Consider the following 55,377-nt stretch of genomic DNA (forward strand, 5'->3'; position numbering starts at 1 on the left):
TAATATGATCTTTCCGTCAACGCTAAGGAGTAGAGACTTGGTCGTAAAATTAAGTTTTTTTTTAATTGGAATTTCTGAGTTCAAATATTCTGAATAAGATTTAGTAGAATTTATTCATTAAATACACCATATAGGAAAAACGCAAACTTAAAATCATTAAAAAAAATAACAGTCTCGATAAATGCACAAATTAATTCGAAAACATTAATTATTTTTTAATTAAAAATGATATTCTTAACCAAATGTTATTAAAGATCGTTGTGATGGTCTTTGACCATATTTGTTTTTACTTCAATATATATATAAAAAACAAAATATTTTATCTTAAATATCATTTATTTTTCATACTAAATTTATATATATATTTTTTAAAAAAGTCATGATTAAAAAAAATATCATCTTAATATTGTCGATTCAGTATATTATCGTCTTAATGATTAAAAAAATATTATTTTGAAATTTTTTTTAAAAATCAAACCATATTTTTATTGGTCGATCAGGTTTTTTTGGAACCGCGTGCTTAGTCTCTCTCTCTTGATTTTTTAATTTTTCTCACATCAAAAAGATTCTCACACGATTCAAATTTGACTCGCTAAACCAAGTTTAATTTCAATGCCAGTGACTTGAATATTTTTTTTTTCTTCTTATGTTCAAAACAATTTTGGCGGGGTAAGCAACCTAGTTAGTATCTGTTGTAGATAAAGGATCAAGTGATAACAAAATAATTAAGAAGTTGCAAGATGAGAAATGAAAATAGTAGGACCAAACTAAGATAAAATTAATATTAGGGGGACCAACAAAATATACCATTAAAGCCCCTCACCAGATATATAAATACATACATAACCGAAGCACTACATATCCACTTACACACACCATCTCCTTCCCCATTTCATCGAAAGACTCAAAGGCCATCTATCCCTTTCATTTTATATCAACATGGACTTCTCTTCTTCAAAGAAAACCATGAGAATTTCATTAGCAGTAGCTGATGCAGCATCATGTTACTGTGCTATGGTCCTATTAGGCCTAATATTATTGGGGTCTATTAGGGAGAGTTCTATGACAGAGGAGCCTGTCAAGGGGAGCCACTTTTTTGACAGACCCTGTGATGAAATATATGTTGTCGGAGAAGGAGAGACCCTCAACACCATCAGTGAAAAGTGCGACGACCCGTTTATAGTGGAGCAGAACCCGCATATCCATGACCCAGATGATGTTTATCCTGGACTTGTTATCAAGATCACCAGTTCAAAGTCAAGGAAGATGATGAAGAGGTAGTTCTTGGAGATGAGATACGGCTTCTTGATAGGAATACAGATACCAAATTAATTAGCATGCTTGTTTTTTTAAAAAACTTCTTACACACATGCTTTAATTTCTATTTAATTTTATTTACTTTGTAATAGGAAAAGAATTATATATATATATATATATATATACCATAGAGTTTTCAACAAGTTCAAAGCTTCAATTGGGTCCTTGATGTCCTTTTGAGATTAGAGAAAGGTCTTTTTGTAGTTCCATTTCATTTTATTATATGTGAGAGATATACATCTGCTACTCATGCATCCTCTACACTCTCTGTATAAAATGATTCACAGCTATAGCAAATTTATTTGGGATTGTCCTAATCTATTCATTGTCTGTGTGCGCTATCAAATTCTATAGCTTCTTGCGTTTTTTAAACATTTTTTTTTAATTTGTGCAAATAATGGGATATTTTTAAAAGTTGGAATTGGCTTACCAGATCACATCGATATACTTAAACCGATGAAGGAACATTTTGTTTTCTCGTTTTTTAAAAGAATATATATATATATATATATATATATATATAGCAATATCCAATAATTAATGTAAGAATAATAAACTTTTTCTAAATATATATACAAGCCTTTAATAATATACATTTTTATTTATATATATAGAAAAATATACAATAATTAATATAAAGATTACAACATAAAAATATTGTACATTATCCTTTATATATAAATAAAAAAAATTGGTTAACTAATATGTTAAGTATTTTATTATTCTCAACTTCATATTAGAGTCATTACTCTGAAACTTGCACAGATCCACATTACCTTGTGCTTAATTTTTTATCAAATAAATAGGGGATGATGAGATTCGAACTCGTGACTGCTTGGTTATTAAAGCTCTGATACCATGTCAAAGAACCATCTTAACTCAATAACTTAAGTTGTTAGATGAGGTTTCAGGATATAATTTATATTATTCTCTAATAATTACACTTTAAAAATCTATTTCCTTCTCTCCAATGGAGTCTTAGCCTAATGTGCAAACTTCTCCTTCTTCCTTTGTTTTGGAAGCTTTTCATACTATTATCGTGAATCCTCACTCTTTTTCTTCTCCCTCTACTTTGGACTCTTCTCCTGCTATTGTTGTGCAACCTTCCCCTACTACTGCTTCCGTGACTCTTGCCACTATGAAAGCTTTAATTGCAAACATTATTTTCCTCTTCAATACTCATCAAATTATTGCTTTGAAGCTTGTAAACATAAATTATTTTTAAATTTTAATAGGATTCCTTAATTTAGTAGGTTAATTAATAATTATAAAAAATAAGAATAAAATAAAATCTGTTTTTTTAATAATGAAAAATTTTGGAAAAATATTTCTCATAGAGAAATTATGAATGAAAAAGATTAGTTGTAGTTAATTTAAAATTCAATGAAGTTCTTTAATAAGTTTCGTTAAAGTCAATTTAAATTTCAATAATATTTCTTAACTTAGTAGGTTAATTCTTAACTATAAATAATAAGAATAAAATGATGTTAGTTGTTTTTATAACTAGAAATTTTGGAAGAAAAAAAAATTCTAACAGAGAACTAGTTAAAAAAAAAATCTTATTACAATATTTTCCAACCCATCATAATATTGTCTGAATTTAGATTCAGTATTTTTTTTTTCTCATTGAAATTAGCAAGGTTTAAAGTTATAAACCAAAAACAAAAAATTATAAAAAGAGCATGAAAAACAAATCCCATACATATTTTTTGAAATAAAATAAATCAACATGAAGGACACAAATAATAATACCCTACTACACTAAAAAAAACTTGAAAAAGTTAATAGTGGTTCACTGAATTTCTTTATTATTATCATTATTATTTTCAATTCAGCCCCTTCTTCCTTTTTTTTCTTTTAATTGATTTAATTTGTTTTTAGCATGCAGAAAATGAAAAAAGAAGAGTGTATCTATTTATTTTCTTAAAATAAATTAATTACTTCTCAATCAGTATAAAATTTCTTGTCAAAATGATACGAAAATATATGCTAGTACTTGACTATAAATAAATAAATAAATAAATAAAAATGCTGATTAATCCTATGCCACAAAATGTGATGATGCGTCATTGTTGATCCAGTAAATCTTCATCTCACAAATTAAAATGAAAAAACTATGAATCACATTTTAATGGTGGGGGTGGCATATATATCTCATATCTCTTATCCAATTAGGGTTAGTATCACAATACGTGGTGGCATCGAACAACAATATTATAAAAGGAGCAAAAGATGCTGCTGCTGATCGATTAGGGCTCAAGTTGATTATGACCTCTTTGAATCTCACAGCACACCCCACCAATCACAGGGATCATCATGATGCATTCCATGCCATTATTATTGTGCATGCCCTTTGTAATCTATGCCGCCAAAAAACAAATCTTGCCATAATAATTAGCCATTGGTGTTGTAGATATACTTCCATAAACGTTTATTGAATGTTTGTTTCTATGTTTTAAAAGATTTTTTTTTAAAAAATTATTATTTTTGCTTTAAATTAATATTTTTTTATGTTTTCAGATCGTTTTGATGTACTGATATTAAAAATAATTTTTTAAAAATAAAAAATTATTATTTTGATGTATTTTCAAGTAAAAAATACTTTAAAAAACAACTACTACTATACTTCTAAACACCCCCTTAGTCTAGACTAGATGGTAAGTAAATATAACCTTTCTATACATTATCTAAATTGAATCCAAATATTTTGGGAGAATGTTTTTTATAATTATATCTTTTTAAGATTTTAAGTGTGAATATTAGTTTATTGTTCGAGTAATAAAGACTCAGTCTTAATTTATGCTATCAATCATGAAATATAATGATCACAAATTTCTAATATTTAATTTAATTTATAAATTTATTAAACTCAACTTAAAACCTGGGTTATAGGTTCTACGATCGAGTTGACCTAGATAAATCAAAACAATGTTGTTTAACTTTTTTTTAAAAAAAGTTAAATCAATATTTAATCGGGTTGATTGGGTTGCTCAAGTTTGATTGAGTTAATTTAAACCTATATCAAGTGGGATCTAATAACAATAATCAAATATAAGTTGATAATTTCTCAATCCTATTACTTGTGGAGACGTGAAACCAAAATGCAATACAAATATTCTATGTAATGAAAGAGAATTATACCTAACATTAGGATTTAGGATTGAGTGCTAATGGGAAACTAATTGAGAGTTTCCCTCAATCCAATCTTTTATTTGATAGGTAAGTGTTATAGTTATTGATCCATCAAATAATTATCTTATCAAAGATTAGCATGTCATTAATTATTGTTGAATATTGAACTGTCTATTTTGATCAATAATTCAGTATCATAGGATGAGGATGATTTGGTAAGATGTTATATCAAATATCCAAATGATATATTAAGATAGATTGTTGCTAGAAGTAGGTGAAAAACCTCAAAATCTGATTAAACCGAGAAAACTAGAAAAAAAATAATTGAAAAACCAAACTATAAAAAAAACTAAAAAAACTAATTAGAAAAAAAAATCCAATTCAATTTGGTATCAAATGAATGAAACCAATTGAACCAATTTGAACCGAACTGATTCAAACCATACTAAACCGAGTTAAAAAAGCTAGGGATATAAATATGAAAGTTTTCTTTCTTCTCACCCTAATCAAACCCAGCCGCCCCCAAGCTCTCTTCATTTTTCTCATTCTCTAAATCTCTCTTTATCTCAATCCCTCTCAATCAATTATCTTACTTCTGCATCATTTTAAACAATTGTTTCTTAGCTCTTGCCTGATTATTAGCTAGCGTTTTGTTATTGTCGTGAAACAAAAAAGTTAAGAATAATAAAAATAAAAACTTATTTAATTGAAGAGATAAAAAAATAAAATAAATCTAATAAAATAAATATATTTTCACACAATTTTAAAATGAATTTTTATACTTAAAATAAAATAAAATAAAATAAATAGAAAGACATGTCTCATATATTACTCTTGTCTCCATCTCTTCTATTATAAGACCATATAAACTATATTCTTAAGAGCTTAGGAATAAGAAAGAAAATTAAGAAGCATTTTTTTAAAATAATAATAATAATAATAATAATAATAAACACAACTTAAACTAAATCAACTTGGGCCTAAGCTTGGACAAGGTTCGTAGCCAAACAATGGGCTTAGCTGTCAGCTAGATATGTGTCTCTTACTTCTTAAGCAGAGTCCGCCATCAAGGCTTGAGCCTGTGACCCTAGCCGCTAGAGAAACACGTAACCAAGTTGCGGGCGGGGCGGGTTGCACAGAGATCCACCAAGGGGGCTTGGCTAGTCCATCTATCCAAAGCTGGTTAAAAAATAAATAAAAGAACCAAGAAATGTTTTTTTATAAGAAAAGGCAGGCATGAACAGACAAAAAAAAAACATAGTTATTAATATACAGTTAACTAGGAGCATAGTTTAAGATTTCAAATCCAAATATTTTGTGAAAACATTTCTTTTAAACATAAAAGTTTAAGTAATAAGTATATATGGATATTTATTTATTGCCCGAGCAAAAAAGATTTATTTTTAATGTATAAAAAATATCTGAGAAAGTATTAATTGTAAATACCAAATATTAATTTGAAGTAATTGATGGTCACAAAATAATCCTTATCCATGATTATAAAATTTTTTAGTTGAGTTGAAATCTAAAACTTAAATGAAACACAAATTTACATCGTAATTAATGAAAGAGAATAATCTTACTAAACATAGGATTTAGGATTGAGTACTATTCCAAAATTAATCGAATCTTTCCCTCAATATAATCTTTTATTTGATAGGTAATTGTTTTGGTCAATTATTCATGAAAGAATACTATCAGTAATTATTGTTGATTATTTAAATATCTAATTAATTAATAATCCAAGCAGATGTTATATCTGTATCATTAATTGTTATAAAACTCAGTTTCAATCTAATAAGTCAACTTTATAACTTGCTAATTTAAGTCGAGTTTCATGTTAAATTTGTTGGAAGTTAACCTGATGAACTTATTACCTGATTAAAATCTGAGTAAAATTAAATTCCATCTTGGTTTTTTAATTTTTTTAGCTTTCTATATTTTTGACAAAATTCCTATGACATTTGAATGAATTAGACTCTAAGATCCTAAGAAAATATCTCCATTATTCCAAAATTTTATTTGCATCTTGGATTCAGATTCAGCATTTGTTATTCTCACCAAAATGGTGAAGGAATAAATTTTTATTCTCACCATCACATGAATTCAATAGATCGATCAAGGTATAGCAAGTAGCATGTGGTAGGCAGATGAAGTTATTGCTCACATGAATTTGAGTCAATAGAGATACCAAATTGCCACCAAACCATACTATATTAATCCAGTGATTTGTAGATTTTTAATGCCTTCATTGTTTTTACTTCAAAAATGTGCTCTTCAAGGTTCTTAGCATTGATAATGTCCAACTTTTAAAGCTTTTTTCTCTTCTGTGATTGCCTCAAGGAGAAGGACTAGAAGCTAGCTGCCTTAATTTTTCACACGTCAAGCATTGCAACGAACAAGGACACTCATTCTTTAGATGAATAAGTGAGATCAAATTTATGTTGTTGAACTAGAAGTTTATGTCTTTCACACGGCAGAAAGTGGAAATCTTTGCACCAAAAGAATGTTAAGCCACGACATCATACGAGTAAATTCTAAGGTTATTTAAAGGTAGAGTAGGTCTTGCTTTGGTGGTGTAAACTAATAAGATTTCTTATAGCTCACAGCTTTTTAAGGATTTGATACTTAAGAGTTGACAGAATATATATGGATTTGTGGTACTCCTGGGAATTTATTGTGATTGCTCTCGCAGGATTTTCCATGTTTCGCAGCTTCTGTCATTCGGAGAAAGGTATGAAGTTGTCACATTTATATTGCGTTCTAGTTCAATTCTTGATTTCTACATTGCCTTCTAGTCACGTCAAGATGTAATGTGACGAATGTTTTGCAGCCCCATATTACACATTTGTTCATGAAGCAACCTCAGCACCCCATGTTTTATACTACGATTACATAGTCATAGGTGGAGGAACCTCAGGCTGTCCACTAGCTGCAACGCTCTCACAAGGTGCGAGCGTTCTAGTCCTCGAAAGAGGTGGCTCTCCGTATGGAAATCCTAAAATAATGAACATAGCCAACTTTGCAGACTCGCTCTCCGATACCTCTCCAAATTCGGCTTCCCAGCAATTCATCTCCGATGATGGAGTCTATAATGCTCGCGCGCGTGTCTTGGGTGGTGAAAGCGCCTTGAATGCAGGATTTTACACTCACGCGAGTGTTGATTATATGAGGAAAGCTGGTTGGAATCCAGAATTCGTTGATGAGTCTTATGCATGGGTTGAGAACAAGGTAGCCTTCGAGCCACCAATGTTGCAATGGCAATCAGCTGTTAGAGATGGGTTGATAGAAGTTGGAGTGTTGCCTTACAATGGATTTACATATGATCATATTCATGGGACTAAAGTTGGAGGGTCGATTTTTGACAAGTATGGTCATGGACACACTGCTGCTGATTTGTTAGAGTATGCTGAGCCAAGGAATATTTCAGTTTATTTGCATGCTACCGTTCATAAGATCTTATTTACAGAAACAGGTGAAACAAAACCATAAAATTCGTTGGCATGTTACATTGCTAATCTAATTTCATAGTATTAAATTCCATTGTAATGTAATTGAACATTGCTAATACAGGAAAACCATGGCCAAGACCTAGAGCATACGGCGTGGTTTTTGAAGATTCATCAGGCCTCAAGCACTGGGCATACTTGGGGAGGAGCTCCAAGAATGAGATAATCATATCAGCAGGTGCACTAGGAAGTCCCCAACTATTGATGCTAAGTGGTATTGGACCTGCTAACCATCTTCAAGCTCATGGCATCTCAGTAGTGGTGGATCAGCCCATGGTTTGGTCAAGGGATGGCTGATAATCCAATGAATCTTTTGTTCATCCCTTCCCCTCTCCTAGTTGAAGTCTCACTCATCCAAGTTGTGGGTATCACCAAGTTTGACAGCTATATTGAAACAGCTAGTGGTTTGAGCTTTGCTTACTCTTGGGTTCACCAGTTTATTAGGAAATATGAGTTGCATTTAAATGAGGTAATTAACAAAGCTTTGCTTAACAATGCTTCTGTGTTTTTTCTTCTGCTAACAACTTCACTTGGTCCCATGTGCAGACAGGTCAGCCCTCTGCAATGACAGCAGAAGCCATGTATAGAGCTATTGAAACCTTAAATTCCCTTGTGACTGAAACTCTACAGGGTGGAGTAATTCTTGAGAAGATAATCGGTCCAGTCTCCACAGGTGAGCTCAAGCTCAGGACTACAAACCCGCATGATAACCCTTCTGTCAAGTTTAACTACTTCAAAGAACCAGAGGACTTGAACAGGTGCGTTCAAGGCATGAGAACCATTATAGAAGTAGTAAATTCAAGAGCATTTTCAAAATCCGACACAAAGATATGCCGGTGCAAGCTCTCATTGACTTGATGGTGAATTTGCCTGTCAACCTGAGACCAAGACATTTTAGTACAGCAATTTCCTTGGAACAATTTTGCACAGATACTGTCATGACCATATGGCATTACCATGGAGGCTGCCAGGTCCGCAAGGTTGTCGACAATGATTACAAAGTCCTCGGCGTGGATAAACTAAGGGTTATTGATGGTTCCACTTTCATTGATTCACCTGGGACCAATCCTCAAGCTACTGTTATGTTGCTAGGAAGGTAACATACTAACATTCAATTGCAGCAACTTTGTTCTTAATTAGCACTGCCAATGGAGAATGCTATTCACTGTTGTATTTATTTAATTTTGTGATGCAGATATATGGGGAGGAGGATTCTGTATGAGAGACTTATGCAAGGGAGGAAGTAGACAATGAGTTCTTCCTACGCTTTTGAAATTCATCATCAGTCATATGTGTGCTATGCGTTTGGTAATTTTCAGTGTCAATATGTATAGATACTGAAAATACATACGACTGGGCTTTATCACTTGAAATTTTGGGAAAATTAATGTACGATTTCCTTTTAATGTGCAAATTATTTAGACAACTGCTCCTGTACATATGATTTTAAGCAATATAATCAGTCCATCATGTATGTATGATCTTCGCAACAATAGTCGAATAAGATCACCTTGTGGTCTACTATCAGTAGTATCTTTTACACTTTTCTTGAAACATAAAGGCAATAACTGTTTCTTGATCCGACAAGTAAAATGTGGAGAAATTTTCTTGAAACAAAATTACCTTTTCTTCTGGACCAATATCTTGTTGGATACAAGATTGAAAAAAAGTCTGTACAATGATTATAGGTTTATGACTAACCAAGTAACGTAGACAAATTGAATTGTAAGATTGTATACAAAGGTAAAATGCGAAGGAAATCAACCTTGTCTGAAGCTGAATGCCAATTGAAATTCAGAGGGGAATGACTTTGCTTACAAGAGCTAAGAAGGTTAAGCAAACACTAACCTATTTGAACTTCCATACGCCGAAAGGCCAGCACAATAAAGCAAAGGAAAAGAAAGAGAATATTACGGCCTAAGCATAAGGTTCTTATGACTTGTTCATCTTCATAGCATGAAGGAGCACCTCCTGATTCCTCTCAACTGCCCTTCCTTTTTCTTTGCCTTTTCTAGCTTCCAATCAAGGGACAAAAAGAGAAAGAATCTCTCATATTTTCTCACAAATAGCATTTCAAGACACGGATGTGGAGAAAGATGCCTGCCAGATATACCCTCCCTAACCTCTTGAGAAGGATATCCACAGCATTATCCATGGCATATCCCATTACTTCAATGGTTTATGCCAAAGTTAGTGACCCATCAAAGTGTTTATAAAGCTTAGTCGGGGAATCTGCAAAAACCAGAAGCAGCAAGATAGATAGAGGTATCATAATTTGATAAGCAAACCAGTTGTAGGGTACCTCTTACTTGGCAAGCAATGGTGATTGTTGCAAACATTGCAGAATTTGATCTCGGTGGCTTGCCAAAGGAGAGTTGCCCTATGACTGTTTTAGCTTAAACTAACGTACTCAAGAAAATGCCATCGTAGCAGACCATTACTCTGCTGCCTACCTATGCAAAAGGTGATAAATTTCTTCTCCTCGTTTCCTTTCAGTTGGTTTCAAAAGCTTTTTTTGTAACTCCTATAAGCAATGTATCGACGAAAACAGACAAAATCAACTAAGACAGATCCATAGGTTTGAGTTGCTTAGGTTTTGTACGAGTTGGAGTTATAATAGTATAAAATGAAAACTCAGAAGATTAATGTGAAGCATACATTAGGACTTAAAATGGTCTGAAAATACTATTGGTTTGAGCATCCGATCAATGGGTAAAAATCACAGCAAAACACATGTAGAAGGAAATAAATATTTCTAAAAAAATAGATTATGAAAATATTTCGAACTAAAATCGATGCACGTACAAGAAATCACTACTAATTGAAGTTAGCAAAATCAAGCAAAACATCAAAAGATCATTTGAATCGGAACCACATCATTTCCCCTATTCTAACTGTTAAGCTGAGTTTGCCACAGAAAATTTTGATCTTTGCCCTGCTCCAAAATGTGGGTTGATTTCGAGGATGGCTTGCTAATACTGGATGTGTTGTTCTTTCTAAGCTTTCTTACTCGTAATCTTGAAGCTACAGCCTCTCTCTTTTTTATCTTGATGAGGACAGCTTTTCTTTTTCATGGCTTTTAAGTAGTCATCTATCAAATTTCAAGCTGACAAAGCCTCAGTCACGATAGATTAAGCCATTAAAGCAGTCAAGCCAGCTACAAAACGTATTCAGCAAGATGGCCATCTCACAGTCTTTAAACTAATGAGAAACAAATCCACCTCAAATTGATTAAAACCATTCTACATTTCCATCTTACAAGGCACTAAATCTTTGAGCATTCTACTAGGCAAATTAGATTACTGATTTCTTAAAGGACACAAAAAGTAGACTTGCTGAAGGAAATATCTCTGCTCTTCCTGTTGTATACTACTGAGATTTTGACATATCTTCCAATTTATCACCAAGACCTTTTGACTAAAATTCCATAATTTTTTGAAATAATTCATATCAATTGTATAGCTCATAACATGATCCAACAATTTGTAAAATTTCTTGAATTCACAGCATGCATGTTTCTAAAGTTGTCATTAGTTATTTTTCCTTCTTCTGTATCCAGGTTCCATCATCACCATGCAAATCAAAAACAGAGAAAAAGACCATACAAAGTGCACAAGCATGATGTCCAAAATGTCTATTATCAAAAAACAGTTGAGGCGAATTTGTTGCAAATTACATCTTATCAGCTGGGGCACTAGGAAGCCCACTACTGATGCTGAGTGGAAATGGACCTGGCTCTCATCTTCAGGACCATGGCATCCTAGTGGGTAGACCAGCTCATGGTTGGCCGAGGGATGACTGATAATCCAATGAATGTACTATCCATTCCCTCCCCTATCTCAGTTGAGGTCTCACTTTTCATAACCCATTTTTGAGTTATTCTCATATTCATTTTCTTTTTAAAAAACAAAAACTGAAACAGTGCCGTTTTGAACGGCACTGTTCTTCTTTCCCTGCACATGCAGAGGCAAGGGAAGAAGAGATTTGCTCCCCTGTTTTTTTCCCCGCTCCCTCTCTCTCCCACCTGTCTAAGCACTGACAAAACCCAAGCCCGTCACCTGCCACCAGACGAAAAAAACAGAGGGCACAACCCCTGCGGGCAGCTGCCCAGTGGCCGCCCGGCCACTCCCTACCCCTGTGCCATGACTGGACAGGGGTAGTAGACCTCTCTCCCCACTTTTTCCCCATAAAGACCAATAGAAAGAGAGGAACAGGGAGGCTGAGAGAGAAAAAAAGACCAGAAATGGAGAAAATCGGTGAGAGGAAAGAAGAGGAATAGAAACAGAGCAGAAGCAAAGACAAGAAAAAACAGAAAAACAAAGGAACAAGAAGCAGAGGAAGAACGCCCATTACACCGCAGCAGCTGCCACCGTTCCTCGCCGCGAACCACCGTTGTTCTTCCTCTCCACCGCCACCGCCAGAGAACATAAGGAGAAGAACAGACCAAACTAAGGGAAGGGGCTGAGATAGCAGAACAGTGGAGAGATCCTCCACTGTTTACGGGGCCGCGCCGGCTCAACCCAAAATGAGTGGATTGGGTCCGGCTCAATTAAAAAACAATTCAAAAAATATTTTTAAAAAGTTGTGATTTTCTCGTGTATTTTTCTATCCATTTTAATTAATATCAGTTTTTATTTTTATGCCGTAAAGATAGAATTCAGTATTAAAATACCTAATTTTTATCAAAACATTGCAAAAATTATATAATATATAAAAAAAATATTTTTTTCATGTATACGGCTAAGTTTCTCAAAGAAAAAATATCATATTTTCATAAAAAAAAAGAAAAAAAATCAAAAACATGTTTTAGCATGTATTTTGACTTTAATAACCAGTTTATTAAAGTCATGAGAACTTGGCTAATATTTCAAAAATTTTAAAAAATATATTTTATTTTCTTTTAATATTAAGGATTACGAACATACACGTAAAACGTATTCCTGATATTAAAAATATAGTTATTTTATGTATAGATTTTAAAGCGGTTAGGTTTTATTCAGTAAGATAAGAATCTCCTTACCGAGAAGAATTTTTTTTAAACCGTAATGGACTAGCAATTGAAAGTACAAACAAGACCTTAGATTTCTATCATATAATTAAACAATGCAGCTTATTTTAGGTAGGACATATTTAGAGTTCTAATACTTTTTCTTTACGCAACTAGTCTCCGTATCCAATCTCTGAGACCAGTTAGGGTTCCTAGTGACCAAAATATTAGGCGGCGACTTCCATTCTATTTTTCCACTGATAAAATATAAGAATTTCTTATCTTTCTATATTTACCAGATAAATACATTTTATAAAAGTGGATGATTCACCGCAATACCACATACATGCGTCACCACTCATCCAAGTTGTGGACATTGCTAGTTCTGGCAACTAAATTGAACATCCAGTGGTACAAGCTCTATTCCAGTTACGACTCAGAGATCTCTTTAAGACTATGAGTTAACTTACATCACGTTTATAGCTTATAAAGTTTGGCCCATAAGAAAATAAATTTTAAAACTGCTAATAACCTAATCTCTAGTGGAAAGCTAAATTCATCAATGATTTGCAGGTACATACATGGTCAAAGATTGCACGGTGACAGCCAAATCAATTATGCTTTTACGTACACTTTTAGTTCTGCGTACTCTCATCAGGGTTTTGGTCACACAAAACAGGACAGCCCTCTGCAGTGACACCAGAAGCAATGTCTAGAGCTGTTGCTACTTCACTTTCCCTTGCCAATCCATCCAAACAGAGTGGAACTATTCTAGAGAAGGTAATCGGTCCACTCTCAACCGGCGAACTCAAGCTCAGGACCAGGAATCCTAACGACAAACCCTTCTGTCACATTTATCTACTTCAAGGAACCCGAAGGCCTAAAAATGCGTGTTCAAGGCATGATAACAGTCATAAATCTATTTCCAGAGAACTCTTGAAATATGCCAGTGGAAGCTCTCCTTGACTTGACTGCGAGGCTCCCTCTGAACCAGAGACCAAGACATTTTGGTACAACATTTTCCTTGGAACAGACACTGTCATGGCCATACTGTCAAGTTGGGAAGCTTGTTGATCATGATTACAAGGCTCTTGATGTGGATGGCCTTAAGGTTACTGATGGTTCAACATTTATCCACTCGCCATGATGCTTGGAAGGTAAGAACTAATTGTAAATATTCCCCTAATTAGCATTGCTAAAGGAACTTAATTCTACTAATCAATAGGTTTATAAGGTTGTAACCAAGATAAAAGGCACAGAAAATAACAGAATATGTCTTAATACCATGAAGAAGCAGCTCCTTTACTGGGGGGGCGCGGGGGTAGCCTTTTGAAACGGATATCCATAGCGTTATTCATAGCATATGCCAATACTTCAAGAGTTTATTCCATCTTCAGCAACCCATCCGAGTGTTTATGAAGCTTGTTGAGGCAATCAGGAAAACCCTAATATTGTCCTTAAACATCAATTCTCTAGCAAACCAGTTGCAGGGCACCTCTCTTCCTTGGCAGACAGTACTAATGGTGCCTATAGCTTCAAGCTGAGAGGGTATGCGAGAATCTTGATCCCAATATAGGCTTGCCAAAGGAGAGTTTCCCTGTGACCGTTTTTGCTTAATCTATTATATATATATAAAAAAAAAATCTCTTACTGCTTGTTCAAGATACGTAGAAGGAAATAAAAAATTAATTCATACAAGATAGATATTAAAATTTAACAACAGATACTAGATTTGTGAAAATGTAATCCCAAAATTAAATTCTAAGAAAGGTAAAGCAATAAACCAAAAACCTTAAACAGAACTAATGTTCATGCTTTCATAGCTCCTTCCAGGTGCTATACATCATTGCACCTAAAGCCATGAAAACTACCACAGTCACAGCCTCATGCAAGACCAGGAACAAGCCTTTCACTACTCCTGTTGGCCCTTCAACTTCCTCCTTTTCCTTTTTATTGCCCTTCTTGAGCTTCTTCTTGAGCTTCTTCTTCTCGACAGGCCTCTTGTTGCCAGCGTCACTCCTTTTGGTCTCCTCCGAAATCTCAGCCTCTTCTTTTTCTTTCAAATCAAGCTTGTGATTCTTCACTTTCTTCTTGTTGTTGAGGTCTCTCCTTTTGTCCTCTAAGTCCTTCACAAACGCACCATTCTTTTCCTTTTCTTTTCTGGGTTCAGCCTTTTCTTGGGCTACAATCTTCCCATCAATCTCCTTGTTATCATAAAAATAATCCTCCTTCCTTTTCTCCTCTTGTTCATCAGTTTCATGGCTATACACCACCACCAAATTTTTCTTAGTTGCAAGATCACCATCCGAAACTTTACTGTCATTACGAGCAATTAGTTTCTCTAGCCTTTGTTGTTCCTTCTTCTTTTTCTTGGCCAAGGCTTCAGCTTTAGAGACCAATTTTGCCACGTCAATATCGCCTCTTTCATCCCTTAATAGATCAAAAATATTATCATCCGAAAACAAAGAAGACATTTTCTGCAAATTATGATGAACTAGCAGTAATCTTTTTATAAAGCAACTAGCAAGAAAATCTTAAAATCAAAAGATTTAGCTTTCTATGTCGAACAAGATATGCCAACATGTATATATACACACAAAACTTATCCTTAGTGCTAAGGACGTTGGATTTGTGTCAGATTTGGATTTTTTACTTTGATTTGGAGACTAATAAAGTCTTTGTATTTGTTTCGGATTAGGATTTAATTAGGAGAGGTAGAGACTGTTTATGTCCAATGTAATTAATTAGTAATTAGTGAGGGAACACATTATGTAGGAGACATAGATACGCTGACGAGCACTCTTGCACGTATGATTTCAAGACTCTGGATCGAAAAATTTTGGCTAAGCAAAATCATAGAATATATATATTAAGGATAGGGATTCTTTAAGACGGTCTTCTTTGTAAATATATATGCAAAGAGAACCTTTTTTTTTTCTTTTTTGATAAAAAAAATATATAGACTAAATCAATGAAAAGAATCTTAATTATTTAAACAAAAATTATTATGAACTTTTTTTTTTGTTGATAAAATATAGATCTCTAGTGCATTTAATTTTGGCTAAGCATGTAATATAGATCTCTTGTGCATGTAATTGATATAGTATAGATCTCTAGTGCATGTAATTTTATGGGTCTAACTTTTGAGTTCTAACCAATAACCATCACAAGTTTTGAACTCAAGAAAAATTTATTTACTGATTAAGAAATATTTGTTTGATAGTGTGTGCCTAAACGTTATACATATTTCAAGAGTGCAAAGTGAAAAATTCTTCTTTTAAAAAAAAAATCTTATAAATTTCTAAGTTTTTTTTTACATGGCCAAAACATTATTAAACATGAAAAGATTATTGTTTTTTTTTTTTTTTTTGAGGTAGATAAGGAGTTTCCCACAAAGAACTTTATTGAATTAATTCTCAATATTTATGTATCTCTCTGAAATCATTCTACAGTAGATGGAAATATAGCAATTTATTGCATGAAAGATCCTCATTTCCCCCAACAAAATATGTTCTCTTCTGGTCTTCTTTTGAATTGAGGATGAAATAAATGTCTTTGATGTTCCATTTTTCTCTTGTATTGATGCTAATTAATGAGGAAAGCAACTACTACTATGTAGTTCTTTCGAAATTCTTTCATTTGTATGCATTAATGAGCAAAAAAGGAGGGCTGGAGGGCTGTAGAGGTCGAGCACTTCCATCTCAAAATACAAAAAGGGCCTCATATGAAATTAAAGCAACAGCCAGATAAGAGTAGATGATCAAGGCCATAGTCATCAGTTCTCAAGAGTCATGCCAATGTCTAGTCTGGTCACTGGAATGTTACTTATGTTTGTAATGGTTTGCTTGGTGGGTTCGTTGCTACCACTGCTTGGTGTTCTGTGCATGGTTGAACCATGGGCTAGCTAGCTGCTATATAATATGCGGGTTTGTTGCTGCTTTGGTGTTGATTGGCAGCAACAAATTGGCCGAGACTTTCAAGTTTGATGATCCATTAGAGGCTAAGCAATTACATGGTGGATGTGGGACTTGGGGTGTCATTTTCACTACCTTGTTTCCTTCTTTGGTCTCATTTTCGTTGTCCACAAACAAAGTAAAGCAAGCACATTCAACACTTATTCTAGATCGTGCTCATTGTTTTAATTGATATTGGTTTTATTTTTTATTTTTTTAATTATTAAAAGTTTGGCTTAGCTTTATAATTTTTTTGCGTTTGTTTTTTATGAAATAATTCTAATAACATAATCACTCGAGTCATTAATTTTGAAGATTATTCTATTTTGATCAAGTTCAGCTTTATAATTTTTTTCTTTTTTTCCATAGGTTATCTCAAATCAAATAGTAGACTTGGATTTTTTGTTTTTTTTTTTAATTGATTTAACTTCAGTTTTTTGTATTCCGGTATAATATGGCTATAAGAGATATACAGAGCATGAGTTAAGTTAAAGGAATAAATTTACAAGTTCAACTTTTGAATGTGAGAAAGTATTTGAATTAAAATAGAATTCATATTCAAAATGAAAGTAATGTGATATCAAATCCATAAATCAAAAAAAAGAATTCACAAAATCAACCCCCACAAGTTCAAAAGTTACAAAATAAATTGCACAAACTTAAAAACTACTATCTAATTATCGGAAGCGGGGCCTTTTCTGCTGCAGCTCCGAGAATGATAACATTGTCTTCTTATGGGTGTTTTTACAGACGAGCTCTGGAAGAGCTCCAAAGTCTGCAGTATTATACTGATCGGGGAGAGGTGGCTCAGAAGAAGCTGGGGGGCATCACTGACTGTAGGAATGGAATTTTCCTCATTAACGTTCTCAGTGAATTCAGGCTGCTCTTGTTTTTCTCCAAGCTTTGCCAACCTGCTGAGCGATTCCATATTGAATTCGGGAAGCTCCTTGGTCAGAAAATTAAAAGTGACTTGGGATATTTGGATGACCATGGTGACAAGCACGACTTCAACATGTACCTCAGCCCTCCCTCAGAAAACTCAACAAGCTCATTCTGGAATTCCTTCGAGGCTTTGAAACTATTGATGCCTTCCACCCTTCCTTTATCTATAGCATCTTTTAGCCTGTTAGCTCAATTAGCTTTCACATCATTTAGCTCCTTTTCGAGGTCTTCAATCCTGGACAATACTTCAGAGTACCTACTCTTGACGTGCTGATACCCCCTCTGAGTCTTTTCTAATGACTTGCTCAAAGTCTCCTTATCCACCTCAGTGCATGTTGAGAAGTCTTGATCGACTCAAGCTGCTGCAAAAGATCAGCTCGTTAGACCATGATCGCAGCCTCAGTTTCCCTTGATACTTCTGAAGCAGTGTGTTATCAAGAAAGCATGAATATTAATGCATAAGTTGTGAGAATGTGAAACAACAAGTACATAAAAACAGCACTTACCACAGAAGTGTGATTGTATGAAGAATGAGTGTTCACGATGCTCTTCAAGAAAGATTTGATCTGATAGGATTTTTAACAATAAACGAATGCGCTTGTCCTGAGGATGTCTTGTATCTCCAACGATAAACTCATGAGCCTTGCCATCCAACTCTATAACAGTTGACCCTGGGGGTTTTTTAATACCTTTCTCCTTCATCAATCTCCTTATTCTCGTGACATCATCCCATCTTTGATTGATAGCATGTATATTAGAAAGCAGCACATAAACGCCACTATCATGAGAGTCTAACTCTACAAACCGGTCTAATATTTCTTGGGGGAGTTCCGTATTCCCATTTTCCTTGCAAGCACTAAGAAGAGCTCCCATTATCCGAACATCAGGTGACATGGGCATAGCCTTTGTCAATTCCAACGCCTCATCCAAGAGTCTAGCCCTACAAAGTAAGTCCACCATGCATCCATAGTGTTCTAACCTCGGAGGAAGATTATATTGCTGACCTTTCATCCAATTAAAGTACTGACGCCCTTCATTGACCAAGCCACAGTGGCAGCAGGCAGTCAAAATGGCTAGAAATGTCACCTCATTTGGCCTCATGCCTACCCTAACCATTTCTTCGAAAAGTTCAAGTACCTTGTAGGCATGCCCGTGCATAGCCAAGCCATTTAGCAATGCATTCCATGTCAAAACATTCTTATGAGGCATTCCATTAAAGATCTGCATTGACATCTCTATACAGCCACACTTTGCATACATGTCAACCATAGCAGTTCCAATCTGAATATCCCATTTGATTGCCTTGCGGTCGATGTGCTCATGAACCCATCTGCCATAATCAAGAGCTCCAAGCCTGGCACAGGCTGAAAGAACACTGGTAAGTATAATCCCATCAGGCTCAATACCAGAGCTTTGCATATCCTGAAACAACTCCAAAGCCTCCTTGGGACAATTGCATTGCACCAATCCACTTATAATACTGGTCCAAGAAACAATGTCCTTCTCAGCAAGCTCATCAAATACTTGTTTTGCTCCAGGCAAACACCCACACTTCACATACATATCCATGAGAGCATTGCTAACCTCCAAACCTACCCCAAACGCACTCTTGAAACTCAACCCATGAATCCCCTTCCCTACACTCAAATACCCCTTTCTCCCACAAGCAACTAATACACTAACAAAAGTTGCAGCATTAGGCTCAACATCCATCCTCAAAAACAAACCCACAGCCTCATCAAACAAGCCTGCTCTCACATACCCTGATATAACACCAGTCCAAGAAACCACATCTCTCACAAGCATTTCATCAAACACTCTGCTAGCATCACCAAATCTCTTACAAACACTGTAAAAATGAACAAGAGAATTTTCAACATAGATATTACATACAAAACCCATCTTAATAATCACCCCATGAACCTGCCTACCCTCACCAATCCCCACAAACTTAGCACATGATTTCAATACAGCAGGGAAAGTAAACATATCAGGCAAAAACCCATCTTTCACTATCCTTCTATAAACCAAGAATGCAGTCTTGGGCCTATCACCAATAGCGTAACCAGAAACCAAGGCATTAAATGGAAATGAGCTAACTTTCCAATCATATTCACTCAAAAAATCACATGCATAATCAACAAAGTTAGGACCTTTTGCAAAGAACTCGACAACCCTGTTGACAACAAAGTCATTAGAAACAACCCCTGATGTTATCAACTGTGCATGGATTTTCTTGAAAGTTGTCAACTTTTTGCATCTCTGAATGCTGTCTAAAAGAACCCGTTTCAGAGAATGCTTAATCTTGCTCATATTCTTACTTCTTGATAACTAAATTCTCCTATGTGAAGAACAAAGAATGTAAGAAAAAGCCATTGATTTTTGCAAGCCAAAATATTGGAGTGAACATGTACAAAGGACACTGAAACTGGAGTTAACATTCGAAAATCAGTGACTATTGTTTAAGCAGTTGCAATTTTCGATTCAACAAATCAGTGACTATGGTGGTAATATTTGTTTGACAAATCTCAAAATTAGTCCTCCAATTACATGGTAAATTTTAATTTAGTTTCTAGATTATTCTTTTATTAATTAAATCTAAGAAAGTTTATATGTTCTCGATTACATTTTTCCTTCTAAAACCATCAAATATTTTTATTGTGAAATTTCAACCCCTACGTATTATATTTGTTTTGGTGAAATTGTTGAAAGTGTTGAAAATTAAGAAATTCATTTGTTTAATAAAATATTCTTTTGATGAATTTAAGCAAGGTGCTCGAGAATTAAAAAATGTTTTTCATCAAAAATTAAGTTCAGCTCAATGCAGATTATTAATAGAAACCCAATTCGTTAACTAACTAATGTGGTGAATGCTAATTAATTTTATTTGCGAGGTTATTTTAATGGCTGCTAAATTTGATAATCTTTTAATTTATTATTATTATTATTTTGTTAAAAAAAGCTTTTGAGTTCAATTATGTCTTTCTCAAATCCATAAAAAAAAAAAGGAGAAATAAGTCATATCATGATACAACTCGGGTTTTGATTCAATAAAAAACATGATTATTGGATCATCATATAAACTTCTGGATCATAGATTAATTTATTTTTTTTATTTTTATTTTCTAAAATAAGTCATTTTAATTAAAATGAAGCATTTCCAATAAAAAGTGTAAGCTTGGTTTGGTTCTTCGTTTGATTATGATATATTGCCAGAATATTTCTCTATCAAATCTTGATAATTAAAAAGAACTAAAACTATTTTGAAAAGTATTGTAATTTTAGTCTTTTAGATTCATTCTTATTATTCACTAGAATAATATAATGGTTTTTTTGTTTCTACATATAAAAAATAATAATATAGACTTACAAAGGTATTGAAGTTTGTTCATGTAGCTTAATTATCATTACTAAATAGAGCACAAATAAATAATTATTTTTCCATCTTGATTGCACAATGAAAAAACTCTAAATATCCTTGAAAGCAAAAAATAAATAAACTTTATGTCAAGGGGTATTTTATTGTTTTCATAATTGTTTTTTGGTTATTCTAATTAAAGATGAGAAATAATTTGGTATTTAATCAAATATAAAAAATTATAAATAGTTAAAACGCATAATGAAACTACAAAAATATCCTTCAAATAAAAAAAAAATCTAAAGCAAGTGGTATTTTTGTTTTTTCACAATGTTTTTTTTTTAATTTCATCTTTCAACATTATGTTTATTGGATATTACACTTTATAATTTCATCCTTCCTTCATAATTTTTTTTGAAGTTATCTTGGTTATATATATTACCCAAACCATATGTTTAACTAATTAAAAAAATTGACTCGAGTTTTTTTTTCTTTTTCTAATTGATTTTTTTTTTAATTTCATCCTTCAACATTGGGTTGATTGTAAATTAAGCTTTCTGATTATTTTTTTATTTCCTTTCTATGAGGTTATCATTATCTCATGACTCGGGTCACATATTTAACGAGGTAAGATGGGTTGACTAGAGTCATTTTTTAATCGAAATTTTTTTCAAGTTCATCTTTCAACGTTTTGTTGATTGAGAATTGAGTTTCATAATTTGTTTTAATTTTCTCTCTGTTGAGTTATCCCAATTTCATGACTCAGGTCACGAGTTTGCTAGGTTAACTTGGATTGACTCAAGTTTTTTGGTATTTTTTAATTAATTTTTTTCAATTTCATCCTTCAACATTGAGTTTATTAAAAATTTAGTATTATAATTTATTTTGATTTACTTTATATAAAGTTATCAAGATTTCATGATCCAATATGTAAATTGATATATTAACTTGAGTTGACTTGATCAATTAAATAGATTACCATCTCAATATTTATATATAAAAAATATTCATCTTAAATATTTATTTTAATTCAAACTATTTATTTGATCTCTAACATGGGGTACTGATATGTTAGCATATTAAATGTTTTATAAATTCTTCAAAATGGCTTTTACATTTCTTCAAATACCAATTGACTTTGCGGTACAATATAATAAAAACATCATGTTTTATGTTTTTGTTGGTGAAGTGGATGTTTGGAAATATAGTAATGGTTATTTTTTAAAGTATTTTTCGCTTGAAAATGTATTAAAATAATTTTTTTTTATTTTTTAAAAATTATTTTTGACATTAACACATCAAAATGATCTAAAAAACCCAGAAAATATTAATTTGAAGTAAAAAAAATAAAAAAAATTAATTTTTTCAAAAATACTTTTGAAATACAAAAATAAACAGACGGAGTACAATCATATATGTTTGCATTTTTTTTTATAAAAGTTATTAAATTCGCATGACCTAAGACTAAGTTTATCTAGTCTAATTTAAAATGATATTATTTTAAAAAAATAAAATAATATCATTTATAAAAAAATAAAAAGTCAAATTAATTTTAATCAAGATTTTATCCATCAAATTATATCTAATTTGATTTAATTTAAAACTCGAAACTAACTAAATTGCGGATCAGCCCATCACTGCCAAACCAAGTTTACAGTGTTTTAATAGGAACCTACTATTAGTTCTAATCTGTTTTGTTTTCCTCTGTTTTCTTGCAACTTTTTAAAGTTTGCATATAAAGTGTTTTTAAAATTTATCAAAGAAGATAATGTTTACATTGCTTTAGCCCTCGAGTATACAAACAAAGTGGTATTAATTCCTGAGAAGCTTTATGCCACTTCCCTTGCATCTTCACTCTACTTTATTCTTTCAAATGTAGATTTTCCAACGAATTGAACAATCCATTGCTGTGAACGTGAAGAACTGTTTACGAGCAATTTAATATTTTAGTAAAGATATTTTTTAAAATGTTTTTTTCTTATAAATAAATAGAAATAGTATATTTATTATTTTTTAAAATTTATTTTTTATCGTAACATCAAAACAATATGGAAATATTAAAAAATAATAAAAATGTAATACTTAATAAACAATTTTAACAATTTCCCGCAGGTTAGCATGATTTCCGGATCACGTGCAGTATGCTAACCCTCAAAAGTCAAGGTAGTAATGAATATTGAATTTTTTTATTTTATTTTCTTTTATGAAAACTAGTGAACTATATTAAAAGGACTGCTATGCTTTTTGCAACTTGCAAGAAAGCATGGTGCCCACTTGGAGAGAAAGAGCGAAGGTGACATTCATTGTAACTTTACTGAATAACTAAATAGCAGCCATGTTAGTGGTTCCAACATTGTACATACGTTGCTGAATGTTACCTATCTACGGCTGCCATGTTCCCGTTTTTACTTGAGTTCAATTATTCTCCTGCTCCTCCTTCTTCTTTCTCTAGACCTGGATGGGGTTATGATGTGTTTCTAAGTTTTAGAGGTGAAGACACTCGCAAGAATTTTACGGATCATCTTTACACTGCTTTACTCCAAGCAGGAATCCGTACATTTCGAGATGATGACGAACTTCTTAGAGGAGAAAAAATCTCCTCACAACTCCCCAAAGCAATTCAAGAATCCAAGGTTTCTATAGTGGTTTTCTCTAAGGGCTATGCTTCCTCCACTTGGTGTCTTGATGAACTTGAAGAAATTCTTGATTGCAGACATACAACTGGCCAGATTGTTCTACCAGTTTTCTATGATATCGGTCCTTCTGATATTAGAAAACAGACGGGAAGCTTTGCTGAAGCCTTTGATAGACATGAGGAACGTTTTAAGGAAGAAATGGAGAAGGTCCAAAAGTGGAGAAAAGCTCTTGTGGAGGCTGCAAATTTATCTGGGTTGGATCTTCACAGTGTTGCAAATGGGTACTTCTTTCCTTTCCCTATATCGATAGAAAATGCTTATAACTATTACTCTTATTACATTTTGTATTTAAAATTTGCATTAAATTCAAAAGATTATCTTTCATTGATGAATGGTGACTTTCTTTTTCTATGCACAGGCATGAATCAAAATTCGTTCAAAAGATTGTCCAAGAAGTTTCAAGTAAATTGAATCCCAGATACATGAATGTTGCCACATATCCGGTAGGTATTGATTCTCAAGTCAAAGATATCATTGCCATGTTAAGTGTTGGTACAAATGAAGTTCGAACTGTGGGAATCTATGGGATGCCAGGAATAGGCAAGACAGCCATAGCAAAAGCTGTTTTTAACCAGCTTTGTCATAAATTTGAAGGAAGTTGTTTCCTTTTGAATATCAGAAAAAGCTCAGATCAACACAACGGTCTAGTTCAATTACAGGAACAGCTTCTTTTTGATTCTTTAACGGGAAAGATTTGGTTTGCTGATGTTGATGCAGGAATCAATGGCATCAAAAGCCAATTTTGTCGTAAAAGGGTACTTGTTATTCTTGACGACTTTGATCAATCGGAACAAATACATGCGTTGGTAGGAGAGCGAGGCTGGTTTGGTCCTGGAAGTAGAATAGTAATTACAACTAGAGATGAACATTTACTCACACAACTTGAAGTGGTAAAAAAATATCCCGCTAAAGAATTGAACCATGAAGAGTCTCTTCAACTTTTCAGTTGGCATGCCTTTAGGGAGCCCCATCCAGTGACAGAATATGTTGAGCTGTCTAAAGTTTTAGTTGATTATGTTGGTGGAGTTCCATTGGCTCTTGAAGTCGTAGGTTCTTACTTGTTTAGAAGAAGCATCCCTCAGTGGACAAGTGCTATAGAGAAATTGAAAAAAATTCCTCACCACCAGATTCAGAGGCAACTTAAAACAAGTTTTGATGATTTGGATGGTGACAAACTGAAGGATATGTTCCTTGATATTGCGTGTTTCTTCATCGGTATGGATAAAGATTATGTGGGAAAAATACTCGATGGTCGTGGTTTTTATCCAGAAATAGATATTAATATTCTCAGGGAAAGATCCCTTTTAACAGTCAACAGTGAGAATAAGTTACAGATGCATAATCTCTTACGAGACATGGGAAGGGAGATCATTCGTCAAATGGATCCAAATCCTGGAAAGCGTAGCAGACTTTGGCTTCACGAAGATGTAATGGAAGTGCTAGGAAAGTGTTCGGTAAGAACCAACTGTTCTTCATTTAGGCAACAATTGACGAAAAGTTTCCACAGAAGCTTTCCCGTGATCATAAACTATTGTTTCCTGTTTAATTCTTGTTGTTTTTTAGGGAACAGAAGTAGTGGAGGGTATCATGCTAGACGCTCAAGCGTCAAAAGATGCATTTCTAAGCACTACATCATTTGCTCCAACGACATCTCAAGCATCAAAAGATGTAGTTGTAAGCACAACATCATTTGCACGAATGACGTCTTTACAGTTGCTCCAATTCAGTGGAGGACAACTCCGCGGACACTGCGAACATGTTTCCGAGGCATTGATATGGCTTTGCTGGCATAAATGCTCTATGCGAACTTTACCACACAAATTTCAACTTGACAGCCTAGTTGTTCTTGACATGCAGCACAGCGAAATCAGAGAGCTCTGGAAGGAGACCAAGGTATGAAACAGATGATAAGCCCTTTTGTTTCCATAAAATAGTTTGAATTAGTGGAAGTTATGTTTCTATTTCCTTGCTGACTTCGATCTTTTTTCTTCTGGCTTCGACAGTGTCTAAACAATCTGAAAGTCCTCGATCTCAGCCATTCTATGTTCTTCGTTAAAACACCGAACTTCTCTGGACTCCCTAGTTTGGAGACACTAATTCTAGAAAATTGCAAAAGATTAGCTGATATTCACCAATCTATTGGCGAATTGAAAAAACTTGTTTTCTTGAATTTAAAGGGATGTAGCAGCCTAAAGAATCTTCCAGAAAGCTTGCCTTCCACTCTTGAAACTCTGAACACCACGGGCTGCATCAGTCTTGAGAAATTTCCAGAGAACTTAGGTAATATGCAAGGCTTAATTGAAGTTCAAGCAAATGAAACTGAAGTTCATCATCTACCTTCTTCCATTGGAAATTTGAAGAAGCTCAAAAAGTTATTTGTGTGTGGCTCTGGTTATGTTCTTGAGTCAGCCATGAGCTCAGAAAAGATTGTCCTCAAGCAACAACCTTTCCTGCCACTATCCTTCTCTGGTTTAAGCTCTTTGACAACGCTCCATGTTAGTAATCGCCATTTATCTAACAGTAATACTTCCATCAATCTTGGGAGTTTATCGTCTCTTCAGGATCTGAAACTGGCCAGCAACGATTTCTCTGAATTGCCTGCCGGCATTGGCCACCTCCCAAAGCTAGAGAAATTGGACCTGTCAGCCTGTAGAAATCTTCTATTTATCTCAGAGATCCCCTCGAGTTTAAGAACTTTGGTGGCACTTGATTGCATATCACTGGAAAAGGTGTCAATTCAGTCAAAGACAGCGCCGGATCTGTTACTGAGTCGCTGTGGAAAACTAGCTGAGATTCAAGGCTTGGAGAGTGTAGAAAACAAACCAGTCATTCGCATGGAAAACTGTAACAATTTGTCAAACAATTTTAAGGAGATTCTTCTTCAGGTTTTGTCCAAGGGAAAGCTTCCAGACATTGTTCTCCCGGGTAGCGATGTACCGCATTGGTTTATCCAATATCAAAGAGATAGATCTTCCTCAACATTTCGTATACCAGCCATTTCAGTTGGTTTAATTCAAGGACTAATTGTTTGGACTGTCTATGCAGACACTGGTAAAGACAAGTTGTCCAGTTTTTCTTCTCTTTGTTCTGCTTCTATCAGAAAAAAGAACGATAATACTGAATTGTTTTATACACGACCATACTTTGGCATTTCTTCAAAAGATGAAGATCATTCTTGGGTGATCTATATCCCATTTAGCAGGATTCAAGGTACAATTGAAGGTGGAGACGAATTGGAAGTGTCTGTCAAACCTGGCAATGGTACTACTGTAAGGAAGTGTGGCGCGCATCTAATTTTTTGAGTAAGCCAGATGTAATGCATATCTGAGGAACTGTACTGCTCATATGAAGATTTGGATTAAGCTAGAGTTTGAAGATTTGGTTTTGAGTTTTTTTCCTTCTTTTCTTTTCTTAGTTTGATCCTACTCCAAACAAAAGCTAACAAAATATTACGGAACTAAATAAGCCAGATGTAAAGGAACTGTACCCTTCTTTCTATGGAAGTTTAGGATTACTCTAATATTTGAGCTCATACATGGAATGCTGATTCGTGGTGAACACATAATTAATGATGAGGGGCGCGCGCAATACATTGCATGTATGACACAGCATGAACAAGATAAATTAGAATTAAAAAGAAAATCTAGGAAAATAGAAAAATGATAAAGGTTTTGGGAGAACTCTGAATGTTATTGTAAGTCATAAAGATTATGGAAAGCTCTTGCCTCTAGGTGTTCCTCGAAAAACAACAGCGGCATGCCTGCCTAGCTCCAACGACAAAGCCCTTCTATATAGTTCATGCTGTGATTCAGTTGTGTCCTTGCTAACACCACACGGACAATCCCATAATCCTGTATTTTAAAAAGCGCAACTAAGATTAGAAAAGATAGATATAAAAGCACACTGACAGATTCTAACAATCAACCTAGAGAAGAAACCGCGATTTTCTACCACAAAAGCACACCAGAAAGTAGCATAACGCTGATTTAATTCTAATCCATAAATATGTTGTGAAGGGAAGAAAAAGATATCCCATTATGCAGTTTTTTTTTCATTGAGACATTCCATTTTCTTAATAATTTGTTAATCTATCTGTCATTTTGTTTTAGAAAATTAGTATAAGATAAGCAGAAAAAACAAACTCTAGTCTTGTTTCCCGGTAAGAGTAAAAACAAAATTATTAATCAACTCAATATTTCTCAATGCAGATTAAAAAGACATGAAGATACAAAAAAAAAAAAAAGTTTCGGTTTTAAGAAGCAAATATATTAAATAACAACCAAGAATGAATACCTTCCGTCGAGTTTCGCTAGCCGAAAATATCATCAGGTTTAAGGAAAAGAGCAAGCTCCTCAGCCTCTACAACTGCTGCAGTTGCGGCAGTAGCATTTTTTTTTGTATATTAGAGGTGTTCTGCTCTACAATATTTGCTCTAGAAATCCCTTTTCAACATCTAGAACACATGGGAAAAAAAAACAAAACACACCAGAAGATTTCAGCAGAGCAAAAATCTGAACAGTGCATCAACTTTGGATAATTATTTAATGATAGAAGTATTAGATCCTTGTCATGAAAAATATAATAGCAGTTCCAATACTCTCATTACCTTTTCGGGAGCTAAATCCAAGTATGCTTGGTGCATTGCTGGTTTCTCTGCCAAGGTCTGAGGCATAATTTAATCATTAAATAAATGGAAGAATAGTATCCCACAGATCTGGCAAACCTGTCCATCTACATGCTGCATTCGACTCAGAATAATAATCTCTTCATTTTCTGACATTGGATAAAGCATCCAGTAACATAATGCTCTCGTTACCTTTTCTCGCTACAACTTGCCATATCATTTGAATTACATCACCTTCCCTTGATGGATATTGGAACTCAAAGAATTTTTCTACCTCTTTCAACCTCTGCCATTCTAGCCCATTGATCCTTCTTAATACTCCTGATGAGATTTAAGAGGAACTTTTCTTCTACAGCATCTGATGTGGGAACAAATATGCAGAATAGATAGTAATCAATGACATCCTCATAAGGGAGCTCAAAGTCATCACTGACGATGACCGGAGCATAGTGGCTAGCAATGGCATCAATGAGGCGATTTGATGAGGGCGTGTCACTTGCTATGTCAAGGCAAAATTTAGAGGAGTGCATTCCTCGAGAAGCTTTGCTCACTCGATCGTTTTATGAACTCCCAAACTGAAAATACGCGTCTTTTTCATCTTTTAGAGGGTAAAATAATTCTTTCCTGAATATGAGAAACCCAAAACTGAAGAATCAAGGTTCAGATAATGTAAAGCCAACAAAAAATGAGTCATGGAATAACAGTTGAATTAAAAGAAAATACTGGATCATCTTAATTAAATGGATAGTTTCCAGAATCTAATAAAAATTGAAGTTTTTTTGTGTAAAACATTCAGCAAGCCATGCATGTCAATTATGTCAGAAAAGTTTCATGAGATGATATGGTGGTTTTTGAGTTTATGAGCACAACTAGCTCATCCTTAACAGCAGGCCGCAACCCTAAACCCAAATGAACTTCCATACATGTGCATATGGCTAGTCCATTACACCTGTGAATATAGACATCAATTCCATGCAAGTCTCAAAGCCAAAAGCTAAAGTTTTGAATATTATAAGAAAAATCACATTAGACAATCTTAGTTCAATCTTTGAGTGAGCAATAGTACCGTCTCTTTTTATAAATTATCCAATCAATCCAAGAATTAATTTAATCCCCGTTTTCACCTTTTGATTCCATCGATAGCTGTTCTCTTGATCCCAGACTCAAATTAACAGATGATAGAAATCAACTTGACCATCAATTGGAAGTTCTTCGAACCAATCAAGAGCCTTTTTATTGTGCTATTGCTCATTGTCAGCATTTAAAGCCACATGATGATCCGCAGTAATATATGTTTTCTGGTTCATCTCAGTAGGAGATAATACACACTGCATCAAGAAAGTGTTTATCAGGCCTAAAAACATAATTAACGTGATCACGTACAATCTTTGCAACAATATCTGCTTCCTTGTTTAGGCATTCAGACATTTTGATAGTTTTCTGTGGACTGTGAGTGAATCATTCACAGTGAATATTCTCATCTCTGATTTTTTTCAGTTTTTTTTTAATCTTAAAAATTATGATGTAATTTGTAATATTCTTAGTGAAAGATCCCTTTTAACATGAGAATGAGTTACTAACCTCTCGTCATTAGTAAAAAGTTCAAAAAAAAATGAGATATTTTTAAATTTTTTTTGAGATGGTATATTTGTTTTCTCTAAAAGCAAGTTCTGTATTAGGTGTTTTTACTTTTAAGGATTAGATTAAAAATTGATTACTTTATAATTACATCATATTCAAACAAAATTCAAATATGTTGTCACTAATAAGTAACGAGGTGATGTGTTTGCAACTTTGATTGTAAGGTGTTATTTACTTTTATGGTTTTCCATATTTTGACTAAATTTCTTTTGAAATAGTTTTTTTTTTCTGAAAAAATATTAAAATAATATTTTTATATTTTTAATATGCTAATAAAAAAAATATTTTAATATATTTTTAATTAAAAATCAATTTTATAACATACACTAAATCAACAATAATCAGAAATGAATTTCTTAAAATCACAACACCTAAAAGTTCATTGTTTTGGATTGGCTTGTAATTAAGATAATATTGATATAATTTATTTTGATTTAAATTTTATTTAAAACAACTTTGCTAATTAGCCCTCTAAAACTATATTTAAATTATAAGATCATACAAATTCTATTTAAAAAAATAATTAAAAAAAAACTAAAAGATGAGGGGATTTTATTGTGCCTCTCCTCATAAAATAATATTCACTAAAATATTGTTTTTTTCCTTCTTTTAGTTTTTTTTTTTAATTTCAATTTTATCTTTCAACATTAGGTTTATTGGATATTGCATTTTATAATTTCATCCTTTCATTATAATTTTTTTTTTTAGATTATCTCGGTTACATAACTCGAACCATATGTTTGACTAATTAAATAAATTGACTCGATTTTTTTTCTTGAATTTTTTTAATTTCATCATTCAATATTGGGTTGTTTGTAAATTAAGTTTCGTGATTTTTTTTTGTTTTTTTTTCTATCAAGTTATCATTATCTCATAGCTCAGGTCATAGATTTAACGAGTTAACAAGGGTTAGAGTCATTTTTTAATCGAATCTTTTTTCAAGTTCAACTTTCAACACTAGATTAATTGAGAATTGAGCTTTATAATTTGTTTTAATTTTCTCTTTATTAGTTTATCCTGATTTCATGACCCAAGTCGAGAGTTTGCTAGGTTAACCCGGATTAACTCAAGTTTTTTTGGTCCTTTTTTTAATTGATTTTTTTTAATTTCATTCTTTAACATTGAATTTATTAAAAATTGAGCTTCATAAGTTGTTTTGATTTGTTTTTTAGGGAATTATTAAGATCTCATGTCCCAACATGTAAATTGACATGTCAACTTGGGTTGACCTTCATCAATTAAATATGTTATTATTTCAATATTTATAAAAAAAATCTCATCTTAAATATTTATTTGGAGTCAAATTATGTTTTTACCGTCCATTTTGGTTATTTTTAGACTCGTCAAGTCAACAGGATAACATTAAATTAATTAATAAAAAATATTATACCCGAAAAGACATTATTAACGGCTAGACATTGTTTTATGTTAAAAAAATATTTGATCTAACCTGCAACGAAATACGAATCAATAATCTAGTATCATCCTCTATCTTAAGAAAATAATTATTCTTTATAATTCAAATTAGTTTTCTTACAAACAAATGGATCAATGGAAGATATTATCACATTGATGAGAGTTTTAGAAATGAATTTCTCCTGATTATGATAATAGGTTGAATTGATATAGCAAATTCAAAACTATCTAATTTTCAACCACCACAAAATCGTAATTTGAAAAATAATTATTAATTACTTACCAGCCTTGACCAAATTGAAAAAACACCGCAAACAGTTCATCTTCATCTTATCTAAGATAGGTCTCACCACGTGTCACAATCCCATCCATTGATTCTTCTTCTTCCCCAAATTTATAATCTGGTTTGAGGGTCCCTCTCTGCAAAGATAAGTGGGGCTAGGGTTTAAAGAAATTTTTGAATTTCACAAAAATTAGAGTTGATTCCATCTGGGTTCATCAATATTTTCGTGGGTCCTTGTTAATTTTTTCTATTTTTTTCTCAATTTCTTGTTTAACCATGGACTCACCAACCCATCATCACCACCGTACCATTGAAAAAATAGACAAAGAACAGAGCATAACCACAGCAAATCTCTCTAGCCAACCAGAACTCAAAGACGAGACCTTAACAGACCCAGAAGAAAGCCAAGAATTTGAGGAACACAACAACAATAAAAGAATCAACAACGGTTCTTCTTCTTCTTCTCTTGTTTTACATCAAGTACAAAGAAAGCAACAGCAAGTGGTAATTGCAGCAAAGAGGAACAGAAAAGACAGGCACACAAAAGTAGAAGGTCGAGGACGGAGAGTTCGGATGCCAGCAACATGTGCAGCCAGGATTTTTCAGTTAACTCGAGAACTAGGTCACAAGTCTGAGGGTGAGACAATAAGATGGTTGCTTGAACACGCAGAGCCAGCAATTATTGCAGCAACAGGTACAGGTACAGTACCTGCTATTGCTGTTTCTGTTAATGGAACATTAAAAATCCCAACTGAAACACCAGCCAGAACAACAGCTGAAGCGGACATTGATGCTGATGGTTTGGTGCCTAATAAAAAACGTAGGAGACCTTGTAATAGTGATTTTGTTGATCTTGCAGAAGCCGCTCATCAGAATTCAGTTTCTTCAGGTTTGGCTCCTATTGCTAGTACAAGTCCACAAGGGTTGGTGCCAATTTGGCCAATAGGGACTCTTCTGTTCCCACAAGGGAGTAGTGTTGGTGTTGGTGAGTCTAATCAGGCTCAATTTTGGGCTTTTCCTGCTGCCAGTACAACTCCATTTTTTAATATGGCTGCTAAGCCTATTTCTAGCCTTGTTTCTGCTATGCAGCCTGGGGTCCAATCGGCTGGTAATGTTGGTGTTGGTTTTGGTGGAGGTATGTCACCTTCTAATAACATTGGGTCAATGAGTTCTTCAAGCTCAGGATCAAGTACCACGAGTGCTAGTACTGGTGGCGGCGGTGGTGGTTCACAAATGTTGAGGGATTTTTCTTTGGAGATTTATGATAAGAAGGAGCTTCAATATCTTGGCCATCCTGTGAATCATGATCATCAACAAGCACCATGTTCAGAATCTTGCATTTTGAGATGACTGGCTTGCGTTTAATCAACTTGGGGGGCAGAGATAGTGTTTTACGATTAGGGAGCAGTTTTTTTTTTTTTTTTGTTCTTAGGTTCTAGGACAAGAACGTGGTTTTTCTTCAGGTGCTGTTTATGTTATCTTTGTGGGATTTTTGGATATTAAGCCCTTTTGTCTTCACTTTGTTCTTATCATTGATTCATTTCTCCTGGTTCTTTATGGAAAGTTTGGTTTGGTCAGCCTATATGGTATGTTGGGAAAAGTTGAGCATTTTTAGCAAAAAAAAATAAAAAAATGTGTGGTAATAATGTTAATTCTTTTTAATATTAAAACATTTTAAAATCATAATTACAAAGTTGATCAATTTTGATGGATTAATTCGATGACACGCTAACTCACTCAAACTTGATTTGAATTGGATTTAATTTTAAATAAATTTTTTTTATATCAAAACTGAAGCTTTATCTTCTTTTATTTTGACTTCGGTCTTGAACTCTAAGTTAGATCTCGAAGAGTCTTACAAGCTTAAGATATCTTCACCAAATACAAGAAAAATCCCTGAAAGCAAAAAACACTAAACAGGCTTACATGAGGTTTGCCTTGCACGTGCAAGGTGGGTCCCACTGATTTTTAGGCATGTGGTGTTGATTTGCATAGGACCGATGGATTAATTAAAAAAAAAAAAAACAAGGGTGTCGATTCTGTTTCCTCATGTCCGGGTGGTTATTGTTTACAAAACAGAACAAACCCAAATAAAATTAATCTTGTTTGGAGTCTTGTTCTGTTTCAAAAATTTCAGTCAAATCCCAGCTAGAACATTTCTGTAAAATAATATTTTTTTAAAAAAATCTATATATTTTTTTTAATTTTACTTTTCAAGATTTTTTAGAAATTGAATTTCATAATTTATTATGGTTTATTTTTTCTTATAACTATCTTAGTTTTATGATTCATATCACGAGTTTGACGGGTTAACCCTGTTGAATTAATTTTTTAATTAGATTTTTTTTTCAGTTTCAACATTTGGTTGATTATCAATTAGATTTTATTTTTTGTTTCATCTTGTTTTCTATGCAATCATCACGGTTTCATGACAAAGTTCACATGTTTTACAAATTAGCTTGTTTAGATTGATGTTGTTTTATGATCTCATGACTCGGGTTGATATAATATATTATCATTTCAGTATTATAAAAAAAAATTGAATTAATATTTTTTCTTAAGTGATCATTGGTTCATACACAAATTTAAATTGATATATTGCAATTTAATTTCTTTATGATAGCTCCTTTAGATTCAACCATCCATGGATCCAAACTCTCTGTATAGTTCAATTATGGGTAGCAGATTTGACTTGAGAACAAAACACCTCCCATACACTACCCTTTCTTAATTTATTTGTTATAAGTATAGTGTGACCGTGTTTTTTTTAAAAATTAATTTATTTTTTATTTAAAAATTTTTTTTTGTGTTTTTTTTATCTAAAGTTAACACTTTTGTTCATTGGAGGACTTGAATAATGCTCTTGAGTAACTTGGAAGGGTATAAAATCCAGATGAAAACTTGTTTTTATGTGTTTGTTTCTGCTGACTACTATATATATATATATATATATGCTCTACCTCCATGGACGTTCAAATCATGATTAGATATACATTCTTCTACCTTTAGAATCAAAAGAATATATAATCGTGTTTGGTATTGCGGTTGTTGTTGTGGTTGTAATTTGAAAAAAGTTGTTTTATAAAAAATATTTTTAGTTGAGGTTGGTTTGAAAAAATATATGTTTGGTTAAAACTGTGGTTGAACAAAAAGTTGTTTAATGTATTTGGTTAAAAAAATGCTTTTCAAATTGAGGTTATAAAATAATTAAAAAATATATATATTAATATTGATGGTTTTTAATTTAAATATTGTAGATTTAACTACTGTTATTACATCATGAAATAAATAATATTGATATCAAATATTTCTTTATTATTTCATTAAACTACGTGCAATTCATCACGTTCGAAATCTATCCAACAAGTACTATATTTTCCATGGTTTATTAAGCGCGCAACAACATCAGGTAAAAATATCATAAAAAACAAAATTAGGATTGCAATCAAATTCTGCAAATGTTACGTCATCAAACGATCTCCTTCTAATTTTTTGAATAAAACACAATTAAAAATAAAAATAAAAATAAAAACTGAAAAAAATTTTTAACTAGGTCGGACCCGGCAATAACAAAATTGGGATTGCAATCAAATTCTGCAAATGCTACGTCATCAAACGATCTCCTTCTAATTTTTTGAATAAAACACAATTAAAAAAATAAAAATTGAATTTATTTTAGCCCGCCCCAACAAAATTTATTTTTGAATAAAACGCCGTTGTATATCTTAAAGCCAATTGTTGCTTAATCTTGATCTCACCTTCAAAAGCTGCGCTTGATTCTCATCACCATGATCAAACATGTCAACAAGCAGAGAAAATAGTTTTAGAGACAGTTCTTAATGCTTCCATGCATGATCCTAAAGTCCCTGCAGCTAGCTCGTATCCTTAGGATGTTCTTCCATGAGTGCTTCGTAAGGGTATGTAATTCCTCTCTTGGCACATGTAAACAAATGCATGATAGTAGTCTTTACACCGAGTAGCCAATGTAGAAAACAGTACATAGTATATGATCTTACTGGAATACTTCTTGATACAGGGATGTGATGCATCGATTTTGCTGGATTCTACTCCTGGAAACCAAGCAGAGAAAGATGGCCCTCCCAATGTCTGATCAGTTCGATCATTCTACGTTAATGATGATGCCAAAGCTAAGCTTGAGATGGCTTGTCCACGCGCGGTTTCATGTGCTGATATCATAGCCATGGCAGGGAGAGATATGTAGTAGCCATGGTAAAAAGAAAACAAACGCTTCCAACACTTTCTTACATGCATGTCCATACATATATGATTAAATGGAAAAATATTGTTTAGTTTTCTTCTAATATCATCTCACTTGTGATGTTTTCATCAGTCTGTAGGACCTTCTTGGAATGTGCTGACAGGAAGGAAAGATGGAAGGGTGTCAAAAGCTAATGATACAATCAACGTCCTACCAGCTCCAAACTTCAATGTAATTACACAGCTAATTCAAAGCTCTGTCTAGAGAGGTCTAGGAGTCAAAGACTTGGTAGCTTTATCAGGAGGCCATACTTTAGGATTCTCAGATTGCTCTTCTTTTGAAGCTAGCTCGACTTCAAAACTTTAGTTCAGTTCATGATGTTGATCCAAGCATGAATACTCAGTTCGCCAAGAATCTAAAGAAGAAATGCCCTAAACCAAACAAGGATGATAATGCAGGAGAATTCCTAGACTAGCTCGACCTCATCAACTTTCGATAATGATTATTACAAGAGAGTTATAGAAGGAAAAGGTGTCTTCGGAGCAGATCAACAAGATGGATTGTTGAATCATTTGCCAGGGATCAAAGTTTGTTCTTCAGAGGATTTGCAGCGTCAATGGTAAAACTTGGAAATGTCGGGGTGATTGAAAACGGAGAAGTGAGACTTCAGTGCCGAGTGGTCCATTAATTGAGAGGGAAGTGAGTACAGTTCCAGGCGAAAAGATTTCTAGAACACAAAGACCATCGGGAGTTCATTTCAGCTCCGTGAACAGAAGCTGTTCCAGATAATTCTTCCCTTGCAGTTGATATGTTTTGGATTAAATTTGGCATTCTAAGGTTATTCATGTATGAGTTGCCTCTAAACTTGAAAAAATCAGCTATTCCCATAGTTGGAAAACTTTGTTTGGCCTAACCGGTTAATCTGAAATCTAATTACACAAATTAAAGAAAAAATAAAAGAGAAAAACTATGACTTGGTTAAAAATTCGGGTTGATGAAGTCAAAACCTAGCATTTAGTTCATTGATTTAGTTTTGTCAAAACAACATTGTACTTTTTAATTTTTTTTTTAGCTCAACCCTTAACTCAAGTTTTGTTTCATGTCGATCCTCGAGTTAAATTTTATAACTATGAATATTGCTATTGTATTTCTTTGCATTTTTTTTTTGTGAGGTGTACCATTTGAAAAAATCAACTAAAGATGGTATTCTAGGTTATTCATGTATAAGTTGTCTATTCCAATAATGATAAAATATAGATCGGCGAACATATCGATATGGACCTGACTAACCTAAATCAAAGAAAGAATAGGAGAAAAAAATCAGGTTGACTCTGTAAAAAATCTAGATAGACCTACTTGTTAAGTAATATTTATCTAGTTTTATTTATTAAGGGTAGAATAGTATTTTCAGTTTAACCTATATATAATTCATTTGTATTTAGGTTAACTTAAGCACTCATAATAAACATATTATTGAGAATTCTAGCCTCCTTTTATGTTTGATCTGAATTACTTTAACATGGTATCAGAGCCTAATTGATCGAACCCTTGGCTTGTTAATTTTATGGAACTCGCTGCCCTTATAGAAATCATGTTCACCAATGTCAAAGCCACTGCTCATATCAAAATCGTTATCATCATCCACTTCATTCCCTGTAGGATGTTCCAACACGCTCAATGTATTCCTTTGAAGCTTAACTTCAGATCCATTTTTCAAAACATCAAACATGGGTTGTTTGACCTATTAAAAGATGGAGGATGAAGATCAGGTTTTGTGCTTGCGGCTAAAGAATTAATATCTGAAACTTTATTTTAGATTCTTCAGCTTCTGCAATTTGGTATTTCTATTCTGTCTCTGCAATTATTTTGGTATTTCGTCTTCTCTTCGGTTTCTGCAATTTGGTATCAGCTTCTGCAATTTGGTATTTCTGTTCTGTCTCTGCAATTGTTTTGGTATTTCGTCTTCTCTTCGGTTTCTGCAATTTGGTATCAGCTTCTGCAATTTGGTATTTCTGTTTTGTCTCTGCAATTATTTTGGTATTTCGTCTTCTCTTCAGTTTCTGCAACTTGGTATTTAAGTTAAGTTTCTGCAAAAAAAAAAAATTAGAGTGATATTTTGTCTTCCGCTTCTGCAAAATCTGGTATTTTGACTGTCCTTCAGTTTCTGCAATTTGGTATTTATGTTTGTCTCTGTAATTGTTTTGGTATTTCATCTTCTCTTCAGTTTCTGCAATTTGGTATCAGCTTCTGCAATTTGGTATTTATGTTCTGTCTCTGCAATTGTTTTGGTATTTCGTCTTCTCTTCAATTTCTACAATTTGGTATTTGAGTTAAGTTTCTGCAAAAAAAAAAAAAAAAAAATTTGGAGTGATATTTTGTCTTCCGCTTCTGCAAAATCTGGTATTTCGACTTTCCTTCAGCTTCTGTCATGACATTTACTACCAAAGAGATTGTTTGGTTACGTTGGTTACTTGCTGATATGAGAGTTTTCTTTTCTCATCCTACTCCTATGAATTGTGACAACCAGAGTTCTATTCAGATTGCTCACAACTCGATTTTTATAAGCGAACTAAGCACATTGAGATCGATTGTCATCTTACTCGTCATCATCTCAAGCATGACACCGTTACTTTGCTTTTTGTTCATTCTTCCTTGCAGATTTCTTTACCAAGACGCATTCCATATCTCGTTTTTGTTTTCTAGTTGGCAAACTCTCGATGCTTGTAGATGCCGCATCGTGAGTTTGAGGGGAGATGTTAAGTAATATTTATCTAGTTTTATTTATTAAGGGTAGAAATGTATTTTCAGTTTAACCTATATATAATTCCTTTGTATTTAGGTTAACTTAAGCACTCATAATAAACATATTATTGAGAATTCTAGCCTCCTTTTATGTTTGATCTGAATTACTTTAACACTACTAACTCGATTAAAACCAGGTTTTTTATTCGTATATTTTTTTTATTTATCAAAATAATATCGTTGTGATCTTAAAAAAAAATTAGAATTGACGTCCTTACCTATAAAACAGATCTCATCCAGATGAACTATCCAGTCAGATTTTATAAGTATAATTATTCCTATTCTAGAGTTTTTGTTTTGGTGTACCAGTTGAATAAATCAACTATTCCCCATGGCCATGCATGCATATTGACCAAACATAAAAACACTTCAATGAAATTAATTGTCATATTAAATTTTATATTCAAAGGTATCATTTTGAATGTTTAAAGTATGTACTATGAAGTGTTGGTTTAGTGGTTAAGACACTACTATATCCATATAAGGGTAAAAACACAAGTTCGATCCCTAGAAAGCGTATTTATTGGGAGGGGTAGTCACGAACCCCGAACAAGATTAGTCTCACCCTTTAAAAAGGTGTGAGGATACCCGGATAAAAAAAAAATATATATGTATCATATTAATCAAATAGAATATTCTAATATACTTCTTTCCTAAGCATTTTTAGGAAAGAAGTTATTAATCAAAATGTTAACATTTTTAGTATAATTTAGATTTTTCTCTCTTAACAGTGAGAGGTGTTTTCATATTAATTTGGGGTTATATCTGCGTTCTAAACAATTTTTAAAACACATTTTCACATCAAAATAAAAATAAAAGATGTATATTTTGTGATAATATTATTAATATAATCACATTTCAAAGATTTAACATGTGAGTTTGAGAAACTAATTTATTAATTAAATTACTTAATAAAAACATAAAAATAATTATTCTTTATATTCTAGTTGATAAGTGATTATATTCTCAAGTTGTCGTTCAAGATTTCAAATAAAGTCCGTAATGAAATAATTTAAATTAACCCAAACATTAATGATTTGTTTAAAATAATCTTACAAATTAAGGGTGGTTTGGAGGCTAAATTATGCAAAACTAACTTTTTAAGTACTGATTTGAAATCCAGATAATAATTATTAGGGAGTGGGGACTAAAATGACCTTTTACTTTTTGATCCCACGTGTCAATCTGACCATCTCCATCCTTTAACCTCGTGGAGTAAGGCCTCAATGGTACACTATACTTTTAAAATTTTTTAATTTATTTTAATTTTATATTAAAAAAAATTAGTTTTTTTATATCGTTTTAATATACTGATTTAAAAAATAAAAAAATTATTTTAATGCATTTCTAAATAAAAATTATTTTAAAAAACAATATTTACCACAGTCTCAAACAGGTCCACTAAACTTTGATATTCTACATCCTTGTGTTTAATGTGTGGTTTGGGAGTGCGGTTAGACCGTATTTTTTAATTTTTTGATTTTTTCAGTTTTCAATTAACAATTTTTAGTATTTTTTTATTTTTTTATTTACTAATGTTAAAAATAAATAAATAAAATATTATTTTAATATATTTTAAAGTAAAACATATTTTTAAAACTAATATTCACTATAATCTCAGCACTACATAAAGCGTTGATTTCAACCACCCAGTCATTTTCATGCAAGCAAAAGATCCAAGCGGTCAATAATATTTAGTTTAATGTTTTTTAGATTTATTGAGTTTGAATCTTAGAATTCATATACAAGGAAGTTTATTTCTCTAAACATAATAATAAATCAATGTGAAAAGTATAATTTTAAAATATATGAGACAAGAATTTGGTTTTAGTTAATGTCCAAACTAATATGTGAATATGAATGATAATTAAAAATAAATAATATAAAAACATTATATAAATTTTAATAATCCAAAGAAAATTTTACCCGTAAAAATTTTAAGTTTTTTTTTCTTATGACAGGATTATCTTGCTATGATTATTTTAAAATAATTTATGGGATATATTTTGTTTAATTTTTAGTCTTTCTAGTTTTTTTTTAAAAAAACTAAATTGTTAAAGATTTTCACTAAAATGATTTTGCATTTAATGATTGGTGTATCAATAATTTTTTTATCCTATACATGGGATTGCTTCATTAAATTCAACATTAAATACACCATGGACATACACACTAGCTATTTCACCTTCGCGCCACCGCAAGTCATAAATTTTTCTTTTAAAAAAGCCTGGTATGAAGGTTATTTTCTAAAAACAATATAAAGTATAAATAAAAAAAACTCATCCAAACTTCTAATCAAATAAATTAATAATTATTTAAATAAATAAATAAATAAAAAGTTTTTAACAATAACAAAATTAAAATCTAAAAAATTAAAATATGGATATAGACCAAAATATTTAATAGCATAATATGGTTCATTTACCCTATTATATTTAATGAATTTATTTATAAAAATCAATTTGTAACATAAATTAACACATTCATAAAATTTATTGAATAAAATAAATGGAAAAACAGTCTATGTAAGGCTGCACATATTAAAAATATTGTAAAAAAATAAAACATTTTTTAAAATAATTTTAACCTATATAAAATATATATAAAAAAAAATTATAAATGAATCATACTAATCTCATAAAAATAATTAAACACACTCAATGTAATAAAAAATAATTGTTATTTCAAAAGGGTTAAATAAGCCAAAAACAATTAAAAATGAAGGGGTATTAATCAAAACATAAATGCAAAAATTATTTTTAAAAATACATATAAAACAAATAGTAATTTAAGAAAAAGAAAAATATATAAAAAAGAAAAAATCAAAGAATGACCCCAGGTATAGTTTTGAAACCCAGGACCCGAGGCTGGAACCGGGCCGGGTTGAAGAAAAAACAGGGAAAGAAAAAACTCGGTGTGACTCGATTGACCCGATCAAAAACTCGTTTGCAACCCGTTGACTTTTGTTTTTTTACTAAAACGACGTCGTTTTGATTTAAAAAAATTGACCCGGGCGACCCGGTCAAAACCCAGAACCCGGGCCTTGGACTCGGTCGGGTCTAAAAACTATGAGCCCAGGTGTTGTGGGCATGGTAAGCCACGGTGCCCACATTGATAAGGCCTACACGCCGATCTTTATTTATATTTTTTTGAAGTTAATAGGGGAAATGACATGTTTTTTGCACCATTCTTTGCTGAAAAAATAGATGACGCGTCGTTTGTCTCGGGAGACAATGCCTAATCTATAATTGCCTGGAATCCGTGTGGTGGTTGAAAAAATAAAGCTCTTGTTTATTTAACCCAAAAACTTATTTTCAACCTCTTTTTACTTGAAACACTTAGAAACACTCTTGGAATCTTGTTTAATTAATCCATAGCCTTCAAAGACACAAAAACCGCCCCCAAACCCATAATCAATCTGAACCTATAAATTTTCTAGAGCTCATATATGTTTTAGTGGTTGAAATCATAATCAACTGCAACTTTCTCTTTTTAAACCGAAATCCAACGACCCCTCCTTTCTCCTCCACTGAAAAAGAATTAAAAAAAATGAAATATGGTATCAAAATATAGTATTTAAAAATTATAGGGATCAAGTACCTAATAGCTTAGAAAGGCATGGACTAAAATGAACTTTTCAAACAAATTGTAGAGCCACCACCAATGTTATCCGTGTTTTTCACTTAAACTCTTCTTTTTCAATTCAACCCTTATCCCTAAAAAAAATGTAATTGATCTCAAATTTAGGCTAAAAAGCATGGTTTTGAAACCCGGACCAGCCCGGCGGGTCGACCCGGGCAAACCCGGCCTCTTTTTTTATATACATAGCCATGAAACGACGTCGTTTTGGTCTTTTAATTAAAAGGCCAAAACGATGAAGACCAACACTGCAGAATTGTAGACGCCATATAGAGATAACCTAATTAAAGAAAATCAATTTCAATCCATAGCTCATGTGCCCGTAATACGTCTCCACCCCAAACACGGCGTCCCCTCTATCAATGGGCTTTACCCTTATCGGCAGCCTCTCGTAGTGATCCCACTCGTTCCCTCCAATTCATCGAGCCTGGACAACCTCTGCCTCAACACAACGTATAACTCGCTGGTGACCAGGTGAGACCTGGTGGCGTATGGAAGGTTGAGAAGGAATGAGACCCTGTAGTGCCTACAGACAAGCGAGTAGTTGTCAACGGTCCTATAGATTCCATTGACGACAGCATCCCCGATTTAGATTAGATCCTGCATCAAGACATGATTGGAAAAGCCCCTCTTCAAAGTTCCATACGTGAATATCAACATTGTTGTTGATGCACGATTGCTATTGCTTTATGTTTCGATGCCTATGTGTTTTCTCTCTCTCTTTATGATTTTCTTTTCCTCTTTACATTGCTGTTGTTTTCTTGTTATATGCAGAAGCACCTATTTGTGGTTGGAAAGCGAATTGACGAGAGAGGGATAAGAGAGGAGAATTGTACTATAGAAGTCTTTATTTGATTTGTCAAAAACATCTGAGTCTCTGGCCGTGATTTTTTTATTTGATTTTTATTTTTTTTAGGTTGACCCCGGTCAACCCGGGTCAACCCTTCTGACCCATGACCCGATTATTAGACTGGGTCGATCACCAGGTTGGGTTTCAAAACTATGTAAAAAAGGCTTAATTATGCAAAAAAAAAAAAAAAAGTTTAACAATCCAATTGAAAACTCTAAAAAATCTCAATGTTAAAATTTAAAGTTAAATATGAGAGGATGAATAATAAAGTGGATAAAAAAAAAAACACCACACACTTTATAATCTTATAGCATATATATAATTTTTTTTATATAATATACCGTATCATTTAACATATCAACTCTAATAATATTTAAATATCACTAACACGTATTTAGGAAGAATAAATTTAAAATAACAACTTTTCAAAGTTTTTAAACTTTCGAACAAGCTACTAAATAAATCCACTTGTTATGTTACAATCTTCAATTTAGATAAATTTTTAATTTTTTTTTCACAAATCCCGTATTTTATCAATTTTCTTAGATTCAACTCAATGGGTGTTTGGTATATATCATGGTGTAAAATGTCTTTTAAAAATATTTTTTATTTTAAATAAATTAAAATATTTTTTTCAATTTTTTTATATCAATATATTAAAATTATAAAAAATATTAATTTAATATTTTTTAAAAATAAATATACGTTTTTTTAAATCTACCGTACTACACACGAATTCTTCGTCTTATGTCAAGAACATGGTCGAAGATGCTTACCAATGTTAAAAAAAAACGTTTAAATTCGACACACGACTTGACCACACTGGATATTTGCCTTGAAGAGACGTACCAAAAAGCTACACGCCCTCATCATAGACGATACTGAACCTCCACGATAACCCAATAAAACCACGCCACATCATCCCCAACCTCGCGTCGCCCCGCGTTATCAAAATCGATCACGGTTCCCCACTCCAAAAACCAGCACGTGTCCAATTAACACCGGCAAAACCCGTCAACACATTCCCTTACCAGTACAGCCGGTCATTCTCTGTGCTTCAATTCCCGCTAGGTATATAATCAGCTCCTTCCCTTTTCTCCTCTCTGTCTCTCTCTCTCTCTCTCTCTCTCTGATTTTCGGTTTCTGAATTAGCCAAAAAAATTCTGCGTTTCGCTTTATCCAGATTGCTGTTTCAAGGTCAGTAGAAAAGTAATCTTTTGATTTTATTATGTATTTATTTTCCTGGAAAACAAATTATTATTTGAAGTATATTTCTTTTTTGATTTTTTTTGTTTTTTTGATCTTCTGAGCTAAAAAAAGCAACCTTTTTTTTGTGTCTGTTCTATTTTTTGATCTTTTGATTTTTAAGCGACAATTAAGAGCTTGATTTTGATTAAAGTGAGGATCTTTTTGAGTTCTTGATTTTGAATGTGAGTAATTAAGTCGTGGTTAAGCTTGATTAGTTGTTAATAACATATAATTAGTGATTATAGGGGTTTTACGTGATAAATTTAAGAGTCTTTTTGGGTTTTAGTTAGGTAGTGTGGTTGTTGTAGCTAAAGCTTAGCTAAAAAAGTTAGGGTTTTCTTGGGGATAATTTAGGAAATTAGGTTTTCTGAGTTGTGGTTGAAGGGGGGTTTAATAAAAGATGATTAAATTTGGGTTTTTTTGGGGCTTAGGTAGTGTTGTAATTGTTACTAAATTTAGCCAAGGATTAGGTTTTTTGTGAGGTAATTAGGGTTTTTTCAGGGATAAGCTGGTTCTTGAAATTGTGGTAATTGAAATTAGTCTTCATTGTTGTTTTCTTTTTGGTGTTCTTCCTTTTTGCTAGTGCTGATGTAGAGTTATATTGTTTGTTTTAGATCCCTACAAGAAATTGTTGAAAGCTGAAACAGATCACAAAAATATTGGGTTCAAATTTGGTTGGTGACGCCCGAATTGTTGATTATATTGTGTGGTTTTTGTGGGTTTTATAATTTTGATCTGGGTTTTGGTTTTATAATTTTATTATTACTGAGGGGTTTAAGGATATTTAGTATTGAAAAAATTGGTCAGGGCTGGCTCTGGAGAGCTACTTAGATTCTGGCCACCAAGGGTCGGTGCCTGGTATGGTACCTTCTCGAGTGGCTGGAGCTTTAGCCCAATCTTCCTCAAGTTCTGGAATTTTCTTCCAAGGGGATGGGCAGTCCCAGGGTTTAGTTAACTCTCACTTGAGCTCATCATTTGGCAACTCATCAAATTCGATTCCTGGAACCGGGCGACCCAATTTGGGTCCGGTTTCTGGGGACATGAATAATGCGGTTTTGAACAGTGTGGCAAACTCCGGACCGAGTGTTGGGGCGAGTTCTTTGGTGACCGATGCAAATTCAGCGCTTTCTGGAGGTCCTCATTTGCAGAGAAGCGCAAGTATCAATACAGAGTCATATATGCGCTTGCCAGCATCGCCTATGTCTTTTTCATCCAATAATATAAGCATTTCAGGCTCATCAGTTGTTGATGGGTCCTCTGTGGTGCAGCAGGGCAACCATCAGGACCGAAATGTCCAGCAGGTTCTGCAGAATCAGCAGCAACAACACGGTGCTTCAAGTGCTACATCCTTGCCCACATCACAAATTGGGCAAGTTTCACTTCCCATGGGTCCACGAGGCCAGGGATCCTTTCTTCAAGACCATAATAATCTATCGCAAGTGCAAAAGAAGCCAAGATTGGATATCAAGCAGGAAGATATTCTGCAGCAGCAGTTGTTGCAGCAACTGCTGCAAAGGCAGGACTCCATGCAGCTGCAAAACCGAAACCCGCAGCTACAAAACTTGATTCATCAACATAGACTGAGGCAACAGCAGCATCAACTTCTCCAATCTATGCCACCGTTGCAGAGAGCCCAGTTACAGCAGCAGCAGCAGCAGCAGCAGCAGCAGCAGCAGCAACAGCAGCAACAGCAGCAGCAGCAGCAGCAGCAAATGCATTTGAGGCAGCAAATGCAACAACAGGCCATGCAACCAGCATCTGCCCTCAAGCGTCCCTTTGATGGGGGTATTTGTGCCCGTCGTTTGATGCAATATCTATATCATCAGCGGCAACGGCTTGCTGTAAGTTCTTGCTGTTGTTTGATAACTCTATAGCAGATAACCTTTTCCTCGTTATTAATATTTGTGGCATTCTGATGTCGTACTAAATTCATGTTTTCCCTGGGTAAATATGTATGCTCATATACTTATTGCCCAATATATAAATTCATTTTAATTAAGCAGTTCCTGAAAGCACAAATGTGTTTTTAATCTTGTCATGGACTTTTATTATTTTAACAGGAGAACACTATTGCATATTGGCGTAAATTTGTCTCAGAGTACTATTCTCCTCGCGCGAAGAAAAGGTGGTGCTTGTCATTATACGAGAATGTTGGGCATCATGCACTTGGTGTTTTCCCCCAGGCAGCTATGGTCAGTGTTTTTGTCCTTTTCCTGTTAATAAAATTTTTCTATTTAATTTTAACTGACAAGTCATTGGAGTCCTTACTGATACAAGTGAATAGATTTCTATTATTTTTCCTGATGTTGAGCTTTAGTTTTTCCATTTTCTCATGGTGATTTCATATGTTGGTTAAGAGCAAGCAATAGATTTAGTAGCTTCAGTCATCACTTGTTTATTTGTAGACATCATGTTGTCATCACCTGCATGTAACAGTTCTTTTTTTCTTTTTTCAGGAGGCATGGCAGTGTGACCTTTGTGGTTCCAAGTCTGGAAGAGGTTTTGGTAAGGGAATTGTGATGCTTTGTAGTAATGGATGATGTGCCCCAACATTATCACTCCTATACTCTAATTCCTGGAATTTGTTTCATGTAAAAAATGACATTGAAAATTACTGGTTTGATTTTGGAAAGAATTGCATGTTAGTGTGAGATAATTTAGCTTCATAAGTTTACTGAATGCTTTTACTCTGTGCAATCATTTTTGTAATTTGAGTATCTTGTGTAAACACTGTCAAACTCTGGTCACTCTCGGAGTTGACCCTACATGATTTTATGGAAGTCAATACAGTGTAATGTATACATAAATCTATGGGAGACAAGATTAACAAAGCATAATCTTGACTTCAATTTTCTTTCATGGAACTATTGCTTGTCAATTGGAGTGTTGATGCAAACAAATGGTATAATCTTAACTTCAATTTATTTTCACATTCAAATTGAGAATTCATATTCCCATTGGTTATCAAGCATAATTGTTGACATGAAATGAAACAGGCATGGGTTCCAAATCTGGATTGCATGGGGTGAAAAATTGGGATATGACAGGACTGATAAAAGTTTTTTTTTTCCTCTTTTTTTTTGTTTCTCTTTTGATGTTTAATGGTTGTTTCTGGCTCGGTATTTTGGTTACTCAACTTTTTGGCCCTAATTTGCATCTATAATCATTCTCTTGGTATGTTTTTTGTGCACTTGTGTAGTATCTATGTTATCTGCTATGAGGGTCATTCATAAAAAGGAAAGGGACATATCTGGGTGCTTTGATTTTCTGGTTAATTTATTTTCCTTGGGCATTAGCTGAGGTGGGTTGTTCAGGATGAGCCCCGAGTTTAAATTCTCACCGGTGGTTATTTTTTCCTCAGATTTCTTCTGCCTATTTTAAGTTGACTTGTTTACAAGCGTTTATGGTGGTTTGTTGCGCTCTCCACAAGCCACCTTTTTTGAGGCTATTAAATTCAAATATCTTCATTTTAGTAGATGAAACAAAATATGAACATCATCAAAGAGCCATCTGCAGCTCATTAGCTAAAAAGCTAAAATGCGTGCTTTGGTTCTTTTCTTCTTTGTTTTTTGGAATGTTAACATGATAACATGATGATTCCATATTTCTTGCTCGTCATAAAATACTCATAGGGCCACTATCTAGCTCCTGTTCAACCCTCAACTTAGACGTAACCAGTGTAACTTGGAACATCCTTGTGATTCATTTATTCTGGAGATTTAACTCTGAGCTTGTTATGGGTTATTTTTTGCAGAGGCAACTTTTGAAGTACTCCCTAGGCTTAATGAAATCAAGTTTGGAAGTGGTGTCATTGATGAGCTTCTGTTTTTGGACTTGCCGCGTGAATTTAGATTGCATTCTGGAATAATGATGCTGGAGTATGCAAAAGCAGTCCAAGAGAGTGTATATGAGCAACTTCGTGTTGTTCGTGAGGGTCAGCTTCGTATTATATTCACCCCTGACTTAAAGGTCAATATGAACACTGTTTCTGATACAAGTATTGATAATTTCTAAATTTCTTAATAACTGGCTAGTACTTCTATTCATTTTTAGATATTGTCGTGGGAATTTTGTGCTCGGCGCCATGAAGAACTTCTTCCACGGAGGGTGGTTGCACCACAGGTACTATGTTTGAAACATTGTGTTCATTGGAAAGTTCCTCTAGTTCTTTGTTTTTCTGGAGTGATGCTTCCTAGAGATGATCCATCACAGTTACCCTAATCAAAGAAAAACATGAGAAAACGAATAGAGAAATAGAGGCTGAAATAGTCATCTCTTTGTTTGGTTGTGAATGCTCTTAATCCAAAGCATTCAAGGATAAGCGTGGTGGATCTTCAATAACACCTATGCAGTTCTAGATAGCAATTACTGGATTGCACATCATTCGTCACTGTGATGTGAGCCCTCTTCAATTTTGAATGTTGTAGATACATTTTTAACTTCAACCTAGTGAGTGCTTTTGCAGGTGAATCAGTTGCTCCAGGTTGCGCAGAAATGCCAGAGCACTATTGCTGAAAGCGGATCTGATGGGGTTTCTCAACAGGATCTGCAAACAAACAGCAATATGTAAGTAAAATGAGCATTCTCTTAATTCTTTCTTAATACAATTTGGTGCTGCTTATGCAAGCTTTCTGGCTGAAGCTTCTTGACTCATAAAGTTAATACACTCCTATGTTAATGAGCTTAGGTCCACACAGACCCCGTCCTTGAGGCTATATTTCCTGAAATAAAAAGCATTTGACATGTTCCTGTTGTTTTGATGGACATAATTATGTTGTTTTGCTAACTCAAGCTCCCCTATTCATATGATACAATGAGTGCTTGAGGTATCTAGTGTTGATCCTGCATAAATGAAAGTTGTGGAGAGAGAATTTGGGTGTCCTTGAGCATTTTGGATGAAGTCTCTCAAGATTTGAATCTGTAGACTAGAACTTGCAGCTGAGACTGTTACCTTTCTAGACAGTGGTCCTCATAAATCTTTTATGTTCTAGTGGAGCATTAAACCATATAGCTTTCCTCAGGCATGACATTCACAAAACAGTGTCTCAACTCTTGAATGAGCTTTAAAATTTTAATTGAAGGCTTTATCAAATAATATTTGGTTTGCAAAGGAATGGATTATAATTATGGCTAGCAGTTAAATACTGATCCAACATTGATCTTTTATAAAGGGTTCTGACAGCTGGTCGCCAGCTTGCAAAGAGTTTAGAGTTGCAGTCACTGAATGATTTGGGTTTTTCCAAAAGATATGTCCGGTGCCTGCAGGTATAACTTTCACACTTTCTGGATCTGAATTTCTATACTGATAGAAGAATTACAATTTACTTTGTTTTATGATTTTTACTTCAATGTGTGACAGATATCTGAGGTTGTCAACAGCATGAAGGATCTGATTGATTTCTGTCGGGAGCAAAAAGCTGGGCCTATTGGTAAAATCCTTTTGTGGCTGGTGTTATTCCAATTTGTGTGTTTTACCCTATCCTAGAAGGTTTCTTTAGAATAAAATTTTGTTATGCAGTTCAGTGCTTTCTCAAGTTTAATATCTTGTGGTTGAGAAAAATTGGAGTGTTTTGGCTTCTACTTTTCTTTCTTCCTTTATTATTTGCAATGATCTGTGTTCTAATTTTCTTTAGACTGAAAGGGTGTCTCGTGTTGATATATTTGCCTTATCTGCTGCTAGGAATTTTCTTATTAAGATTTTTCTGATGTTTGCATTCAACATGAAGGTCACTACCTCGGATGAATTTTATCAGAAACTGGCCCTGTTTGGTTTCATTTCTTTTATACAATCCTTATTATTTTAGTTCTTAGACAGCTAACAATTTTGCGGTTCATTTTTGTTCATTTTGACTATTCTGCTTTGTTTTTTTGTTGCCTGCTAATTTTGGTCATGAGAGAAAATGTTGTTTCAATCATAGACTGCATAAAGACCTGATGTGAATCCATGTCTGCAGAGGGCTTGAAAAGTTATCCTCGACATGCCACTGCAGCTAAGCTCCAGATGCAGAAAATGCAGGAAATGGAGCAGTTAGCAAGTGTTCAAGGTCTGCCAACTGATAGGAACACCATCAATAAGCTGATGGCATTACATCCAGGAATAAACAATCATGTCAATAGCAACAATCAAATGGTTGGTCGAGGTGCTTTGAGTGGTTCGGCGCAGGCTGCTTTGGCATTAACAAACTACCAAAATCTGCTCATGAGACAGAACTCGATGAATTCAAACTCCTGTTCACTTCAACAGGAGGCTGCTTCACCATTCAGTAATTCTAATCAGAGTCCATCCTCAAACTTCCAAGGAGCTGCTAATTTCATACAAGGATCCATGCAGAACTTACCTGTGAGTGGCTTTTCAAGTCCACATCCACCTCCCCAACAGCCCCAGCAGCTGCAGCAGCGCTCATTGAGCTCTAATAGCTTACTCCAACAGAGCCTTCCACGATCCTCCCATGGCAACCAGACATTGCAACCACAGATGATCCACCAACTGCTGCAGGAAATGTCCAATAACAGTGGGGGAGGAGTCCAACAACATTCCATTTCTCGGCAGAGTGGGAATGGTGGTGTGGCAAGGATGGGACTCGGTTTTGGAAGCAACAGTATGGCAACAGCACCAACTGCTTCCACTGTGTCAGTAAGTGCAGGAGGACCTGCACCAAGCCAGAGCAACAGTTTTAAAGCTCCTGCAAACAGTGATTCTTCGGCAGCTGGTGGCAACAGTGGGTTTAACCAGAAAGTACCAGATTTGCCTCAGAATCTTCATCTGCAGGACGACATTGTTAGTGATATTGCCCACGAGTTCACTGAAAATGGGTTTTTTAACAGTGACCTTGATGATAACATGGGTTATGGTTGGAAGGCATGACTAACAGAGGTGGACCAGTTATTTGCTCTCAAATGAGCGAGTGTTGGCCATCTGTATTTGTACAGAATATTCAGATATCTGCTTTCTCCCCTACCTCCCAAGCTTTTTCTAATTATGGAATTTGTTGTGGCATCAGGCACTTGCACTTCAGTAGGTACTTAGGTTTTCTCTATTTTTGTTCTTCTTCTTTTGCCTTCTCATCAACTTGTCTTTTTAGGGATTTTTTTAATCAAGTCTTGCAAGTGTAATCTATTGGACAAAACTGGAACAGGAAATATGATATCTAAATGAGTTCTCCAATATTGTATTTAAGCTTGTCTAGAATGTAATCTATAAGAATTTTGGGCCACATGCTTTATGGCTTTGAGGCACTTATCCTGTCTTGGGTGGATTGCCATATTCTTACTACTCTGTGCTGAAATACTCCCAACTCGCTTCAAAATAAGATGGCTAGTACTATGCCTATGATTCATTTGTAGAGTATTGGAAAGTGACTGCCAGTTTTAGGGTATGGCTGATGGGATTTGTCACCGAAATCCACGTCAATCTTATCCCATTCAAGCTCCTATCTTTACCGAAACCAGATAAATGCTTCCCCTACCTCTCATTTGTTGGGCAGCATCTTGCCCTCTTTCTAGGGTTTGACGCAGCGGCCTGCAAGTCACCTTATCTGCCTCGTCAAAAGGATTGGAACCAAAGTTGTGGCACTCCCACTCATTCAGGTTTTGTTTGATTAATGTTCCTCGGTGTTTCAAAATTAAGATTAACGCTAATGACTGACGTGGCAAAAAATGGTGGGCCAACTGGCGAAGCCCTAATCTTCGTAATCAGTAGAATGCCAGTGGATAAGAATGCCAAAGTAGCATAAAGTGACAGAAGAACTATCTTCCAAATCAGTCGGTCGCCACCCCGTCCCCATTGCTATTATGCCCAAACTCGAAGACACAACAGGACCCACTGGGCCTAGAAGACCGCCAGTTTAGTGAAATCCCCATGAGAACAACAATCTCTCAAGTAAAGAAACTATATATTTCTTCAAAGAGTTTCACTTTCTCTAGTCAAGGATTCTGTCTCTCCAATTTATTGTCCTGTGAATCTTTTCACAACAAGATTGCGAGAGAGAAAAGATTGTGGCATTTGAACTGAGTATGTGATCTGTCTCTCCAGTTGGTTGATGCTTGTAATGGATTCCTGTAATACGATTGATTTTAACATCTTGAACTCCATCTTACACTGTCCGTTGAATTAGTGTTTATCTGGTTTTATTTCTATTATTTTTATCTTTTCTATACTGGAATATAAACCAAATGTTACTTATACTCTGTATTTGTTCTTCAGACCATAATTAGATGCCAATAATACAGGCGAGAGTTTAACATACAGATCTACAATATTATAATCATCCTTCATTATTGTTTCACAAACACATGAACATGATCAATCCAAAATTTACATTGATTTGCAAGAATACAATATTTGTGGACCACAAAAAACTAACCCACCATTTTCATTTTTCAGCTAAAGCTGCCCCCCTAATATATTTCTTTACTATGTAACATCTCATGACCAATCCTACCTGCAAAGATTTCATTTGCCTTAAAATTGCTTCAACTTTTCTCTAAATTCACTAGGACATATCAACACAGAATCTAAGCACACACCACCTTTAGTATGTGTACAATCAATCTGCATCATGGAAAATTTGAGCTTCATTGGGGTATTTTTGTTGTCAACAACAAAATCACCAACACGGTAATGCCCCCAGTTTCCTTGTTGATGCAAGTAACATTCTGATGAGGCTTGCTGGCCATTCGATGTTGAAAGCTGAAATCGGACAGGTTTAGCACCCCAACCATGAACTTGATCGACATTACAGGCTCGTCGGCCAAATTTTTTCGAGGTTTTTCCCAGTTGGAGCTTGAAGAATAGGCTATAAGTTCCTGCTGGAAATTCAAACTCTAATTCTCCCACTACTTCAAGCCACCATATTTGTTGAAGATACGCAATTGTGTTGAACCTACACGGCAACAATATTTAAGTAGTTCTAAATTAGTTCTTGCATTTTTGTAACTTTGAATTAATTCTTACTATAATAATAATAGAAACATTTTTTTTAAAAAACTCTATCACACTTTTAAACAGAGAAAAGTTTACCATCCAAGTTCCATCATTATTTTAGTCATGCACACAAGGCATCCAAAGAAGTATTTAATTTCTCACAGCAGTCAAGGGGCAAGAAATCCAATAAATAATTGGCATAAAGTCTTCAATATTATAAATATTTTTCCATCTTGCAAATTAGTACTTGAAAGTCATTATTTTTAGTCAACTGTTTGCACTATTTTCTGGGGATTAATTGTAGACATAAGAAATGGCCTGCCACTGGCCAGATGTATATTTTAATACTCTCTCGATCAGGGAAAACTGTGGTCCATTTTTATTTTATTTTTAAATTATAAATTTATATGTTCATAGCTAGATAACCACAAACTTGCATAGATCTCTTTTCACTTTTGAATTTACTCGATTTTGATGTAGTAATTTAAATCCAAAATCCCATAAATCTTACTGATGCGCATCATGAAGCCTTCGATAGATCATGAATCTTACTTAATATATATAGAGAAACTCCAAAAAGAAAAAAAAAGAATATATAAATATTTAACCTGGATTCCTCAGATGAAATATGATTCCAATATCTTCGATCATCTATCCCAGTTATCCTTAATGCCTTATAAGAAACAGCTACACAAATCTTGCCACTACTTTTATCCAACCAAACTTGCTGTAGAAAATTAATCATGCGAAGATTTATCATTAAATATTAGACAAGAGATATAGCATATAATTAATTAACTCACTTGCGATCTATTTTATTGCATTTCTACAAAAAGAAGAGATCAGAGGGATATATAGATATATATATACCTTGGTGCCATCTTCAAAGCAATTAGGTTGACACAATCTTGCATAGATCTCTTTCTTGCTCAAACTCTCAGGACTCTGACCTAAAATCTTCTCTACAAGATACTTATAGTTTGATGGAAGCTTTGTTTCCCACACAAAATCAGCCAAAGAAGCACCATGAAAAGTCTTGTTCACCTTGGCTAGTTTGCATATCTCAGGAGGATCCAAGTGCATAAGAATAGAAGCAACACTACTTTCTGGGATATCATCAAGATTAGGTCTTACTGGAGAAGAACCTCCCTCACTTTCCAAGGCCAAACTAGACGAGCCAGCTCCCATAAAGAAAGCGAGAAAATCCAAGAAAAGAAACAAGAAGATACCCTAGATTGATATCAAGAAATCCAAGTGTTTAATGGTAGAGGAGGAGGTAGTAAGTCATTTGGCAATTTGGAGGAGGAGAGATTGAAGAAAGCTGTATAACCTTTTTCTTCATGTGTATGAGAGAGGTATGAATTTTAGATTTTAAGAGAGACAGAGAGAGAGAAAGAAAGATGGGAGTAGTACAAGCCTAGAAGGGAGAAAAAGGGATAAAGTAAAATTGAAAAACCTGTTTTTAATTTCTTTTAATTAATTCAAAGGAATATATATATATAAAAGCAAAGGATCAGAAGTTGTAAAAGGGGACGTGTACATGAGTGTGCATGGAATATATACATATATATTTCTCTGGTAGGGAATAATATGTCATATTATTATCCACACACGGTTTTGTGGCGATTGGGAAACCAACCAATCCATATATTAATATATATAATACTCACTTATATTTTGAAGTCAATTGGAGAATGATATTGATTTCTATTGGGACTTTACTTTTTGAATTCTTTTTGGGGATAGATATCAAGAGAGGAATGTGTGTGGGGATTAATTGATTCAAGTGATCATAGGTAGATTTCAATTATTAAAAAATTTCAAAAAAAGAAGAAGGA

At 33.8% G+C, this 55,377-nt stretch overlaps 5 protein-coding genes, 1 long non-coding RNA gene and 2 pseudogenes across 12 annotated transcripts; 6 read left to right on the forward strand and 2 right to left on the reverse strand.

Moving 5' to 3' along the window:
• Positions 1–939: 939 nt before the first annotated feature.
• On the forward strand, positions 940–9,385 carry LOC18103963 (protein HOTHEAD-like; annotated as a pseudogene).
• Positions 9,386–10,218: 833 nt separating this feature from the next.
• LOC127903914 (uncharacterized) lies at positions 10,219–12,607 on the forward strand. Its single transcript, XR_008056913.1, has 2 exons — positions 10,219–10,422; positions 11,518–12,607. It is a non-coding gene; the product is annotated as an uncharacterized LOC127903914 (long non-coding RNA).
• Positions 12,608–17,455: 4,848 nt separating this feature from the next.
• Positions 17,456–20,332, reverse strand: LOC7484408 (pentatricopeptide repeat-containing protein At4g38010). 3 transcript variants are annotated; one of them, XM_024582023.2, is made up of 2 exons: positions 18,347–20,332; positions 17,456–18,199 (listed from the first exon to the last, which is right to left on the reverse strand). In XM_024582023.2, the coding sequence occupies exons 1-2, from the start codon at positions 20,151–20,153 to the stop codon at positions 18,195–18,197; spliced, it is 1,812 nt and encodes a 603-aa protein (XP_024437791.1). In that variant the 5' UTR covers positions 20,154–20,332; the 3' UTR covers positions 17,456–18,194. The 3 variants fall into 3 exon arrangements, with proteins under 3 accessions (XP_024437791.1, XP_002318245.3, XP_024437789.1); XM_002318209.4 differs by having other exon boundaries at positions 17,456–18,202; XM_024582021.2 differs by having other exon boundaries at positions 17,456–18,258.
• A 3,147-nt stretch (positions 20,333–23,479) lies between these two features.
• LOC18110991 (disease resistance protein RPV1) lies at positions 23,480–27,282 on the forward strand. The gene is made up of 4 exons (XM_024581771.2): positions 23,480–24,115; positions 24,253–25,348; positions 25,458–25,787; positions 25,898–27,282. Exons 1-4 carry the CDS (start codon positions 23,592–23,594, stop codon positions 27,194–27,196), a joined length of 3,249 nt encoding a protein of 1,082 aa, XP_024437539.2. The 5' UTR covers positions 23,480–23,591; the 3' UTR covers positions 27,197–27,282.
• Positions 27,283–31,989: 4,707 nt separating this feature from the next.
• LOC7484406 (transcription factor TCP19) lies at positions 31,990–33,376 on the forward strand. The gene is made up of 2 exons (XM_024582231.2): positions 31,990–32,558; positions 32,718–33,376. The coding sequence occupies exons 1-2, from the start codon at positions 32,135–32,137 to the stop codon at positions 33,206–33,208; spliced, it is 915 nt and encodes a 304-aa protein (XP_024437999.2). The 5' UTR covers positions 31,990–32,134; the 3' UTR covers positions 33,209–33,376.
• A 408-nt stretch (positions 33,377–33,784) lies between these two features.
• On the forward strand, positions 33,785–36,798 carry LOC18103961 (peroxidase 66-like; annotated as a pseudogene).
• Positions 36,799–44,404: 7,606 nt separating this feature from the next.
• Positions 44,405–51,793, forward strand: LOC18103960 (probable transcriptional regulator SLK2). Of its 5 annotated transcripts, XM_052446161.1 has the most exons (11): positions 44,405–44,565; positions 45,231–46,259; positions 46,305–46,457; positions 46,677–46,808; positions 47,073–47,121; positions 48,371–48,585; positions 48,670–48,738; positions 49,082–49,182; positions 49,788–49,881; positions 49,976–50,045; positions 50,571–51,793. In XM_052446161.1, exons 2-11 carry the CDS (start codon positions 45,477–45,479, stop codon positions 51,479–51,481), a joined length of 2,577 nt encoding a protein of 858 aa, XP_052302121.1. In that variant the 5' UTR covers positions 44,405–44,565; positions 45,231–45,476; the 3' UTR covers positions 51,482–51,793. The 5 variants fall into 5 exon arrangements, with proteins under 5 accessions (XP_052302121.1, XP_006377081.3, XP_052302120.1 ...); XM_006377019.3 differs by having other exon boundaries at positions 45,231–46,457; XM_052446160.1 differs by having other exon boundaries at positions 44,435–44,565; positions 45,424–46,457.
• Positions 51,794–52,867: 1,074 nt separating this feature from the next.
• On the reverse strand, positions 52,868–54,980 carry LOC7484404 (F-box protein PP2-A14). Its single transcript, XM_002318207.4, has 3 exons — positions 54,410–54,980; positions 54,148–54,266; positions 52,868–53,498 (listed from the first exon to the last, which is right to left on the reverse strand). The coding sequence occupies exons 1-3, from the start codon at positions 54,725–54,727 to the stop codon at positions 53,078–53,080; spliced, it is 858 nt and encodes a 285-aa protein (XP_002318243.3). The 5' UTR covers positions 54,728–54,980; the 3' UTR covers positions 52,868–53,077.
• Between the last annotated feature and the right edge of the window lie 397 nt (positions 54,981–55,377).

The sequence above is a fragment of the Populus trichocarpa genome, chromosome 12 (genome assembly GCF_000002775.5).
Source record: "Populus trichocarpa isolate Nisqually-1 chromosome 12, P.trichocarpa_v4.1, whole genome shotgun sequence".
NCBI classification, from domain to species: Eukaryota; Viridiplantae; Streptophyta; class Magnoliopsida; order Malpighiales; family Salicaceae; genus Populus; species Populus trichocarpa.

Coding starts and splice junctions, on each gene's coding strand:
- LOC7484406 (XM_024582231.2), top strand. CDS start 32,135: ATGGACTCACCAACCCATCATCACCACCGTACCATTGAAAAAATAGAC. Junction 32,559..32,717: donor TATTGCAGCAACAGGTACAG/GTACAGTACCTG, acceptor TTGATCTTGCAG/AAGCCGCTCATCAGAATTCA.
- LOC7484404 (XM_002318207.4), bottom strand. CDS start 54,727: ATGGGAGCTGGCTCGTCTAGTTTGGCCTTGGAAAGTGAGGGAGGTTCT. Junction 54,267..54,409: donor GCTTTGAAGATGGCACCAAG/GTATATATATAT, acceptor AATTTTCTACAG/CAAGTTTGGTTGGATAAAAG. Junction 53,499..54,147: donor ATTTCATCTGAGGAATCCAG/GTTAAATATTTA, acceptor GTTGCCGTGTAG/GTTCAACACAATTGCGTATC.
- LOC18110991 (XM_024581771.2), top strand. CDS start 23,592: ATGTTCCCGTTTTTACTTGAGTTCAATTATTCTCCTGCTCCTCCTTCT. Junction 24,116..24,252: donor CTTCACAGTGTTGCAAATGG/GTACTTCTTTCC, acceptor TTCTATGCACAG/GCATGAATCAAAATTCGTTC. Junction 25,788..25,897: donor AGCTCTGGAAGGAGACCAAG/GTATGAAACAGA, acceptor TGGCTTCGACAG/TGTCTAAACAATCTGAAAGT.
- LOC18103960 (XM_006377019.3), top strand. CDS start 45,477: ATGGTACCTTCTCGAGTGGCTGGAGCTTTAGCCCAATCTTCCTCAAGT. Junction 48,586..48,669: donor TATTCACCCCTGACTTAAAG/GTCAATATGAAC, acceptor ATTCATTTTTAG/ATATTGTCGTGGGAATTTTG. Junction 48,739..49,081: donor GGAGGGTGGTTGCACCACAG/GTACTATGTTTG, acceptor GTGCTTTTGCAG/GTGAATCAGTTGCTCCAGGT.
- LOC7484408 (XM_024582021.2), bottom strand. CDS start 20,153: ATGAGCAAGATTAAGCATTCTCTGAAACGGGTTCTTTTAGACAGCATT. Junction 18,259..18,346: donor CATACAATCACACTTCTGTG/GTAAGTGCTGTT, acceptor ACACTGCTTCAG/AAGTATCAAGGGAAACTGAG.